General features: G+C 43.5%; 2 protein-coding genes across 2 annotated transcripts; both read left to right on the top strand.

Moving 5' to 3' along the window:
* Window positions 1–818: 818 nt before the first annotated feature.
* Window positions 819–14,698, top strand: COX18 (cytochrome c oxidase assembly factor COX18). Its single transcript, XM_079949936.1, has 6 exons — window positions 819–1,203; window positions 3,161–3,261; window positions 7,374–7,537; window positions 10,045–10,166; window positions 11,096–11,203; window positions 14,382–14,698. The coding sequence occupies exons 1-6, from the start codon at window positions 826–828 to the stop codon at window positions 14,550–14,552; spliced, it is 1,044 nt and encodes a 347-aa protein (XP_079806062.1). The 5' UTR covers window positions 819–825; the 3' UTR covers window positions 14,553–14,698.
* A 9,052-nt stretch (window positions 14,699–23,750) lies between these two features.
* LOC307200977 (immunoglobulin kappa light chain-like) lies at window positions 23,751–28,464 on the top strand. Its single transcript, XM_079950085.1, has 3 exons — window positions 23,751–23,857; window positions 23,953–24,273; window positions 27,906–28,464. The coding sequence occupies exons 1-3, from the start codon at window positions 23,812–23,814 to the stop codon at window positions 28,232–28,234; spliced, it is 696 nt and encodes a 231-aa protein (XP_079806211.1). The 5' UTR covers window positions 23,751–23,811; the 3' UTR covers window positions 28,235–28,464.
* The last annotated feature ends 32,484 nt before the right edge of the window (window positions 28,465–60,948 follow it).

The following is a 60,948-nucleotide window of genomic DNA, read 5'->3' as shown; positions in this document are numbered from 1 at the left end:
GTTTTTTGTGTTGAATATATGCTATACAGTGGTGTCTCTAGATGCAAACGGGATCCGTTCTGGAGCCCTGTTCGCATCTAGAAGCAAACGTTATCAGCGACGGCACGTCTGCGCATGCACGTGTTGCTTTTCACCGCTTCTGCGCATGTGTGTGACGTCATTTTGAGCGTCTGTGCATGCAGCGAAACCCGGAAGCAACGCGCTCCATTACTTCTGGGTTGCTGCGGATTGCAACTCAAACACACTCATCCCGAAGCACATTCAACCCGAGGTATGACTGTATGGTAATTTATGGACCTAATAGGTATCTAAACCCATTTGCACATAACAAAATATGTATTTTAGCAAAGTAACTGTTGAACTGAAATACAATTCAGAAGAAGTATATTAATAGTGAAATACAATTCAGAAGAGGTATATTAATAGTGAAATAATTATTAAGCTCTAACCTAAAATGATTTTTTATTCATAACAAACTTAATGCAAACACAAAAGCTCCTTTGGAAACACAATTTACAAAAACTCATAATCTAGTCTCTAGAAACTTGCTATAACCTGAAATTATAATTGCAGGTTTGATTTTATTTCTTTTTTATATTACATTTTGGAAATGTACATCCAGTTTTTTTCTCCTTTAACTTTTTGGGCCCTAAGCTATAGCTTGTTTAGCTTCTACGTAAACCCGGCACTGCAGGCAGTTGGGAAGCAACTTCCGAGGGTTGCGCGCGGGCCGTTTGGGGCGCTCCAACCGCCGGGCTTTGGGGGTGGAGAGCGGGGAGGAGCGCCACCGCGCGCCCTGGGCGCACGCGCTGCGCGGTGACCAAGATGGTGCCCTGCGCCTCCCCTGCGCTCCTGGTTGCCGCTTCGGCCGCGCGCAGCTTGCGCGCCCCTCTCCGCCCGGGCCCGCGGCTGCTGCTGCTTCTCCGCGGCTGCGGCGGCTCCTCGCGCGCCGTCTGCGCGCCCGGAGGTAGCGGCGCCGGCGGCGGCGGCGGCGGCGGCGGCCCCGGAGAGCCCTCCGCGTCCTGGGCCTGGTACGAAGCTTTGTCGACCTCGGCGCCCGTGGCGTGGATGGAGTCGAGCCTGGGGGCGCTGCAGGCCGCGTCCGGGCTGCCCTGGTGGGCCGCCGTGGTCGCCGCCAGCGCCCTCCTGCGCACCGGCCTCACCCTCCCGCTCGCCGCCCTGCAGAGCCGCGTCCTCGCCAAGGTGAGCTCTGCGCAAGGGCGCACGGAGAGGGGGGTTCCTGAGCATCTGCAGAGGGCTGCTGCTGCCGCGCGCGCGCGTGGAGCAAGGGGGCGCACGGAGAGGGGGGAACGTGGGGAAACTGGGAGGAAAAAAAATAGAATGTACGGCATGCCTTTCCGTGGCAGGGGTCGAAGTAGGGCGGTGGGGTCCGCGCGAAATTTAAATAAACAGCAGATGACCCAAATCCGGCAAAGTATTTCGAGTCCGGTAAAGCTTTTAAAATGCTTCAGCCTGTCCATATACACATGACACTTCAAAAGTTATTTTAATGCGCATTTGTGTAAGGACCAGATTAAATTTTTTTTGTGTCCAATTTGGAAATGTTAGGTTAGGTTATAATTAGCTTAAAGGTTTTCTTAAAAGTGCATGTATAAAAGTTGCCGCCTTGCAAATGAGCTCCTATAATTTAATATGTTTTTGAGGGGGGAACAGTTTTATCTAGATGCAGGATGAATGTGGGAGATGCTTTTCTCTGTCAAATGACACTGCTCTTGGCTGCAGAGCTCCTTGCTCAGATTGTCTCATGGCCTGGAATTGGGGTTATTTTTTGGCTACTCCATGTAAAACATAAAAACATAAATCTAGTGTACACCTAGGAAAATGTCATATATATCAGTAAGTAGAGCATGAGGCTCTTAATCTCAGGGTTGTGAGTCCAAGCCCCACATTGGGCAAACGATTCCTACATTTATGGGGTTGGACTAGATGACCCTCTTAGTCCCTTCCAAGTCTACAATTCTATGATTTTATGTCTCATCATCCAGACCATTTAGCATAGCCCTTCAGCTCATCCAGATATTTCACTACCTATATAGTCTTTAAGCACTTATATGGCAACTTTCTAACTTGTACTTCTGCATGAGGATACTACCGTTTCTAGCAAAATACTGAGCTGTACTCAGTGGTAGGGTGCATGATTAATTTTTTTTGCACACACAAGGCCCCAGATTTAATCCCTGGTATGGCTGGGAAAGAGGGATGCGGGTGGCGCTGTGGGTTAAACCACAGAGCCTGGGGCTTGCCAATCAGAAGGTCGGCGGTTCGAATCCCCACGACGGGGTGAGCTCCCGTTGCTCGGTCCCTGCTCCTGCCAACCTAGCAGTTCGAAAGCACGTCAAAGTGCAAGTAGATAAATAGGTACCGCTCTGGTGGGAAGGTAAACAGCGTTTCCGTGCACTGCTCTGGTTCACCAGAAGCGGCTTAGTCATGCTGGCCACATGACCCGGAAGCTGTACGCTGGCTCCCTCGGCCAATAAAGCGAGATGAGCGCCGCAACCCCCGAGTCGGTCACGACTGGACCTAATGGTCAGGGGTCCCTTTACCTATGGCTGGGAAAGAGAACCACCTGAAATCCCAGAGAGCTATTCCCAGGCAGCATAGACAATCGTGTCCGACTCTTCGTCACCCCGTGGACCAGAGCACGCCAGGCCCTCCTGTCTTCCACTGCTTCCCGCAGTTTGGTCAAACTCATGCTGGTAGCTTCGAGAACACTGTCCAACCATCTCGTCCTCTGTCGTCCCCTTCTCCTTGTGCCCTCCATCTTTCCCAACATCAGGGTCTTTTCCAGGGAGTCTTCTCTTCTCATGAAGTGGCCAAAGTATTGGAGCCTCAGCTTCAGGATCTGTCCTTCCAGTGAGCACTCAGGGCCAATTTCCTTCAGAATGGAGAGGTTTGATCTTCTTGCAGTCCATGGGATAGACAGTACTCAGATAGATAGAGCCATGGTTTGACTTGTATTTATATTGCCCACTTACTACATTTCTATAGTGATGCTAGTGAGCCTGGGTGTACATTTTGGCAGGTAAGCAAGAGTAAACCATTAGTGCTAAGGGAGAGCGCTTCAAGGGACAGTGCTTGGGGGGGGGGGGAGAAGCACTTAACTGGTTTATAACTAAGTCGTCTGTGTTTTTCCAGCTAGCTTGAAAACCTGCAGCCTGAAATCCACAGCCTAGCCAAACACCTTCGCTATGAAGTTTCCGTTTGTGCAAAACAACGGAGTTGGTCTGAAAAGGAAGCCAGGTAAGAGCATTTTGAGCAGTATCTCAGCTCATCCAGCTAGAATAATATTCTGTGGCATTAAACATTTCTCTTGCTCATGGCCACTGCAAGCCACCTAGCAGAATACAGTGGCACCTTAGTTCTCAAACTTAATCCGTTCCTGAAGTCCGTTCCAAAACCAAAGCGTTCCAAAACCAAGGCAGGCTTGCCCATAGAAAGTAATGCAAAACGGATTAATCCGTTCCAGACTTTTAAAAACAACCCCTAAAACAGCAATTTAACATGGATTTTACTATCTAATGAGACCATTGCTCCATAAAATGAAAGCAATAATCAATGTGCTGTACTATAAAATAAATAAGGCAGTATTGTAGATGATAAAAATTAAAATGTATTTTTTTTTTCTTACCTGCACTGATGATATTGTTTGGATGGGGGGCTTTTAGCCATTTCCGCAGTCACACAATCAATCAATCAGTAGCGGAACTGTCACAAAAAGAAATTAACCAAAAAAAGCCTCCAGTACTAAAACGCCAAATAGAGGGGGGGGCCACTAGGTGGCGCATCGGATGATGGCTGACAATAACATCTCTCCGACCCACACGAGGTAATTTGGAGGCTATGATGGGGGTAATTAGCCTCCTTAACCCCCCCAGGATTGTGGGGGGGACAGTCCTTGCCTGCTGTGCCCTATACCACCCCCAAATTTGTGGGGGTGGGGGCACTAGGCACAAAGCCCTCCTGTGGGATTCCGGCACTCCTCGATGCCGTCTCTGTTCCGCGCCTCTAGTTGCAACAATCTTCAAAAGAAACAATTTGGACGAGATAAATTGCACATACTTCAAGGAAAAAGGGGGAGGAAAGACTGCGGACAGAAGAGATATCTGATAACAAGACAAGAATAAAATATGAGAAGATACGTCAAGATACGGTATGACATGACTGAGGGGGGAGGGGGGGAAGAACCTGCCTTTCCTTTTTTATGTGATTAAACAAGAATCCCCTCCCCTAATGAGTCAGAAATTAAGGACTTAAGCTGTGGATTTAAGACTGTGTGGAGATAAACTTTCGAACCAAAGCAATGTTTCAAGACGAAGCTGGAAAGCTAAGAGTTTTGGAATGACGCAGTTAAAAATGCCGTCGCCATTTTGAGAGGCACTGATGGAGCTCTTGGGTCTGGGAGGAGAAAGAGAGAAATCAACTTCTTGGTGGGACTTAAGAGTGACAATGCCTAATTTATGATGGAAAGAGTGATGTTATCTATGAAGGAGATATATGGAAACCATATGGACTTAGTTCAGAGGAACGGGAAATCCACACAGGATCATTATACTTTCTTATCGGCTTAAGGAGACTAACAGCAGAGATCGTAAAGGAAAAAGAGAAATTATATGAACAAGATATGATGTGGAAACACCAAGATAAGACTGGATAGAATTATGAACTTTGTCTGGACTGATTGGGACTGATTTGGACATTAACGCAGTAATAAGATGATGATCTGAATCCCCCTTTGGATCTTGAAGTATGGGTTCCCCCAACAAAATTTAAAAATTTGGCTTTGTAATTTGGAATTTATGTGATGTGATTTAATTTGATGTGATTGGCCAGTTAATAAAAATTATTTCAAAAAAGAAAGAAAGAACTAAAACGCCAAATAAATAGCGTAAACAAAAGCGCCAAATTTAATCCTTTCCGGAAGTCCGTTTGACTTCTGAAATATTTGAAAACCAAGGCCCAGCTTCTGATTGGTGCATGTGCCCCGGAAACAATAGCCGACAGACGCATTGGACATTCGGCTTCTGAGAAATGTTCGAAAACCGGAACACTTACTTACTTTTCGGCGTTTGGAAACCAAGGTGTTTGAGAACCAAGGTTCACTGTACTTGTAAGGTTCCCATGTGAATAGTGGTTCTGTGGGGAAGATCTACCAAGCTTGTCTGTTGAGTGCATGCCGCTTTATGGAAGCGAGTCGTGGGCAACTTACGCCTGCCAGGAATGACGCCTCAATGCCTCCCACATGCGTTGCGCCAGGAGGGTTTTGGGTATCAAATGGCAGGACAGTCTGAAGCCCACATACCCAGCATGTTCGCACTCCTGTCTCACTGGCTTGGTCATGTCCACAGAACGGAAAATAGCAGGATCCCCAAGGACATGCTCTGTGGGGAGCTGGCTTCAGGCACCAGGTCCACTCGCAGACCCAGACTCTGTAACTCTGCATTACAAAAATGTTCGCAAACGTGATATGAAGACTGCCGTGTGGGTGTTGGGATACTGCCGGGAAGATGGGCGCATCAGGCAGGCCCCCAGCTGGTTCCAGCCACTGGCCGGCAGCCGGACGATCATCAAACAGCATGGAACAGCATCAAACAGCGGCAAGAGCCTCAGATACGTTTAGAGACCCGTGCACGCTCTATCAGCAGAGTGAATAAATCTTCTCACAGCAGAAGTGGCGGACAGAGACATGTGCAAGCATAATGTACAGCATTTTATTCAGGACAGTTCAGGAACAAAGGAAACATGTCTGCTTCCCTTCGTGTCCAGCAGAACAGCAGCAACACAAAAGCTATATACAAATGGAAGTTCCCAGCAAGTGCTGGAAGTAAACAGGCATGTGACACACAAACCTGTACACATGCCTGTACCCTTTTAAGGTGGAACGGAACTATATCCTAACAGTGGGAACCCCTTGCACATGAATGCAGGCAGTCAGGTCATGCATCTGTAGCAGTGACCAGAGGAGGAATAACCGCTGGGAGGAGTGCAGAGAGAAGAAATGCCCTGGTTCATTTTCAGCAGCACAACCGGACGCCTTCCTCTGCCCCAGCTGCAAGAAAACATGTCTCTCCCTTATCGGTCTCTACAGCCACAGCAGGCGCTGTAACTGTCCAACGGTTTGACTTCATCCCCAAAGGCGCACTCCTCCACTGTCTCCCGAGACAGATGGATGCCAACCAGCTTGTGGCGCATAATGCAATGGAGAGAGTCTCTTCCTTTAAATTCCTAGGAGTTGATCTCAGTGAAGACCTTACTTGGAAAATAAATACAACCCAGGTGGTTAAGAAAGCCCAACAGAGACTCCATCTCCTCAGAGTATTGCGGAAGAACGATGTCAGTCAACATCTGATGATCTTCTACCGGTCAGCAATAGAAAGTGTCCTTTCATACTGCATCACGGTGTGGTACGCTGGTTTGACATCAAGTGATAGGAAGTGCCTATAGAGGGTGGTGAATACAGCACAAGATATGATGGGCTGTCTCGTGAATCCGCTGGATGAAATAGCGGAAGAACGTTGCCTCAGGAGAGTGAGGAAAATTCCCAGGGATGATTCACACCCTGGCCGGCACTTTCTTGATCTCCTGCCCTTGGACAGAAGATATAGAAGCACGATTAGTCGCACCAACAGGGTAAAGAACAGCTTCTATCTGTGGGCTGTTAGGCTGCTGAATGAAAAGATAACAGCAGGGCAACTGACACTTGGGTTTCATGGATTTGCATCAGTAAACGAGGGGAATTAAGACTAAGAGAGCTGAGTGGGGGGTGCTCATGTAATCTCACTGTATACAAGTTGTACAAGTTACAATAAGGTAAAGGTAAAAGGACCCCTCACCATGAGGTCCAGTCGTGGCCGACTCTGGAGTTGTGGCGCTCATCTCGCTTTATTGGCCGAGGGAGCCGGCGTACAGCTTCCGGGTCATGTGGCCAGCATGACTAAGCCGCTTCTGGTGAACCAGAGCAGCGCACGGAAACAACGTTTACCTTCCCGCCGGAGTGGTACCTATTTATCTACTTTCACTTTGACGTGCTTTCAAACTGCTAGGTTGGCAGGAGCAGGGACCGAGCAACGGGAGCTCACCCCGTCACGGGGATTCGAACCGCCGACCTTCTGATCGGCAAGTCCTAGGCTCTATGGTTTAACCCACAGCGCCACCCGCGTCCCCTCCACAATAAAGTATTTCAGTTCAATTTCAATTGTTCTGCAATTGGCCTTTCAGCACTTCCCACAGACCTGTCTACGGGTTCTTCCACTCCTCTCTTCCTTTATATTGCCCACTTACTGCTAGTAAGCCCCTTTATAACGATCACTGTAACCTTGTTCTTACCTCACTTCTGTTTCCCTCTGCCCAACCAGGTTCCATTTCAAGAAGAATCTGAAAAGGATTGTTTCCGAGTTGTACGTGCGAGACAACTGCCACCCTTTGAAGGCCACCTTGCTCGTATGGATTCAGATTCCAATGTGGGTCTTCGTTTCCATGGCTTTGCGCAACTTCAGCATCGGCAGAGCAGCTGCTGACAGTAAGGCTTTTAAACTGGTGTCGTGAAATGTTAGGAAGTCATTCTTCAAACAAACAGAAAAAGGTGCTTGTAGCTTTAAAGAAGTTTTCTTTAAAGGTTAGGAGTGACACACTTGGCTGATTGGTTACAGCTGGGAATGGAAATAAAAAGAAGGAAATTGCAGGTTGCACTTCCCTGCACGAGGAAAGAGTACCCACACGGTGTGAGTTTAATAATAATAATAATAATAAATAATAATTTTTTATTTATACCCCGCCCTTCTCAGTTTAAAAACCAGGCTCAGGGCGGCTAACAGCAAATATAAAACATTGATTAAAATGCGACTTTAAAACAGCAGAGAATACAACATAAAATGCAGCATCAAAATCAATAAAATTCAAAAATTCAGGGGTCGGTTTTTTTTGTGTGTGTGTGTGGGGGGGGGGTGTGTGAATCCAGTCAGCAGACATCAAATGATCACCAGGGCTAAGTGGCCAAGTTGGTCCTACTAGGGCCAGCAAGGAGGTGTGTGAATAAGAATTTAAATGTGCGGTCCCAGAAAGGGTTTCTTCATAGAAGAGGAAAGGGAAAAGGGAATAGAGGATCAGGCTAATTCAGATTGAAGGCCAGGTGGAATAGCTCTGTCTTACAGGCCCTGCGGAAGGAGATCAAGTCCTGTATATACCAGGCATAGGGAAACTCCAGCCCTCCAGATGTTTGGGACTACAATTCCCATTGCCCCTGACCACTGGTCCTGTTAGCTAGGGATGATGGGAATTGTAGTCCCAAACATCTGGAGGGCTGGAGTTTCCCTATGCCTGGTTTATCCCATGGTGGAAAGATGCATGTAAATAGTTTTGTATATAGTCACAACTAAAATGCTCGTGAACCAGCCAAGAAATAAACTCTTGCCTGAGTATTTTGTACAAGTCTTGTAGTCTCTTGTCGTCTGTCGCCAAGAAGGAGCTCTGCTATGGGCTGCTTAAAGAGGTTTTACAGAGGAGCCACCACACCTTCAACAAGCATAGTTGAAGTTATACAGTGGTGCCTCGCAAGACGAAATTAATCCATTCCGTGAGTCTCTTCGTATAGCGGTTTTTTCGTCTTGCGAAGCAAGCCCATTGACAGCTTAGTGGATTAGTGCTATTAGCGGTTTAGCGGCTTTTAGTGGCTTTTAGCGGCTTATCAGCTTAGTGGATCAGCTGATAAGCGGCTTAGCTGCTTAGAAAATGGGGGGGGGGGAGGGAAAAAACCCCGCAGGAACTCGCAAGACATTTTCGTCTTGCGAAGCAAGCCCATAGGGAAATTCGTTTTGCGAAGCGCCTCCAAAACGGAAAACCCTTTCGTCTAGTGGGTTTTCCGTCTTGCGAGGCGTTCGTCTTGCGGGGCACCACTGTATTGGCAACCTCCAATATAAAATGTACAGTAGGAACTCTACTTACGTCCCGCTCTACTTAGGCCCGTTCCAAGTCGTGACCGTGGCAAACCCGGAAGTAAACACCGGGTTTGCCGCGATTTACGCATGTGCAGAAGCGGCTGCCGCCAAATGTGCCTGTGCACAACGGCGCTTCTACCAGCGACCCGTTTCGCCATAAGGACGGGCTTCTGGAACGGACTGTGGTCGTGAGTAGAGGTCCCACTGTCCGCTGTTTCCCCAAACCCTATTTCTCATCCCTTGGCTTAACTGAATGCGTCTCCTTTTCTGTACAGTGGTACCTCGGGTTACATACGCTTCAGTTTACATATGCTTCAGGTTACAGACTCTGCTAACCTAGAAATAGTACCTCGGGTTAAGAACTTTGCTTCAGGATGAGAACAGAAATCGTGCTCCGGTGGCGCGGCAGCAGCAGGAGGCCCCATTAGCTAAAGTGGTGCTTCAGGTTAAGAACGGAGCTCCGGAATGAAATACAGTGGTGCCTCGCAAGACGAAAAGAATCCTTTCTGCGAGTCTCTTCGTTTAGCGGTTTTTTCGTCTTGCGAAGCAACCCTATTAGCGGCTTAGCGGATTAGCGCTTTTAGCGGCTTAGCTGCTTAGCTGATAAGCAGATAAGCGGCTTAGAAAAAGAGGGAAAAAAGGGGGGGAACCCACAGGAACTCGCAAGACATTTTTGTCTTGCGAAGCAAGCCTATAGGAAATTCATTTTGCGAAGCGCCTCCAAAACGGAAAACTCTTTCGTCTAGCGAGTTTTCCGTCTTGCGAGGCGTTCGTCTTGCGGGGCACCACTGTACTTAACCCAAGGTACCACTGTACTTGGTTAGCTGTTCAACAGCATGAACTGTTGAAAGGACTCCTTAGCTACCACGGCCAGCTTGACTTTCCAGCTGCAGGGATAGATCTAGCGATTGCTAATCTGAATCATGGAGAAGGAGAAAGGTTACGTTCCAGAAGTTGTTAGTCGTTTATCCAAGATCTGCCAACAATGTTTTCTTGTCTGGATTTAGCCTTGTCTGTCCTCAACCTAATCCGCTAAAGTGATGAGTGTTTAAGGTAACAAAATGCGCCAACTGTGTGTGTGGTTTTTCAACAGGGTTCTTAATTCAGGAGCAACTTTCCACAGGAGGGGTCCTCTGGTTTCCGGACCTTACTGTACCTGACTCAACTTGGATTCTGCCAATTGCTCTCGGACTCCTCAATCTGCTGATAGTGGAGGTATGGAAGGCTGTCTCTGGGACCACCATCAAATCACATCTACAGCTATTTGGCCGACTTGCAATTTACTATGCGGTGGTACCTTGGTTCTCAAATGTAATCCATTCCAGAAGTCCGTTCCAAAACCAAAGCGTTCCAAAACCAAGGCGCACTTTCCCATAGAAAGTAATGCAAAACGGATTAATCCGTTCCAGACTTTTAAAAACAACCCCTAAAACAGAAATTTAATACGAATTTTACTATCTAACGAGACCATTGATCCATAAAACGAAAGCAATAAACAATGTACTTCAGTCACAAAATCAATCAATCAATCAATAGCTGAATTGGGTTCCACACAGTCACAGAAACAAAACATAAAAGCCACAAAAACAAAAACACAAAATAAATAGCAAAAACAGGCAGGCCTCAGTGTAACACTCAAAACGGAAGCGTGGCACTTAAAACAGAGCACGTTTGGCTTCTGAAAAAAGTTCACAAACTGGAACACTTAATTTTCGGGTTTGCAGTGTTTGGGGTCCAAGATGTTTGAGTACCAAGGCGTTTGAGAACAAAGGGACCACTGTATTGTAAATAAAATAGCACAGCAGTTTGTCAGCAGAGACAGATAAGCAAACACTGTAATGGCATTTAATTGCTGCTTTGGAATAGCAGAGCTATACTTCTTAAAAACAAAAACTCTCCCAGTTAACACTGTCTTTCGACTGTTAGATACAGTTTTTAAAGGAGGTGAGAAGCTTGATATATAAAGCAGATTGCTGGCCACATTGGGAGTTCTCACGCTTTAAACCTGGGAAGCACTTTAAAGCGTACATAATAACTTGCGTTGACCTGTATGCACCAGTTCCTGAGTTGCATATTTGCCTCCTCAACGCTCTGGCTGACATTTTGTTCCCCAAATTCCTTACAAGTGAAATTTGTCTCTCCAGATTTTTGCTTTGCGAAAAACTGAACTGTCCCGCCTTCAGAGGTATGGCACTAACTTCTTCCGAGGTGTCTCGGTGCTTATGATTCCAATCGCTGCAACTGTACCATCAGTAAGTAACCTAGAACAACATTGTGTATCCCATCAAATGCCAACAGTGCCCTTCAGCTCTCTGTATTGGACAAACAGGACAAACCATATACCCGAGGATAAATGGACATAAATCTGATATCAGGAATCACAAGACAGAGAAACCAGTAGGAGAACATTTCAGTCTCTCAGGACATTCTATACAAGATCTCAAAGTAGCTGTCGTATTACAAAAGAATTTCAGAAATAGACTGGAAAGATAAGTTGCTGAATTGCAACTTATTACCAAGCTTAAAACCATGGAGAGACCTGGTCTGAATGGAGACATTGGATTCTTACTTCATTATACATGATAAAGCTATTTTTAGCCATCTCACCCCTTGCTTTTTCCTGTAAGACCAATTGCAGTTGTTGACAGGTTTACCACACCTATTAGCCAATCACCCATTCCCACCACCCTTCTGAGTAAGTACCCCTCCCCACCCTCTCACTATATATAAGGGTCTGGTGACTTCTGTTTCAGTGTATCTGAAGAAGTGTGCATGCACACAAAAGCTCATACCAATAACAAACTTAGTTGGTCTCTAAGGTGCTACTGGAAGGAATTTTTTAATTTTGTTTTGACTAGAACAACAAAGGATAAATTTGGAAGAGCCAAATTTTTTGGCTGGAGTGAGGCCTGGGTTCAAATTCCCCTCAGCCTTAGTGATTGAACCATCTTTTACCCTAATGTACCTCAGGGGGTTGTTAGGAGGAGGATAAAATAGGGGACTGAGCACTTTGTCACCCTGAGCTTTTTGGAGGAAGGTGGGCGGAAATGTATCCCATCAAGTTTTCCACATATAACGGTACCTTGGTTCTCAAACTTAATCCATTCCAGAAGTCCGTTCCAAAACCAAAACGTTCCAAAACCAAGGCACGCTTTCCTATAGAAAGTAATGCAAAACGGATTAATCCGTTCCAGACTTTTAAAAACAACCGCTAAAACAGCAATTTAACACGGATTTTACTATCTAACGAGACCATTGATCCATAAAATGAAAGCAATAATCAATGTACTGTACTCTAAAATAAATAAGACAGTATTGTAGATGATGAAAATTAAAATTCTTTTTTTTTCCTTTTTTTTCAAATAATATTTATTAAGCATTTTCAAATATAACAGAAAAAGAAAAATCTTATTTTCATTAACATTTTTCCAGGACTCCCCCCCCACCCCCTTTTGTATTCCAATTCTTTCAATTAAATTCAACAAGTTCTTACCCCAAGTTTTAAACTTATTACAATTAACCCAGTATTAAGAATGTTTTTCCCTCCCCTAAAATCGACCTCGCTCCCTTCCACGAGTTCCCCACTTTAATATGCAGAACAGATTAAAATTTTAAAAAGATAGAAAAAAGAATAAAGTATAATTTAACACCCTTTGGATTCCAAATTTCCCTCCCCCCTTTCCCGGTTGCGTTCCCCAATGTCCATCAATCCTGTTGTCATCCTGGAGATCCCACTTCTAGGCCGAAATCCTTCAGAGATCCACTTTGCCGTCTTTTTAAATAGTCTTTGCCATCTTTTTAATCATCTTTAGTTTCAAGCGTCCAATCTTGGGAGAAATTCTATCTCAAAAAAGTCCAATTTTTTTTTGTCCGATTCTTATTATTCATGTTGTTCTTGTTGTTCTCTCTCCTCATTTTTCTCTAGTTTGATTTCCTACTCTCCTGCAAAAATGTTCCAATTCCAAAAGCTTCTAAATTCTCCTACAGAGGTTTTGTTATTCAAGAACAAAACTTACGTCAAGTCCCTTCCATTCTTCAATAGATAAGTCTATTGTCTCCTTTAGTGTAGAGACCTCTGTAGACAAAATAGTATTCCATTTCTGCAGTTTCCCAGGAGATAAAAAATCCAGTTCAAGTTCCATGGCAACAATACTTGTAATGTCCCACAGCCCCTCTAGGGGGATTATAGTTACTCAGTTTCCTTCCAGATCCACCCAACAGTCAAAGTAACTTGTAATTCCTTATTTTAGACAATTTGTATCTAATTCATAACAAATGTAACCGGCAAAGTCCTCCTAGCAAAGTTCTCTTTTTATTCTTCAGCTTTGACAGCTCCTTTGACAGCTGTCAAAGCCTCTGTTTCTCCTCTCACGGCGCTCTCACGGATCGCTCCCGGTCCCGGGGGGGGGGGGTTGCATTTTAGCTCACATCTACTTTTCTCCTCCAGCCCAATCTTATAACTTTCCATCGTGAAATTAATAACTTTATCAAACTTAGGTAGCACTCGATCTTAGTTGTTAAATCCTTTGCTTTAAGTCCTCTACAACAGGGGGGAGGCTGACTTCCTTTTTGCTCCTCCCCCGCTCACTCCTAATTTAAAATTTAATTTTTTTTCCTTTTTTAAGTCCAGTTTCCAATTACTCACGGGTTGTTCTTTTATTCCAAATTTTCAATTGAAGAAGTCAGCGCTCTCCGCCAAATGGCATGCGGCTTCGCTCGGCAGGGGAAGTGGAGGACTCACAGCACCACCCCCCCCCGTCACCCGCTCCGTAGCCTTTAAAAAGGCTCCTTCGCGTGGTCGGGGGGGGGGCGCAAATGGTGCCAGCCGAGTCACCATGCCCATGGGTTTCAGCGCCCATGGTTTTTGAGGGTCCCCGCGTCGCCAGCGCGGTAGAACCCAGCCCCAGCTCGGAGGGAGTCCGCCATTCGGCGATGGCGCCAACCCGGAAGTAAATTCTTTTTTTCCCCTTAGCTGCACTGATGATAGTCATTATTTGAATGGGAGGCTTTTATCCATTTCCACAGTCACACAATCAATCAATTACTAACTGAACTGGGTTCCACATAGTCACAAAAACAAATTAACCGAAAAAGCCTCAAAAACAAGAACGCAAAATAAATAGCAAAAGCTCCAAACTTAATTCATTCCAGAAGTTTGTTTGGCTTCTGAAATGTTCGAAAACCAAGGCACAGCTTCTGATCGGTGCAGGCGCCCCAGAAACAAGAGCCAACAGACACATCGAACGTTCGGCTTCTGAAAAATGTTCAAAAACCAAAACACACACTTACTTTTCGGCGTTTGGGAACCAATGTACCACTGTATTTGATATTCCTAAAAACAAAAGATAGCGTACGTCCTCTTGGGTGGTTGTGGTACTTTTTCAGCATCCTGGCTTTGTTGAAAGTAATGCTTCTTTCCTCTGGTTTCAGGCAATGGCTTTGTACTGGGTCTCCTCGAGTTTCATGGGCCTTTTGCACAACCTCCTGCTTCGATCTCCTGCTTTCCGTAGACTCTGCCGCATACCCCGGACCAAGTCTGATTCTGACACTCCTTACAGAGATATTGCTGCTGGAATCTATGCAAAGTATTTCCCAAAGTGAAATACTCTTTCAGAAGACCTGTGCTACGTTTAGATTTGGAATTGAGCTGTGCTCTGCTATAAAAGACTTATTTAATGTGGCTCCATTGAACTGATGAGAATTGTGACACCGTATTTATTTTCCTAATAAAAGAGTACATGTCATTATGTTGGGAGGCCTGGTGGCTAATATGTTGGCAGAGTGGGGAAACGTATCGATCCTTCACCACTACCAGTAATAATTTCATCTGTACATTTTGTTCAGCTTCTAAAACAGGCATCCCCAACCTGCGGCCCTCCAGCTGTTTTTGGGACTACAACTCCCATCATCCTTAGCTAACAGGACCAGTGGTCAGGGATGATGGGAATTGTAGTTCAAAACATCTGGAGGGCTGAGGGTTGGGGGTGCCTGTTGTAAAACATTGTGGATGCTTTCAGTTTGTTTTGGATTTCTGAAAGCCCCTCTCTTTGTATTAATCTGCATTTTAACAAACGCTATACTGAAATTCGTGATTAGATGCATACTTAAGTTTGTAGCTTATTTACATACATATTTAAATACCCATTTTATCACAGTGTATCCCCAAAACACACATCTTTAATGTTTTTCGAATCGCTTTTTGAGATGAGAGGTATATTGCAGAATTTTGGGATGCACAAAATCTGAGGAAAAATTACGTTCCAATCCATATATTAGATGGGGAGATGTGACTTAAGTCAGTTTGTTGAAAAAATCCGGACAGAACGACATTCACATCCATCCTTAGAACCAGGCTGAGAATGTCTCTCCACTAGCAATCACAGTGCCTCCTAGCCATAATTCCTTTAGGGTGGTCCAGCGGCGTAGCGTGGGTTGTCAGCACCCGGGGCAAGGCAAGTAATTTGCGCCCCCTAACCCGGGGCAAGGCAAGTAATTTGCGCCCCCTACCCCGTGGATTTGCACCCCCTAACCCGTGGATTTGCGCCCCCTAACCCCCAGATGTTGCGTCTGGTGCGGCTGGCCCCCCCTGCACCCCCCACGCTATGCCACTGGGGTGGTCTCTAAATAAGCAAGACCACCTAATATTATCTCATGATGCAATTATGATGAATTGGAATAAACAAAAAAGATTTCCTCTTGTACTCTTATTAATAAAAAATGCCTGATACACAAGATACAGTGGTGCCTCGCAAGACGAAATTAATCCGTTCCGCGAGTCTCTTCGTCTTGCGGTTTTTTCGTCTTGCGAAGCACGGCTATTAGCGGCTTTAAGAAAAAGGAAACGAACTCGCAAGAGCTCGCAAGACGTTTCGTCTTGCGAAGCAAGCCCATAGGGAAATTCGTCTTGCGGAACGACTCAAAAAACGGAAAACTCTTTTGTCTAGCAAGTTTTTCGTCTTGCGAGGCATTCATCTTGCGGGGCACCACTGTATCAAGGGTAGGATTAAATGCAGCCCCCCCCCAAAAAAAATGTATAAAACAGGATTTAAGATACGTTGGAGATGTAAGAAGGGACTTTCTTTCATGTATGGTGGGAATGCAAGAAGGTTAAAGAATATTGGGAAATGATATATAATGAGTTGAAAAAAACCTTTGTTAAAAAACCAGAATCTTTCCTGCTCAGAATTTTAGATCATGATATAAGAGAGGGAAATTGGAGATTGTTTATGTATGCGACAACAGCAGCAAGAATTTTATTAGCACAAGTATGGAAAACAGAATACGCAAACAGGAAGAATGGCGAGCCAAACTTATGGACTACGCAGAACTGGCTAAGCTGACAGGATACATGAAAGAGAAAAATACTGATTTCAAAAGGAATGGGAACCAGTTATAAACTATATAAAAAGACAGTATAAAGATTTGGACCCATTGGCAAGTTTTGACTAAACTTTCACAACTATATAAGAGGTAAAATCAGCAGGCTATAGAATTTGTTTAATAAGTCAATACGGGGGAAGCCAAAGTGGTGGGAGGGGAGAAATAATGGATGTATAAATTGTTCGGTTAAGATTTGTGGAAAATTTGTTGTTATAATTTAAAAATTCAATAAAAAATATTTTTAAAGTATATATATATTTAAAAAACAGATCAATTCTGTGTCCAGGGCAGCTGTTTATCAGCTCCATCTGATACACAGGCTGAGACCCTACCTGCCCGCAGACTGTCTGGCCAGAGTGGTGCATGCTCTGGTTATCTCCCGCATGGACTATTGCAATGTGCTCTACGTGGGGCTACCTTTGAAGGTGACCCAGAAACTACAACTAATCCAGAATGCGGCAGCTAGACTGGTGACTGGGAGCAGCCGCCATGACCACATAACACCAGTCCTGAGAGATCTGCATTGGCTCCCAGTACATTTCCGAGCAGAAGTCAAAGTGTTGGTGCTGACCTTTAAAGCCCTAAACTGCCTCAGCCCAGTACACCTGAAGGAGCATCTCCACCTCCATCGTTCACCCCAGACACTGAGGTCCAGTGCCGAGGGCCTTCTGGCGGTTCCCTCACTGCGAGAAGCCAGGCTACAGGGAACCAGGCAGAGGGCCTTCTCGGTAGTGGCACCCGTCCTGTGGAATGGCGTCCCACCAAATGTCAAAGAGAAAAATAACTACCAAACTTTTAGAAGACATCTGAAGGCAGCCCCGTTTAGGGAAGCTTTTAATGTTTAATAAGTTACTGTATTTTAGTGTTTTGTTGGAAGCCGCCCAGAGTGGCTGGGGAAATAGCCAGATGGGCGGGGTATAAATAATAAATTATCATTATCATCATCATCATCATCCTCTGTCCGGTTCTGCCCAGCAGATTCAGAATGAAACGTCTCAGCCAGTGCTGGATTTACATATAAGCTAAACAAGGAATAGCTTAGGGCTCTGCTCTCTTGGGGGCCCCCAAAAAAATTAAAGGGGAAAAAACTGGATGTACATTTCCAAAATATAAGATAAAAAACAAATAAAATAAAACCTACATACAGCAACAGTGTTTTGTGTTGTGTAGGCTCCTATGATGCAAGTAATGGGCCCCACCTGCTAGCCTGCTCCCTAAAATATCACTGGTTTGCTCATTTCTATATATAGGGTGCCTACATTCTGCATGTGCAAATGGTTTTCGATACCTATTAGGTTCATAAATGACCATATAGCATATATTGTTGTTCTTTAGTTGTTTAGTTGTGTCCGACTCTTCGTGACCCCATGGACCAGAGCACACCAGGCACTCCTGTCTTCCACTGCCTCCCACAGTTTGGTCAAACTCATGCTGGTAGCTTCGAGAACACTGTCCAACCATCTCGTCCTCTGTCCTCCCCTTCTCCTTGGGCCCTCCATCTTTCCCAACATCAGGTCTTTTCCAGGGAGTCTTCTCTTCTCATGAGGTGGCCAAAGTCTTGGAGCCTCAGCTTCAGGATCTGTCCTTCCAGTGAGCACTCAGGGCTGATTTCCTTCAGAATGGAGAGGTTTGATCTTCTTGCAGTCCATGGGGCTCTCAAGAGTCTCCTTCAGCACCATAATTCAAAAGCATCAATTCATATAGCATATATTCAGCACAAAAAACAGCAACAATTTGTTGTTGACAAAGGACAGCTGGACATATTAAGGGCCCCATTACCTTAAGGCCTCATCAAACCTAAATCCGGCCCTGGTCTCAGCAATAGTTGCTTTACTTCCTATGGACCCCAAGCATTCTGCAAAATCTTCAGTCACTTGAAAACTAGGAAGTGAAATACAAAATCGAGTACAGCCGTACCTCGGAAGTCGAATCCCTTGCGAGTCAAACGTTTTGGCTCCCGAGCGCCGGAAACCCGGAAGTGAGTGTTCCAGTTTGCTAACGTTCTTTGGAACCCGAACGTTCCGCTGCAGCTTCCGCGGCTTCCGGTTGGCTGTAGGGGCTTCCTGCAGCCAATCAGAAGCAGCGCCTTGGTTCCCGAATGTTTTGGAAGTCGAACGGACTCCCAGAACGGATTCCGTTCGGCATCCGAGGTGCAACTGTACCTTTCATGCCGTTAACAAGTATAGTTTGCAAAATGACAAAGAGCACACCTTGGTTTTTTGTCTTATTTTTTAAAGATCTGAACTAAAGCAAGTTTACTTGGATTTGCTGAAAACTACCCCAGAAGGCACACAATGTGTCCCTCTCCAGAGGTACTACCCCTCTTCGAATACATGGCCATAAAATTCTGCTAAGACCTTTAGATGCAAAGCTGAAATTCCCCATTTCTTTCTTTCTTTTTTGAATTTGCATTTTATTTATTTGTTAACATTCTTATATAACATCGGTAAACGTTGTCATATTACATTACAGGACTTACTATAATATAATTTCCAACATGTATACAAAAATTATATACAAATTTTATATACCTAGAAAGAAAATGAAACAAAAGAAAAAGAAAGAACAAAGAGAAATGACAAAAAAAACCCAAAAAATCCCCCCAAAAATTCCCCAAAATCATATACATACCAACACACTAGACTTCCTGTCTTTCCCGTTGTATATTCCTTTTTTACAAATGAATGTACTCTTATTATTGTATATATCTTTACATATTATCTAATACATCCCTATATCAATATGTGCTCTTAGTCTTATTTCTCAACTCAGTCTCACTCCAACGTCAATCAAATGCTAGCATAGATAGCGAACCTTTACTGTATTTTTGAACATATTTTTCATATCTATCCCATGTTTTCCATAATTTTTTGTTTTGAATTGCTTGAAATTCCCCATGCATTTCTAGTTGTGGACACGCAGTGGCAGTATTGCCTACCGTAACGTGAAGCCCTAGCAGTTTAGAGGAAGCTTTCTACCGTAAGCTAGTTAGACTGCCTTGGACCAAGCAGATATATTTCAATTTTGCAAGCTTTCAGGGCTTCTGACTGTTTCCTCACAATGTTAAGTTTAGGCAGCATTTAGTAGTGTCTGTGCATGTGCAGGTTTCTTGTGAGGTAGTCAGTCTCCCTCAGGGGCAGCAATACAGAGCCTTTTGAACCCGGAGCTCCTCGGTCCACGGCAGCCTTCCTCACCAACTTGGTGCCCTCCAGATGTTTAGGACTACAATTCCCATCAGCCCAAGCTGGAAAGGCCCAGGGGTGATGGGTTTTGTAGTCTGCATCATCTGAAATGCACCAGATTGAGGAGGGCTGGACTTTGCAAACTGTATCTGTTGTGATATCCCCTCATTCCCTGCACCTGGTTTACTACCTGTGCCTTAATTTCTGCTTATTTGAGGCCACATATCTGCTTCTGAGCCACAGGCCTTCCCTGTGCCCCCGAATTGAGACCAAACCCTGAAAGTTTTGGAGGTGTCTTTTAAATGTTTTCTGGGGGGCTATTATTATGGGTTTTTTCTGTGATTGTTTTAATTTTTTTATTATTATGCTATGCAAATTACATTTTTTATTTTTTATTATTATTTTATTTATGATTTTCAGTTTCATACATTTCAACAATTTTACAACCATTTTAACATTTCAACAATCGACTTCCTTCCCCTCCTTTCTGCGGTTCCTTAAATTTGTCCCCCCCCCCCGCATATTCCAAATTAACTTAATTGACTCATTTATTCATCTGCTTTAAATATATACTCTTATAAAACTGCAGGTTATTGCAATAATCCTGCCCATGTTCTTATCTGTTTACAATTCATTTGTAAATATTCATTAAACCATTTCCATTCTTTTGTAAAAGGTTTGTTATATTGATTTCTTATTCTTCCGGTAAGTCTCACCATTTCTGCATATTCCATAAGTTTTTGTATCCGTTCTTCTTTCACTGGGAGTTCTTCTTTTCCATTTTTTTGGAAAATGGAAGAAGAGGAAAATGTGTGTGTGTGTGTGTGTGTAAATTGCGTTTTTAATTACCGCCCAGGGATGTTCCAACGAAGGGTAGAATATAAATTTAACAACAACTAGTGCATTTCTGCCCCCTGAACTTGCTTGTGGCTAAAATTGCAAAACGAGACGACGATATGGTAGCACCCCAAATCTCTTGTGGTACAAGCTGATGGGGGGGCCAGAGAAACACCACCTCATACTTTCCCATGGTGAATTAGAGAAAGGAGCAAAGCATTCATCTTTAACCCCCCCCCCAAAAAATGGGTGACCAGCTAATCCTGCACTGCTGGGGAGAAGATGTTTGTGTTTAGAGGGAGACTGAGAGGACACAGGTTGCCAATTTGCTTCACATTGAGAGAAGTGTGAGGGGAGATGTGAGCACATGAAATGCTCTCTGTAGGTCATTTGGCCATGTGGGTCACTTTTGGTGTGGTGTCAAGGGGGCAGGTGTGAGCAACTGCTTTGGCGCTGGTGTAAAAATTGGGGTTTGGCTTTTGCTGCCCAACTCCCCATGGGACTAATCCAAAGCCCATGATCGGTCAGAGAAGAATGGATGGAGGCAGGATCCAGTGGAAAGCAAGGCAGATCTTTATTTTCCACCTTCCAAGGAGCGAAATACCCTGAACCAAAGTGTGGGGGAACCTTGTAAGACTCGACATTGCCCAGCCCCTTAGCCAAAGACCACCCCAAAATCATCATAGGAGGTAGTCTACAGCAGAAATCCAGTCTGCCAGGATACCTGATAATGGTCACTGGTTGTATTACCTGGGCAGCCTGGCCATTCTTTGGTGATGGTTAATGTTAAGTTGTGGGTGAACATATCAGACGATTCTTAATTTGATTCTTCAAACAGCTCTTGTTTATTCACAGGTCAGAACAGAACTGAACTGAAGGGTTCAGCCAGCTTGCTTATATAGAGCTCCACTACAACGCAACTGTAACCACTTTCTGTAACTATCCAATCACTGAACATCACTTTCAATCCCGTATTTGCATATGTGGACCTGAGTGAAAACTATCTGCAGTATCTCCCTGCTGGCCCAGGGTGAGAACTTCAGTACATAACAGTTAATACTTTAGTTCACGGGTAGGCAAACTAAGGCCCAGGGGCCGGATCCGGCCCAATCGCCTTCTCAATCCGGCCCACAGACAGTCCAGGAATATGCGTGTTTTTACATGAGTAGAATGTGTGCTTTTATTTAAAATGCATCTGGGTTCTTTGTGGGGCATAGGAATTTGTTCACCCCCCCCCCAATATAGTCCGGCCCCCCACAAGGTCTGAGGGACAGTGGACCGGCCTCCTGCTGAAAAAGTTTGCTGACCCCTGCAAGTTTAGTTCCTGAATCCAGGTCACAGGCTCACCCTATTCATATGCAAATAGGCCCTTAAGACAGGATTTGTAAGTGAAAAGACAATGGGATGGCTTTCCCCATTTGCCTCCCTTACCGCAGAGGAATATTTGAGGTCATTGAATATTTGAGGCCAAATGGCTTCAGGATTGCTCTCCTTTCAGACATATGGTTAAATATTTAGATATGTGAGCATTTATGAATATTTATTCTATATTTGAGACCTTAGAATTCTTACGGCAGCTCTGGTCTTGCAAACTTTAGTGGCAATGGCTCCATGTTCACCTTTGGTTGAAATTTGGCTGAAGCGATGAGTATGGCATAGTGATACAGTTCAGCACAAAAACCTATCTGGCACGCCTCATAATGCCAGCCAGCTGTATCAGAACCTATCAAGTCATGCTTGAGAGGAATAATCATAATCATCATCATCATCATCACTCCCCTTTCTGAACCCCATACACTTATTTATCATGGTATTCATTCTGTTCTGAGAAGAAATTATCAATATTTGCACTAGAAAAAAATTGTTTCAGCACTGTTTGTGTGTATGCAAATTTCAGACCAGCTGGGTATTAAAGCGCCCAATCAAATAGCCAATGTTTCATGGAACAAAGAATGGCCAATTTTGGTTTCATGCTTTGTGGACCTGAAATGTGCACACATTTTCTCTCTTTGCCACTCAGACAGACACACAGACCAAAACTGTTGGTTGTTTCTTTATCTTAAAGTGGTCAATAATGCTACTCAGGAACCAGGTTGGTTTCAGAGGTGTATGTTTGCAGTTTGACCTGCTTAGCTGCACACATGTGGTTTCTCGACTTTTTGCCTAATTAAAAGGGGAGTTACTTTCTGCACCGGGTGAAGGAAGGGATGTGGTAGGATAATTGAAACTGTACTTAATTTGATCAAAGGTCTTGTAAGCTGCTGGTGAGGAGAAGTGATGGCTTGCAATGTTTGGTTGTTACGTTTTCGAAAATAAAACTAAGAAAAGGTATTGTGGACAACTGTTTATTCCTATGCTCCATTCGCTGCGCACCCTCTGTGTTGATGAAGAAGTTCAAACAAAACTAACCCCCTTCCTGTTTGTTTCCTTGAAAAACCAGTCAAGAAACACATGAGGAATCATTTGGGTCACCCATTTGGCTTGCTAGGTCCCTCCAGCACCCCATAACTTCAGGCTTCTGTGGTGGGGCCTGGTGAAGTCCACAACCAATCAGTGGGGCTTGGACATGTTGCTCATGGTTGTGTTGTTAACCAATTAACTGTTCTTGAACAAAGTGTGCCTGTCACTTTACATTGGGGAAAACCGTATTTTGTGTGTTTCTTAATAGCTTTTTGGTGTTTTGAAACCTTTTGAGTGACACAGAAGAAGTTCCAAAGGAAGAGGTTGCAGGAGATCACAATGAGTGGTTCACCTAATGAATTTTATCGGTAAGCCGTATTTTCTCCAAAAAAGGAGATATATGTACCTTATTTTGCTATGTGCAGATTTTCTGATGCCTGGCAAATATTTTACATTTGTGCCATTGAATTTGGCATTGTGCCTTGGTTTCTAATTGAGACAGTTAGAAGATAAGAAATCTGCGATGGGGAGATTATCTGTTTTTCGGACGTGATTGAGGATCGCAGAGCCAGAGGCAAAGAGGCCTGGAGAGATAAAATCAAATATGAAAATATCGTTGAGAGGCAGGACTGAGATATTGATACACTTTGAGGTTCAGACTGTGGAAAGTCATAAAACCAAAATTACAATTAAGAAGACAATTTGATCTTATTTTTTTATTTTTTTATTTTTATTGGATTATGATTTGATATGTTAATTGGATGTTTTTTATTGGAAAATTAATAAATGCTCTAACAAACAAACAAACAAAGAAATCTGTAATGTGGAAAGCCGGGACTGAAAAGATCCCTAGGTAATAACTACTTGTTGAAAAAAACCCCAAACGTATCTTGTAATTCATGACGTGAGATCTTCTGAGTAAGTCTGCTGTCTAGATCATTTGCATAGATTTCCATCCCTGGCACTTAATAACTCCCCCATTTTTATTCTCATCATGCAGAAGCTGGGCTACTTGGTGGTGATAGTATCTGGGAGGCAAGAGTTCCGCCAACGACAGCATCATGCTACAGATGTGTTTGATTTGGCTCATCTTGAGTTTCTTTGAGGGTAACTTTTCACAGAGATGTCATTCCTTGCAAATTTCTCCGGCAGGCGTTACGGATTCAGTAACCTATTGTTCTTTTTTTCTCCTCTCCTCCCAGAAGCCAGAGGGCAGAGTGTCATCACCCAGACCCCAGCTTCTTTACAGGCGAATCTTGGGGACAGTGTGTCCATCAAGTGCAAAGCTTCCTCTTCCGTGAGTGATGATATGGCCTTATATCAGTTTAAACCAGGACAGAGACCCAGGCATCTTCTTTATAATGCTACGAGCCGTATTGAAAGGACCCTAGATCGCTTCATTCAGAGTGACTTCTCCTTCACTATCAACGGTGTCCATGACGAGGACTCGGGAATGTATTTCTGTGCCCAAGGCTACAGAACTCCTCTCATTTTTGGTGACGGGACCAATTTAGAAATCAGGCGTAAGTCTGTTTTCTCTCTCTGTTGCTTTGGGGTACAGTGTGTCGGAAATCTATATTTTCATTTTTGTTGAGTGTTGGGAAGCATCTGGGCATTGGGAGAAAAACTACACAAGCTGGGGAATGGACGATGATGACAGAAAACTGAGGTAGGGTTTGGGATTGTATTTTTTCCTAACTGAAGCTGCTAAGAGCTCTGCTGGGTGGTCAGTAAAAAACTTCAGCGTGCAGGAAAATGCTGCGATTGACTCTCAGCAATGGGACCATACGGGAGATAAAAGAGTATGCATTTTATTGTTCCCTTGTGTCACCTCTGCCTCTTTCCCCACAATGTCTTGAGCTCTGCATGAAATTGATGCTAGCAGAATTTCTAGCCAAAGCTGCAGTAAAGATGGGAATAACATCTCTAACTGGTTTAATTTGGTATAAACTAAGTGATTTCCAAAGGAGAGCCAATTTAAAGAAACAGTTTAAAGGTTTTCAGAACGTAGGGGGTCGTCCCAGAAGCTAAATTGGGTTGCCTCTAGACAAACCAATAACAATTCAGACTTACTGTTTTAAAAAACTGCTAATTGCTGACAACTTTTGAAGAAACCAGGTCACAGACAGAGAAGTGCAGAAAAAAAGAACTGAATATTCAGTTGAAACAAAATTCTCCTTTCTACACTTTACCAGGTTTTTACACTGGGTGTTCATCAGTTGCTAATAAAAACATGTAACCCTCATAGAAAGCACTTTATTTGAAATAAATTACAGTGGGGAGGGAATGGTTTTTTTTTGCACTATCAAGCACTTGGAAACCAGCCCAGTTCATTTCAGGGGAATTTATTTCAATGTAAATGGGCACAATTTGGAATATTTTGGTACCCTTAAGTCCCAATGGATGGCTGGGTGATAAAAGTTAGGTAACTCCTGGCTTGACTGCATAGAACCAAACCTGCCATCATATGTAAACTTATTGGGGGGGGGGTCAATTAAACCTGCATAGGATTGGGTTGTATGGCACCATTGGGTATCAATATAGCACACATTCATCTGAATGAATGGAAAGGAATCCCTTTGGAGCAGTGAACAGTGATTTATGCACTTGATAAAGTAGCAAGAACACAACAGATGATTTCTGGACTCATTAATTTGAGAATACATTAATTTGAAAATACAGGTATTTCTAGGTGAGATCCTATTTGTCTGTAGTTAAGTCTAGCATAGTAACTAAGATGCTAGAAATACTCTATCATTGATTTTCATAGGGATTTTAGTCTGACTGTTCTGCAAAAACCTATGTTAGAAATAGATATAGATATAGCTCTATAGACTACCGTAATTGGAGGACCTTTGCCCATATGGCACAGCAAAACCCTTTCCCCCTTCTTTTGGCTGTGGCGTACCATGCATATTGATGGTGCTGTGCAAATGTATTGATTGATCAACAAATACATTGATAAATCAAAATCTGTTCTATCATAGATAAGTCAAGTGGAACCTAAAAAAATAATAATAAGCAGGCATTTTGTCAATGCGCTCTGTCAAAGACAGAGATTGAAGGCTATTGAAGATGGGATTGAAGATGCTATTAATTTATAGCAGAGACAGAATTCTGCAATAAGGAAAGTTAGGGGGGAAAGAAAAAGAGTGAAATTTCAAGGCTATTTTCAAAGTGAATACAGTGGTACCTCGGGTTAAGTACTTAATTCATTCTGGAGGTCCGTACTTAACCTGAAACTGTTCTTAACCTGCAGCACCACTTTAGCTAATGGGGCTAAATGTTGCTGCCACGTCGCCAGAGCACGATTTCTGTTCTCATCCTGAATCAAAGTTCTTAACCGGAAGCACTATTTCTGGGTTAGTGGAGTCTGTAACCTGAAGCGTATGTAACCTGAAGCATATGTAACCCGAGGTACCACTGTATAGTATTTATTTTGTCCCTACCAATCTGATGGCGCAATACTTTGCACAGATCAGTTACAGCAAGTAAAATGAAATGTATGTCCTTTACGAAACTTAGAGCACAAGCTGATCAACGTTAAGCCCACTGAATGTTTAGCACATGCTTAATTATTTGCCGTTGAAATTAATTGGGGGACTTCATATTTTACTGGTTTGGGCCATTGTTTGTTACTTGGGCATTTCTGAAGTAATCAAGAAAGGAGAAACAATGTAAAATATGGTAAAAACGTAAGTTTTAAGATGGAATATAGAAGTTAACTCTCCTATGTGATTCATGTATTGGTGCTTAGCGAAGGGTTTAAACAGCACATATCATCTATAGGATACAAAATGTAAGAACCATGTACGAAGAAGTAAAGAAATATCTGCACTTACACTCTAGCCAAATCTATAACAATGCACCACACACCAATTATCCAAGCCAAAGCAATGCAGAATATTTCTAATTTTGCAGCTTTCTGTATGTGTTCTCCCCACGAGCTCAAATTCTCTGTCCCTGCTGCCCCACATTAGGACAGGGCTGTAATGCCCTTTGCAGCACCCAGATATGAAAATTGGCCTGTGGAGTCTTTTCTCCTGTTTTAACTTTACTCAGTAAAGATTGAAAGATACAACTAGGAAACGTTCACTTTAAAAATGTGTTGAACTATTTCTTTCACAACGACACCTGCCAAACTTTAGATCAGTTCTCTGCACAGCTACTGCGTCTTCTCTGAGGGTCTGCTGAGCCCAAATTTTACTTTCCTGCAGTACAAACACCGTGGGATTTTGAATTTCTATGGTTTTCAGAACAACCGTGTCCATGTTTGCACGGCAATGAGACATTCTCAATTCAGCAGGGTTCACTTCCAGATAAGGGGACGTAGGGTTGCGGCTTGAAGTCTTTTCTGTACCTTTAACAGCTGTTTAATCTGCGGACATCATCAGCAAGAATAAAAGCATTATACCTCCAATCAGTTTCTGAATGTTGGGCTGCTCCTAAATAATAATAATAATAATAATAATAATAATAATAATAATAATAATAGTAAATACCCCACCCATCTGGCTGGGTTTCCCCAGCCACTCTGGGTGGCTTCCAACAGAATATTATAATATAAAAGTCTTTTAAACATTAAAAGCTTCCTTAAACAGGGCTGCCTTCAGATGTCTTTTAAAAGTTTGGTAGTTGTTGTTCTCTTTGACATCTGGTGGGAGGGCGTTCCACAGGGCGGGAGCCACTACCGAGGAGGCCCTCTGCCTGGTTCCCTGTAAGTTGGCTTCTCACAATGAGGGAACCACCAGAAGGCCCTCGGCGCTGCACCTCAGTGTCTGGGTAGAATGATGGGGTGGAGACGCTAAATGTGTGGGGGAAGCAGTAATGATGATGATGATGATGATGATGATGATGATGATGATGATGTTGGCAAATCTGAGCCTGAATGCAATTTGCCTTTCTAGTCTGATCAAGGTGGCCAACTAGGGGGTGTCATGAAACAGCAGCAAATACTTCACTTACTTTATTGGGGGGTGGTGAAGAAGTAGAGGGGAAACTTGTGGATTTGCGTTGCCTCAAGCACTTGGTACCTTCACAATTTTGCAGCGGCGCCATTTGCAGCAAAATGTTTTGAACTAGCACTGTGGTCTTTCACTGGCCCTGTGGTACACCTGAATGATGCAATATTCCGTGTTCTTGTTTGTTTACGCAGGAAGAGAAGATTCCACCCCATCGGCACTCATTTTCCCACCTTCGCCGGAGCAACGTAAAACGGATTCAGCCACTGCCGCGTGCCTGGTCAACACGTTCTACCCGAGCAGCCTGGCCGTGGCCTGGAAAGTGGACGGCACTCCAGTCACTGAGGGCGTCCAAACCAGTCCCCCAGCATCGAATACAGACAACACCTATAAGCTGACCAGCACCCTGACGCTCCCAACATCAGATTTCAACGCCCATGAACTATACAGTTGTGAAGTGACGCACAAAACGTTGTCCAGTCCTCTTGTGAAGAGTTTTAGGAGGTCTGAGCTTTCCGGATAGGCCCCTCTATAAAGCAGGCTCTTCTTTTACTGGTCATTTATGGTCATTCCCCTGTTTACCATCCATACCAGAAATCCCTCTAGTATTATGACTGTAGGAAATATCTCATATTGCATGTCCTTTCTCTGCAGTCTGTAACTTCTTCCACGTCCTTTTTTCTCTTACTGATATCACATTAACCTTGGGAAATGATATAAATGCAGAAATAAACGCATTATCTTGAAAAGCAATGTGCCTCCCTCTGCTTCTTGTTTTCAGGGTTGCAATCAGTGGAAATCAAGCAAAATCAGATTAATTATAATACTTAATGGGGCGGTGGGTGGAGGGGAGAGGGCAGGTTGCTGCTTGCTAGCGGTCCTAAGGCATAATGAATCAACCGTAAGGAATCAATATGACGGTAACCGTAGGTGTGGTTGGTAAAAGATCTTAGGGAGCCAGTGTGGTGTAGTGGTTAAGAGCAGTAGACTCGTAATCTGGTGAACCGGGTTCGCGTCTCCGCTCCTCCACATGCAGCGGCTGGGTGACCTTGGGCCAGTCACACTTCTCTGAAGTCTCTCAGCCCCACTCACCTCACAGAGTGTTTGTTGTCAGGGAGAAAGGGAAAGGAGAATGTTAGCCGCTTTGAGACTCCTTTGGGTAGTGATCAAGCGGGATATCAAATCCAAACTCCTCCTCCTCCTCTTCTCCTTCTCCTTCTTATTCTTCTTCTAACTTCTACATGCTCTGAAATGACTTTTCAAGTCCCAGCAAATATGGCTGCCTGTGATTACTACATCCCTTTTTCCACTGAACGGGTGAGAATTTGCTGGTTGGTTGCGATGGTGCACAGTTAAAGGGTACATTTCCTTTTTTAAAAAAAACTTTTTTATTCAAAATTAAAACAAAACATATCATCCAAAAACATATCATACTTATCCCCCCCATTTTTCCTCCCTCCCCCACCCTCCCACACAAAATCCACCCACCCACCCCGACCCCCCATGCTTCCCTCAGTTCCAGTCTTTGATTTCTCTATGAATGCTGTTTTCTGCATTTTACACAGTTGTATAGATCCTCAAACTATTTAGCTGATTATTATCAATAAAGAGTTTGTGAATGTTTATTCAAAGCCAGCCAAGGAGTCCAATTCGCTTTGCTGCGTCTTCAAATACTTTGTAAAGGGTTCCCATTCATCTTTAAAGTCACAGTTATCCTTGTCCCGTAGCTTATATCTCAGTTTTGCCAGTTCTGCATAGTCCACCAATTTTTCTTGCCATGATTCTTTAGTTGGGGTAGAGGGTACATTTATAGCACCAACCTATATCCATTTCCCCTTCATGGATCACTGCCTTGCCGTGGCTAAGGGGCTTGAATAACTCAGAGAAGCTATGAGCTATGCCGTGCAGGGCCACCCAAGATGGACAGGTCATAATGGAGAGTTTTGACCAAACGTGATCCACCTGGAACAGGAACCGGCAAGCCACTCCAGTATCCCTGCCAAGAAAACTCCATGGACAAAGACAACAGGCATATAAAAGTTATGACGCTGGAAGATGAGCCCCTCAGGTCAGAAGGTGTCCAACATGCTACTGAGGAAGAGCGGAGGACAACTACAAGTAGATTCAGAGCTGATGAAGTGGCTGTGCCAAAGCCGAAAGGACGCTCAGTTGCGGATATGCCTGGAAGCGAAAGGAAAGTCCAATGCTGTAAAGAAAAATATTGCATAGGAACCTGGAATGTAAGAACCATGAACCTTGGTAAGTTGGATGTGGTCAAAAATGAGATGGTAAGAATAAATATTGACATCCTGGGCATCAGTGAACTAAAATGGATGGGAATGGGCGAATTCAGTTCGGATGACCATTATATCTACTACTGTGGGCAAGAATCCCGTAAAAGAAATGGAGTGTCCCTCATAGTCAACAAAAGAGTGGCAAAAGCTGTGTTGGGATGCAATCTCAAAAATGATAGAATGATCTCAATACGAATCCTAGGCAGACCTTTTAACATCACAGTAATCCATGTTTATGCACCAACCACTGGTGCTGAAGAAACTGAAATTGACCAATTCTATGAAGACTTACAACACTTTATAGAATTGACACCAAAGAAGGATATTCTTCTCATTATAGGGGATTGGAATGCTAAAGTAGGGAGTCAAGAGATAAAAGGAACAACTGGCAAGTTTGGCCTTGGAGTTCAAAACGAAGCAGGGCAAAGGCTAATAGAGTTCTGCCAAGAGAACAAGCTGGTCATCACAAACACTCTTTTCCAACAACACAAGAGACGACTCTACACATGGACATCACCTGATGGGCAGCATTGAATTCTCTGCAGCCAAAGATGGAGAAGCTCTATACAGTCAGCAAAAACAAGACCTGGAGTGGACTGTGGCTCAGATCATCAGCTTCTTATAGCAAAATTCAAGCTTAAACTGAAGAAAGTAGGAAAAACCACTGGGCCGGTAAGATACAATCTAAGTCAAATCCCTTATGAATACACAGTGGAAGTGAGGAACAGGTTTAAGGATTTAGATTTAGTGGACAGAGTGCCTGAAGAACTATGGATGGAGGCTCGCAACATTATACAGGAGGCAGCTACGAAAACCATCCCAATGAAAAGGAAATGCAAGAAAGCAAAGTGGTTGTCCAACGAGGCCTTACAAATAGCGGAGAAGAGAAGGCAAGCAAAATGCGAGGGAGATAGTGAAAGACACAGGAAATTGAATGCAGATTTCCAAAAAATAGCAAGGAGAGACAAGAAGGCCTTCTTAAACAAGCAATGCAAAGAAATAAAGGAAAACAACAGAATGGGAAGAACCAGAGATCTGTTCATGAAAATTGGAGATATGAAAGGGACATTTCGTACAAAGATTACCATAATAAAGGACAAAAGCGGTAAGGACCTAACAGAAGCAGAAGACATCAAGAAGAGGTGGCAAGAATACACAGAGGAACTATACCAGAAAGAAATGGATGTCTCTTATACCCCAGGTAGTGTGGTTGCTGACCTTGAGCCAGACATCCTGGAGAGTGAAGTCAAATGGGCCTTAGAAAGCACTGCTAATAACAAGGCGAGTGGAAGTGATGATATTCCAGCTGAACTATTTAAAATTTTAAAAGATGATGCTGTTAAGGTAAATGTAAAATGTACATGGGGCCTTAATAAGTGGCGGAGCAACATGCTGCACCCCCCGGAGCGGAAAACAGATGGGGGTGTGGCTGACACGCGTCCCGGGGGCGTGGCATGTGCCGTGGAGGCGTGGCATGCGTCCTGGGGTTGTGTGGCATGTGGCATGCGTCCCAGGAGCGCGCGGCGAGCGGTATGCGTCTCGGGGGAGGTCGCGATGGCACCCTTCCACAAAATGTTACCCAGTGCAGCGCACTCCCCTGTCCCCCCTTCGTACGCCAGTGGCCTTAATCCCAGCAAGGTAGCGGTTATGTGGGGAGGAAATTCTTCTGCTCCTGCTCAGGGAGATGGTATTCAACCTGTTCTCGACAGGACTGTACTCCAACTGCCTAGGGCTCAGTGTTTCAGAACCCCCTTCCTCAAGCTGGTACCATGATGTTGAACTATTAACACCCATTATCCCCATTTTGGCATTAAGCTAAGGTAAAGGTAAAGGGTAAAGGGACCCCTGACCGTTAGGTCCAGTCGTGGCCGACTCTGGGGTTGCGGCGCTCATCTCGCTTTATTGGCCGAGGGAGCCAGCGTACAGCTTCCGGGTCATGTGGCCAGCATGACTAAGCCGCTTCTGGCAAACCAGAGCAGCGCATGGAAACGCTGTTTACCTTCCCACTGGAGCGGTACCTATTTATCTACTTGCACTTTGACGTGCTTTCAAATTGCTAGGTTGGCAGGAGCAGGGACCGAGCAACGGGAGCTCACCCCGTCGCGGGGATTCGAACCACAGACTTTCTGATCGGCAAGTCCTAGGCTCTGTGGTTTCACCCACATCACCACCTGCGTCCCCGGCATTAATACGATACAATAATCTTTATTGTCATTGTCCTATACAGAACAACAAAATTGAAAAAAAATTACATCAGACATTCAAAACCAACAAGCCCAGCTACCCCAGCCTGTTTAGCCCCCTAAAACTCTGATACCCCATAATTAAATACAATATACTCCCATAGAGACTACCTTACACTGCGTTTAAAACCAAAATTGCTTTTGGATAGAAACTGTTTCTCAGGCGGCTAGTCCTAGTCTTAATAACCCTGTGCTTTCTTCCAGAAGGCAGAAGCTGAAAGAGATCATTTCTGGGGTGCGCACTATCCTGCGCTATCTCTGCAGCTTTCTTATGATATCTGGCAGCATAGATTTGATCTAAGGTGGGAAGAGTGCACCCAATTATTCTCTCCACAGTCTTTACAACCCTGGAACCAGCATTGTTTTCTCCCTAACCGTGCAGCTCCCAAACCACACACAGAGACCATAAGTTAATACACTCTCAACAGTACAATGGTCAAATGCCATCAACAGGTCCTTTGAGAGATTATTTTTCCAAAGGATTCTCAGAAAATATAACCTCTGCTGTGCTCTCTTCATCAGGTCTTTGCTGTTTTCTCCCCAGGTTAGGTCATCTCTCAACTCCATTCCCAGAAATCGAAGCACCAAGACCTGTTCCACACACTTCACCTCAATAATGAGTGGCTGAATATTCAATTTATATTTCCTAAAGTCCACACTAATAAGGCTATTAGTACTGTAGCAGTATTGGCATCAGTATTATTAGTATTATTCTCTGACGACTCGCCAAGCTGACTGGATCTTTGGAAGTTCAGCAACACATCTGGAGCACACCAGTTTGGGGAAGGATGTCCTAAATCTGGCTTTATCACCTGAGACCCAGGTAGCCTCTATGGCGAGGAGCGCCTTTCATCAGGTTAGACTGGTGCACTAAACTATTTTAGGCAAGGCTAGCCACAGTCACCCATGCTCTGGCAACTGTCAGGATTGACTACTGCACAGTGTTGGGCTTCCTTTGAAGACTGCTTGAGCACTGCATCTGATTCGCAACACGGCCCTTGGCTGCTAACTGAGACCAGTCACTGGGAAGATACCTTCCAGGTACCTTCCAGGTACTCTTCTGGTCTGTTTCTGAGCTCTAGGGGCTGGTGCTTACCTTAAAAGCCCTATGCTGTTTGGTACCTGGGAACCTGAAGGAATACCTTCACCCTATTAAAAAATAAAGGTAAAGGACCCCTGACAGTTAAGTCCAGTCGTGAATGACTCTGGGGTTGTGGCGCTCATCTTGCTTTACTGGCTTAGGGAGCCAGTGTTTGTCCGCAGAAAGTTTTTCCAGGTCATGTGGCCAGCAGGACTAAGCCGCTTCAGACGAAACCAGAGCAGCGCACGGAAATGCCGTTTACCTTCCCGCCGGAGCGGTACCTATTTATCTACTTGCACTTTGACGTGCTTTCGAACTGCTAGGTTGGCAGGAGCAGGGACCCAGCAATGGGAGCTCACCCCGTCACGGGGATTCAAACTGCTGACCTTCCGATCGGCATGCCTTAGGCTCACCCTATTAGCATGCCCATATATTGAGGTATGTTTCAGAAGATCTCTTCTGAGTGCTTCTATCAAATGAAGTCGGGTTGCAGGGGGCAGGGGGCTGACCAAAGCTTTGTTGTTGGTGGCAACCCCCGGCAGACTCACCTGGCACCAACATGCTCGCATGTTTTGCTCCAGCCAAATTCCTTTTTAAAAAATTCTCCCCGGCTATAAAAGTTCTTAAAACTTTTTTTAAACTTTTCTAGTGGTCTTCATAATATTTTTTTCTATTGTGCTTCCATTTTGATAAAAACAAGCATGTCTGAAAGGGGATTCATAGATTTTAAAAACAAACATAACAGTCCTTAAGGTCCACAAATGACAACATTTTGGAGGTCCCAGGTCGCAAGGTGGTTGAACTGGTCTCAACTAGGGCCAGGGCCTTTTCAGTATTGGCCCTGACTTGGTGGAACGCTCTGTCACAAGAGACTAGGGCCCTGCGGGACTTGACATCTTTCCGCAGGGCCTGCAAGACAGAGCTGTTCTGCCTGGCCTTTGGTTTGGACTCAGTCTGACCCTTATGTTTCCCTCCCCTTATGGTTTTGATCTATGGGCTACTATTAAAATGAGGCTGCATTTTAAATTGTATTTTAACCCATATTTTAAATTGGGGTTTTTCTTCTTCTCCTTCCCCCATTATGTTTTTATTGTAATTTTACTGGTGTTAGCTGCCTTGATCCTGGCTCTGGCCAGGGAGGGCGGGGTATAAATAAAAATTATATATAATTTATATTATATAATATTATATAATAATATTTCTGAGTCATACTGCCTGGCAAAGTAAGAGGCAATACATTGAAGCTCTCAGGCATAGGAGAACCATTTTCTTCCAGATCTTCCTTTTGCCTGGACAAAAAAATTAATTGCTTCTAACACATTATAATGAATGAACTTTATTACAGCCAGAGACCAGGATAAAAAACAAACCCCCCAAAAAGGGAAAAATATATATAAATAAAATAGCAGTTTGTTTTTTTAAAACCGATAATTGTTAGAGCAAATAAGGACAAAGAAACAGGCATAGGATAAAACATCTGAATATCTGAATAAAATACAAGATTAAACACGGATAATGGATGGGTAAAAACTGATAATTAAAACAGATAAGAACTAAAAACAAATAAAAACTCACAGTTAAAACAACTGTAGGAGCATAAGACCTAAAAGATTCGCAGTTAAAACAACTATAACAGGCTGCAGAGTAGAAGCCTCTGAAACAGAGGACACTCACAACATTAGAAACTGATGTGCAAATATCGTTAAAACAATTAAAACAATTGTAAAACAATGTACAACCATAAATTTAGAAACAATGTACAACAGTAAACTATCCCAGGGAGTTGACTCAGAGTCACCCATGGAACCGAGTTTGGGGATTTTCATGCCAGACTATTTTGAGTTGGGCGATGGTCTGCGCCTACAGATTTGTACACAGAATCTGGCCACCATCCAGGTCATCTTCTGATCTTTGCCTAACAGCAAAAGGTCATTTTTTTGTTTTTGCGGGAGGTCAGCAAGCCTCACTAGTAGGGGATCAATGATCTTACTACGTGCCTCTTCATAAAAGGGACATCCAAGTTTTCTGGGCTTCCTATCTCTCCCAATGGACAGGTGCAAAGTCTCTGAGCATACACATTATAATGCTTCAGGCAACGATCCTATGCCCACTTACTTGGGAGTATGTTGCATTGCTCTCAATGGGACTAACTTCTGATAGCATTGTAGTGTTAGCTTTGCTTTTCTGTGGGTAAATATGAAATAATGTTTGTGCCATGCTTGGAACACCTAAAATGCTTCTTCTTCTTCTTCTTCTTCTGGTTGAGCAACCATCAGCTTCAGCTTCCGAGACTGGTGTGCTATTTGTGATGCCTCCAGGTGCGTTGCGGTTTTGGGGTTTCGGTTCCTCATAACGGGGCCCCAACTGATACTGTTGCCTTGGTGATCTCTAAATTGGCCGCTGCGGCTACTCCCTTGAGGCCTGTTTAGACTTTCGAAACAAGTCAGGTTGAAACCGTAACCTGTAGAAAATGTTGATTCTCTTATTCTCAGTATGGGACAGATGTCACTGGACTTTTTGGCTCTTGCTAAGTGTGTTCTCCCTCATGGAGAGCACAGGTTGCGGGTGGGGCTGACAAGACACTTCACTGTTACTAGGCAAATGGTTTGGCCATCCTTTAAGCAGGTGCAGGCTGTTACTGGGGAAATCTAGATGTTGCCATTTGTTGATTGACAGCCCTATTTGTTAAATACAATGCTCGCAGCGATGAACATCCTCTTTTCGCTGCTTACTTCGGATCACCAGGAGCACTTGGACCGTGAAGTTATCTTCTCATTGTCTGGTTACATTTCTTTATTTCCCCCTTCTCTTTAATCCTCTCTAGTCCCTTAATTAATTTAATGCCACCCCTTTTTTTTTTTGAATTTTTTTATTTTCAATGCAGAATCGTAACAAAAATTACAAACATTGAATCCAAAATAATACTATACAAACAAAAAACCCCGGAACATACAAAAAAAAGAAAAAAAAGAAAAGAAAAGAAAAGAAAAGGGAGGGAAAAAAACAAAGGAAACAAAACTAAACTAAACGAAAACGAAAAAGCACACATCTACAGAAAAAAACCATATCATTACGTACATAAACACAAACTGACTTCCTTCCTTTGTTCTAAGACCTCAAAAAATTTACTCTTACTGTATTGTTGTGTCTAATTAGATTACTTTGACCTTTGTACTTTTTTTTTACACCATTTTTCTTTTTCTTTAACCCTGTAAAGCATCATTCATTACATACCAATATACTTACTCCAGAACAATGTTTTTTCATATACTCTTTAGCACAACCCCATTCTTTTAATAATTTCTGGTCCGATTGTCCCCTTATGTAAGCTGTGAGTCTTGCCAGATTTATGTATTCACAAAATTTAATTTGCCACTCTTTCACTGATGGAATTTTTCTGCCTTTCCGGTTTTTAGCTATAAGCTATAAGCATCCTGGCAGCTGTTGTTGCATAAAGGAATACTTTCCTTTGATTTCCTTTGATTTTCGGGGATATCATTTGTAATTAAACCTAAAAGGAATGCCTCCGGTTTTTTACTGAAAGATATTTTAAACATCTTTTTGAGTTCTTCATAGATTTCATTCCAGAATTGTTTAATAGGTCGGCATTCCCACCACATGTGAAACATTGTTCCTATTTCTTTTTTACATCTCCAACAGGTATTCGATTTTAATTTGTAAATTTTAGCCAATTTTACCGGAGTTAAGTACCATTGGTACACCATTTTCATAAAATTTTCTCTTATTGTATAACATGCCGTGAATTTAATATCATATTTCCATAATTTCTCCCACTGGTCCAGCCGAATTACATATCCTATATCACATGCCCATTTAATCATAACTTCTTTTACTTCTTCATCCTTTAATTCCCATTCTAATAATAAATTATACATTTTGCATATATATTTTTTTGAGTTTTGTAATAATACTTTTTGTAATTTTGATTCGAAGCAGAAGACATCAAGAAGAGGTGGCAAGAATACACAGAGGAATTATACCAGAAAGAAACGGATGTCACATATACCCCAGGTAGTGTGGTTGCTGACCTTGAGCCAGACATCCTGGAGAGTGAAGTCAAATGGGCCTTAGAAAGCACTGCAAATAACAAGGCCAGTGGAAGTGATGGTATTCCAGCTGAACTATTTAAAATTTTAAAAGATGATGCTGTTAAGGTGCTACACTCAATATGCCAGCAAGTCTGGAAAACTCAGCAGTGGCCAGAAGATTGGAGAAGATCAGTCTACATCCCAATCCCAAAGAAGGGCAGTGCCAAAGAATGCTCCAACTATCGCACAATTGCACTAATTTCTCACGCTAGCAAGGTTATGCTTAAAATTCTACAAGGAAGGCTCAAGCAGTATGTGGACCGAGAACTCCCAGAAGTGCAAGCTGGATTTAGAAGAGGCAGAGGAACCAGAGACCAAATTGCAAACATGCGCTGGATTATGGAGAAAGCTAGAGAGTTCCAGAAAGACATTTACTTCTGCTTCATTGACTATGCAAAAGCCTTTGACTGTGTCGACCATGGCAAACTATGGCAAGTTCTTTAAGAAATGGGAGTGCCTGATCATCTCATCTGTCTCCTGAGAAATCTCTATGTGGGACAAGAAGCTGCAGTTAGAACTGGATATGGAACAACTGACTGGTTCAAAATTGGGAAAGGAGTACGACAAGGCTGCATTTTGTCTCCCTGCTTATTTAACTTATATGCAGAATTCATCATGCGAAAGGCTGGGCTGGATGAATCCCTAGCCGGAATTAAGATTGCCGGAAGAAATATCAACAACCTCAGATATGCAGATGACACAACCTTGATGGCAGAAAGTGAGGAGGAATTAAAGAACCTTTTATTGAGGGTGAAAGAGGAGAGTGCAAAATATGGTCTGAAGCTCAACATCAAAAAAACGAAGATCATGGCTACTGGTCCCATCACCTCCTGGCAAATAGAAGGGGAAGAAATGGAGGCAGTGAGAGATTTTACTTTCTTGGGCTCCATGATCACTGCAGATGGTGACAGCAGCCACGAAATTAAAAGACGCCTGCTTCTTGGGAGAAGGGCAATGACAGGCCTAGACAGCATCTTGAGAAGCAGAGACATCACCTTGCCAACAAAGGTCTGTATAGTTAAAGCTATGGTTTTCCCAGTAGTGATGTATGGAAGTGAGAGCTGGACCATAAAGAAGGCTGATCGCCGAAGAATTGATGCTTTTGAATTATGGCGCTGGAGGAGACTCTTGAGAGTCCCATGGACTGCAAGAAGATCAAACCTCTCCATTCTGAAGGAAATCAGCCCTGAGTGCTCACTGGAAGGACAGATTGTGAAGCTGAGGCTCCAGTACTTTGGCCACCTCATGAGAAGAGAAGACTCCCTGGAGAAGACCCTGATGTTGGGAAAGATGGAGGGCACAAGGAGAAGGGGGCGACAGAGGACGAGATGGTTGGATAGTGTTTTCGAGGTTACCAGCATGAGTCTGACCAAGCTGCGGGGGGCAGTGGAGGACAGGAGTGCCTGGCGTTCTCTGGTCCATGGGGTCACGAAGAGTCGGACATGACTAAACGACTAAACAACAACAACCATTATTTGGATTATTTTACTGGCTGGTTCATGTGACACCAGCCTCTTTGTAGGCTTTCTGGACACCCTTTGTTCCCTCTGGGAACTGGGTGTTCTGTTGGCAGTGGATAAGACAGTGGTCCTACTGCCCCCTTTTAATGTATTTGGCAGTCAGCTTGATTTTGACTTGCATAACCTATTTTCTCTAAAACATAGGCAGTTTTTATACTTTATAGAGCAACTCAATACTGGCAAAAGAGGCTTCAGTTTAGAATGAATGGGGGGAACAAATGGAAATGGATGTGAATTAAAAATGAGAACAAAATTATAACCCATTGATGCTATGCTTCATGAGAGGATAAGGCAGATGTTTTATTTGTTTGAAAGTATGCTGGGGGTGTAATTTCCAAAGAGATGATTTTAAATGTGGGTTACTGAGCATCTTGTCTAATTTCAAATACAATTACTGATCCATTGAGATATATCTGAATGGTCAAACCATAAGAATACAGGAAGCACATAGTCTCAGGAATTAGTACCATAAAAACATAGGCTACAGAAAAGCAGTCTGGAACAAATTAGTTTTCCAGGATCCATAGAACAGAATCATAACTATTTTAGTCCGAACTGGAAGCAAACTGTACAAAATGCAAAAGTTTAGTCCCTTCCCTACACCTCCTGCTTTGAATGCTGCTATTTTCCCAGAAAGTACTGACGTTTTGCACATCATTCTATAGGTATTGTCAGTATGGATTCACCATATGGTTCTGTAACACCACCTTCTGCGCACTTTTTTTTTTATAAATTTTTTATTAGTTTTCCAATTTTTAAAAGACACAACAAAAACAACATACAAACAAACACATAAATTCATAATTTCTTAACCTTATTTTCATAAGCCTCTCGGACTTCCCCATACCTTCCCCTTTTTGCATCCTTTTTTGTTTTTAACAATTATTCAACAACCCTTTTAACCAATTAAATTTAAATTCATTCTCCTTTTCAATTTCACCCTAAATCAAACAAAGTTTACCGCTGTAATTCTACATCTTCCTCTCCCTTAGCATTTTAGCACTCCTCAATTTTATAGTAGCTCTTAAGATATATTTTAAACTTCTTCCAGTCTTCTTCCACAGTCTCTTTCTCTTGGTCACGGATTCTGCCGGTCATTTCTGCCAATCCCATAAAGTCAATCACTTTCGCCTGCCATTCCTCCAGCATGGGTAGCTCTTGTGTCTTCCAATATTTTGCTAGAAGAATCCTTGCTGCCGTAGTAGCGTACAAAAAAAAGTTTTTGTCCTTCCTCGGCACCAATTGGCCGACCATACCCAAGAGAAATGCCTCTGGTTTTTTATGAAAGGTGCATTTAAGTACTTTCTTAATCTCATTGTAAATCATTTCCCAGAAGGCCTTAATCTTTGGGCAGGTCCACCAAAGGTGGAAGAAGGTACTTTCAGTCTCTTTACATTTCCAACATTTATTATTGGGCAGATGATAAATCTTCGCAAGCTTGACTGGAGTCATGTACCACCTGTAAATCATTTTCATAATATTTTCTCTTAAGGCATTACATGCCGTGAATTTAATACCTGTGGTCCATAACTGCTCCCAGTCAGCAAACATAATGTCATGACCTATGTCCTGTGCCCATCTAATCATAGCTGGCTTCACTGTCTCATCTATTGTATTCCACTTCAACAGCAAGTTATACATTCTTGATAAATTCTTAGTATTGGGTTCTAACAGTTCTGTTTCTAATTTCGATTTCTCCACCTGGAAACCAATTTTCCTGTCTTGTTTATAGGCCTCCATTATTTGAAAATAATGGAGCCAATCTCGTACCTTGGACTTTATTTTCTCAAAACTTTGTAGTTTAAATTCACCACCTTCTTGTTCTAAAATTTCAGAATATTTTGGCCAATTAGTTCTCATGTTAAGTTTCTTTACCTCCTTAGCCTCCATCGGTGAAAGCCACCTGGGAGTTTTATTTTCCAATAAATCCTTATACCGAATCCAAACATTATACAGTTCTTTCCTAACAATATGATTTTTAAAACCCTTATACACTTTAACCTTGTCATACCAAATATATGCATGCCAACCGAAACTATTATCAAATCCTTCCAAGTCTAGAATGTCTGCATTTTCAAGAAGCAGCCAGTCTTTTAGCCAGCAGAAAGCTGCCGATTCATAATACAGTCTTAAGTCCGGCAGGGCAAACCCCCCTCTTTCTTTGGAATCAGTGAGTATCTTAAACTTTATTCTGGGCTTTTTACCCTGCCAGACAAATTTAGATATATCTTTCTGCCACTTCTTGAAACAATCCAGTTTATCAACAATTTGTAATGTCTGAAACAAAAATAACATTCTAGGCAATACATTCATTTCAATTACTGCAATTCGACCTAACAAGGAAAGCTTCAGGTTCGACCATATTTCTAAATCTTTCTTTATCTCTGTCCAGCACTTATCGTAATTATCCTTAAATAGGTTTACGTTCTTAGATGTCATGTTAATCCCCAGGTATTTTACTCTCTTTGCCACCGTTAATCCCGTTTCCTCTTGGAATCTCTCTCTTTCACCATTTGTTAAATTTTTTTCCAGTACCTTAGTTTTTTGTTTATTCAACTTAAATCCTGCGACCTGACCAAATACTTGAATTAATTCTAGGACTCTTTTGGTACTAGTGTCTGGCTCTTGCAAAGTCAATACTAAGTCATCTGCAAAAGCCTTCAATTTATAGTGTCTGGCTCCGACCTGAATCCCTTTCACCAGCTGGTCCCCCCTAATCATGTTTAACAAAACCTCCAGGACCGATATAAAAAGTAATGGGGATATTGGGCACCCCTGCCGTGTCCCTTTTTCAATAAGTAGTTCGTCAGTAACCACATTATTTACAATTAACTTTGCCTTTTGTTCCGAATAAATTGCACTTATACCATTTTCAAACTTTTGGCCTACCCCCATCCCATGGAGGTTCTTCTTCATAAATTTCCAAGATATATTGTCAAAGGCTTTCTCCGCATCCACAAAAATTAAAACTGCCTTTGTATTAATATTCACTGTCAACATTTCTATAATGTCAATTATATTCCTTACGTTGGTAGACAGATGTCTACCCGGGAGAAAGCCTGCCTGGTCTTTATGAACCTCCTCCACTAACACCTTCTTCAATCTTTTTGCCAAAATGTCTGCAAATATTTTGTAATCCACATTAAGTAATGATATAGGGCGGTAGTTCTTGATCTGTTTTTTATCAACTTCAGTCTTTGGTATAAGTGTAATGAAAGCTTCTTTCCACGATTCGGGTGCCCTTTTCCCCTCTAATATCTCATTACAAACCTCCTTAAGCGGCTGTATTATCCAGTCCTTCAAAGCTTTGTAGTATCTGGAGGTTAATCCATCTGGTCCTGGAGATTTCCCCAATTGCATATTTTGAATGGCACCCTCTATTTCTTGTTCAGTTATTTTCTCATTTAAAGCCAACGTGCTTTGTTGCGAAATTTTTTGTAATCCATATTTCTTAAGGAACTCTTCCATTTCTCCTTCGTTTTCCGGCCCTTGTGCATATAATCTTCTGAAATAACTCTGAAAGCAGTTACTGATCTCATTTGGTTTAAAAATGTTCTTTCCATCCACCTCCAAGCTTGTGACTGTATTCAATTTCTGTCTCTTCTTCAATTGCCATGATAGGAGTTTCCCACATTTATCTGCCGATTCGAATGTCCTTTGTCTCATTTGCTTAATTTTCCATTCAATCTCTTGGTTCATCAATTCCATATATTGCTTCTGATACAATTTAATTTCTCTCAAAATCTCATGTGACTTTGGTTTAGATCTCAGTTTCTTTTCGCTTTCTTTTATCTTTTCCAAAATCTTGTCTTTCTTCTCATTTTGTTTCCTCCTTTTTAAAGAGTTCTGTTGTATCAGGAAACCCCGCATCACGGCCTTACTTGCGTCCCAGATCACTCTTTTCTCCACTTCTGTCCTCAGATTTATCTCAAAGTAGTCCTTCAAAGTTTTTTGGGCCTTTTGATAAACCTCTGGATCTCTAAATAAGGTGTCATTCATTCTCCATCTAAAGGAGCCAGCTGTTGTTGTTTTCATTTCCATCTTTACCGCATTATGGTCGGAGCATGTCTTTGGGCAGATTTCCACTTTTTTTATCTTTGGAGCCATTCCACTAGTAATCCATATTTGATCTATTCTTGTCCAAGTCATCTGTGATTCCGAAAAGAATGTTCCCTCTCTCTCAAGAGGGTTTCTTGTTCTCCAGATATCAATCAGGTCCATATTGTCAGTCATTTCAAAGAAAGTCTTAGGTAATCTCCCATCCTTAGAGATCACCTGTCTTTGTGCTTTGTCCATATTTGTAGAGACGACGCCATTCATATCTCCTAAAAGAATCACCTTATAATCCAAATAGTCCGTTAATGTCTCATGCAGTTTCTTGTAAAATTCTGCCTTCCCTTCATTCGGTGCATAAATTCCAAATATCAAAAATTTTTCCCCTTGAATTTGTATCTCAATTGCCAAAATTCTTCCATGTTCATCTTTAAAAATCAGTTTTGGAGCCAGTTTCTCTTTTGCATAGATCACCACTCCTCTTTTCTTAACTTTATCTGATGAAATAAATTCTTGTCCCAATCTTTTGTTTATAAGTAATCTTCTGTGTGCCCTTGTCACATGGGTTTCTTGTAAACAAATCAAATCCAATTGTTCTCTTTTCAAAATGTGAAAAACCTCGCGCCTTTTTCTGGGAAGGTTCAGTCCATTACAGTTCCAGGTTAAAAACCGCAGAGACATTATTGGTTAGTTCCCTCCAGTCGCGCCCTACGACTGTTCTTCTTCCGTTGGTGATTTAAGTCCAAATGTCAAGTTCCCCAAATCTGTGTCTGATGTCGAGTTTAACACTCCTTTCACCAAGTCTTCCTCGTATCTGTCCAAAAATTGTTCTTTATCTTGTACTGTTCTTATTTTAACTTTCTTTCCTTTAAAGTTAAAGGACAGACCCTGTGGATATTCCCACCTAAAGGATATGTTGTTCTTCTTCAGCAGGTCAACCAAATTCTAGAAGTAGGTTCTTACCTCCAGAATATATTTTGGGATATCCCTGTAGATTTGCACAGAGACGTTTTCGATCTGGAGCGTCTTCTGATAATGCAAATTTAGTATCTTGTCTCTTTCCTCTTTAGATCTCAATGTTATCAGGCAATCCCTTGGAATCTTCCTGCCTTGCCTTCTGCCCAATCTGAAGGCAGTTGTTATCTCAAATTCTTTTTCCTCTAGGTTCACCTGCCAGAAATCTGAAATTTCTTTTGTGAGAAAGTCCACTAGGTTGTCCCCTTCACTTTCTGGAACAAGCCTAAGTCTCAAATTCTTCTCCTTCCGTTGCATATCCCACAAAGAGAGGGTCGCCTCATGTTGGTCAAGCCTCCTGCAAACCGGTACTAAATTTCCCTGTGTAGATTCCGCAGTGGATTTGGCTTCTTCCGCAATTTTCCTGATTGTGGCGTTTTCTTGCACCAATTTATTTATAATCTCTGTGTTAGATGTCACGCTTTTGATGTTTAAGTCTAGTTTTGCCGTAAGGTCTGCCAATTGCTTGGTATTTTCTGTGCTCTGTTTATTCAGCTTTTCTAAAGATTCATTTATCTTCAATAATGCCTGCGTCACTGACTCCATGAATGCACTTATTCCTTTTTCCTGTCCAACTGGGCCTGTTGGCAGTAATCCTGATAAAGAGCCCCTTTTCTTTTGTGCTGCTTTAGCCTTAGATCTTGTTGCTATTTCATCTGCAGGGCCACTCATGTCCCAAGGTCGTTCCCACAGGAACAGGTCTTGAATGGAAAAATCCAGTGACTTTGTTTTTAACAGTCAATGTTGCAACTGTTGCCTTCAGCCCTCTAGAGGGAGCCAAGATATCCAATAAGCAAAAGAAACAAAGAATCCAAAAACCCTCAGAGGGAAAAAGTTATTAAAGAGCGTCTTTCAGTCTTTTAGTTGCAACAATATTATTTCTACAGAATCTCAGACAATTGTATCTAATAAAGTCCCCACTTTGCAACAAATCTGACAGTTCCCTGTCAAAGTGCTTCACCCAGACAGTCCGTTCCCAGAGTCAGAGACTACAGCAAATTGTCCCTTAAGATTTTCTCATGCAGGTTTCCTTTTCTTCTTCTTCTCCCCCCCCCCCCTGTTCCTGCTTACTAGGGGGGGAGTTAAACTTCAATGCTAGGGTTAGTCCTCTCAAATGTTCACCATCAATTATCAATTACAGCTTTCTAGTTCCGTTGCTTTAGCGATCATGCAGTCCGGGGGAGGCAGACTTCCTTTATTTACCGTCCCCACTTTTGGCCAGATTTTTAGAAACTTTAATTTAAAATCCCAGTAAGATTTCCAATCCTACTCATGGGAATCCCTTTTCAGTCCAAATTTCAGGAAGGAATCGGCGCTCTCCGTCAATGGCGACGCGGCTTCACTCCACGGGCTGGGTAACGACTCTCAGCTCCGCACACCCCCGATGCTCCTCCGGAGCCTTTAAAAAGGCTCTTTTGCAGTAAAGGGGGGCGCAAAAGGTGCCCACCGAGTCTCCTTGTTCACAGGCTTCCGCGCCTGTGATTTTAGGGGTCCCCGCTTCGCCGTAGCGGTCAGACCCGAACTCGTGGAGCAGCCCTTTCTCCGGAGATCAGAGAAAGAGCCGCCATTAGCGCTGGTGCCAACCGGAAGTCCCACCTTCTGCGCACTTGGGTACCTTTGCCTCGAACCTTTCAAGCAGTCAGGTATATGCACCAGGAACAGCCCTTGGGGGAGCACCGGCAGCTGCTAATTTTAACAGACAGCATTTTTGCGTGCTGAGGTCCCCCAAAACACCCCTACCCCAATAACTCACAAATCACTCATAAATTTTTGTTTAAGGTTTTTGGCATAATTTTGGCCACAACTTTATTGAACATACAAATTGTGAGTGGTTGCTTAGGCATTGGTTATGACCGTCTGTCCCCCCTGCCTTGGGGGACAGCACTGACTCCCGGATTCCAGCGAAAGTCTGAGCAGCCAGCAAGGCGTGTGCAAACTGGGGAGGAGGGTAGGCCAGCGGCAGAGAAACTGGAAACCCAGGCCGCACGTTATTCACCGGGTTCTTGACTGCTTTATGCGTCGGTGCCGAAGGGAGGACAGGCACGGAAAGCGCTGTGGCCATCTGAGACGAGGAGGAGATTGCGACGGTGGTCACCTTGCTCCCAGCGACGGAATTGTGGGTAGTCGTGGGGCTGGCGTGAGCCCCTGTTTTGGGATAGGCTGCAGAGCTTCTCAAACGGTTCTTTGGAATGAGTTCGTCGATTTCTTTGTCGGGATCCTTGATCAGAGCGTTGATGAGCTGTGTTGCTTGTCTTGTTGATTCAGTGCCTCCCCTGCAAGAGAATAATAGCATTGTAGAGTTGGAAGGGACCCCAAAGGGCATCTAGTCCACCCCAACCCCTGCAATCTCTTGGCCAACATGGGGGTTGAACCCTGAGATTAAGAGTCATGCTCTACTGACTTGAGCTCTCCTTCAGGTCTAAATGCATCCTTCAGGAATAAATGCATGAAGACCATTTCTTCATTCATGGATAAGCTTAATAAGAAATATTTCCCCTTTTCCGGCCTAGGACCCTCGTACCTACGGGACCGCCTCTCCCGGTATGCCCCACGGAGGACCTTAAGGTCCATATATAGCAACACCCTAGAGGTCCTGGGCCCTAAGGAAGTTAAATTAGCCTCAACCAGGGACAGGGCCTTTTCAACACTGGCTCCGGCCTGGTGGAACGCTCTGTCTCATGAGACCAGGACCCTGCGGGATCTGATTTCTTTCCGCAGGGCCTGTAAGGCAGAGTTGTTCCACCTGGCCTTTGGCTTAGAATCAGTTTGATTCTCTCCCCCTCTTTCTTCTTCCTTTCTCCTCCTGTGAAGAGGCTGCATCCTAATGTTTTAATGTTGTATCTTAATCTTTTAAATTGTATTTTAATTAACTTGTTTTTATTATTGGTTGTTTGCTGTCCTGAGCCCGGTCTTGGCTGGAGAGGGCGGGGTATAAATAAAAATTTATTATTATTTATTATTTTTATTTTTAGAAAAATGCATGTAAGTGTAAAAACCTTTGCATGAATGAAATTTAGTGGTTTTATGATGCAATGGTTGAATACACAACCGTTCCCTCGGACAGCAAGATTAGGTGGTTTGGTGCAGACTGGACTGATTCCATTTTTAAAATGTTAATGTTTCAGCTGCAACGGGGCCTCTGAGAAACAAAAGTGGGGTGTCAGCATATATCTGAGTAAAAAAAAAATTGAAAAGCTTGAGGAAGATTGAGCATGCTCAGTGGCCTCCAGAAGCTACAAAACAGGTGGAATAGGAAAAAGCAGACTAAGTGGGTGGGGGGATTAAATGGGCCTGACAGACTTATAGATTCTTGGGAGAGGATATGAATGGCTGGCTGCATTTTAATTGTTTTAATGTATTTTAATCTTGTTTTTAAGTTGTATTCATTCAACTCATTTTTATTATTGGTTGTTAGCTGCCCTGAGCCCGGCCTTGGCTGGGGAGAGCGGGGTATGAATAAAATCTGTTGTTGTTGTTGTTGTTGTTGTTGTTGTTACAGTGGTGCCCTGCAAGACAAATGCCTCACAAGACGGAAAACCCGCTAGACGAAAGGGTTTTCCGTTTTGGAGGTGCTTCGCAAAACGAATTTCCTATGGGCTTGCTTCGCAAGACGAAAATGTCTTGCGAGTTCCTGCGGGTTTTTTCCCCTCCCCCCCCTTTCTAAGCCGCTAAGCCGCTTATCTGCTTATCTGCTTATCCGTTAAGCCGCTAAAAGCCGCTAATAGCGCTAATCCACTAAGCCGTCAATGGGCTTGCTTCGCAAGACGAAAAAACCGCTAGACGAAGAGACTCGCGGAACGGATTAATTTCGTCTTGCGAGGCACCACTGTATCCCAAGATTCACAGTGGGGGGGAAATGAGGCAGACGAAGAACAGCGCCAAAGCAATCTACACTAGCAAGACATAAGAAAACAAAGTTTTCCTCTTGCATTTCATGTAAACCATAGCTTGAAATGCACCTAGCAACTGATAATCGAAGTCCATTCATATGTAAAAACACAAGCGGTGGAATGAACACTACCTTCATCACAATCTAACTCAAAATTGGGCCTTTCCCTCTTCATCAGCAGAAATGGGCCGTCTGAAGGCAGAAGTAAAATCTTAAAGGGGAAAAGCTGCATGCACTTGCAAAGTCTAGGATGTGGAAATGTAGCACCCTGCTTGTGGTTAACGCTTAGCTGGAATGAAATATTCAACGCAGCAATAGAGAAATTAAAATAATAATTTATTTGTCAGACAAATAAATATGAGGCACAGTGGTATATGGTTACCAAGCTCTGGCCTGGCCTCCTGCCATTCTGGCTAGCACTTATATTTCCTTAATCCAGCCCCCTTGCTCCTCCTGTGGCTGCCTCTGTCCAATCAGCCTGGTTAAAATTCCTATTGGCTGTTTGCTAGAACCAATCACAAAAGATACACCCATTTCCTTCTGTCCTTTTATGGGAATCAAAAAGCTATATATTCTTCTATCTATAAATGACAAATAAGTAGTAATATATCACAAGGAACCTTAATTACCAGCTCACCTCTTGCCCTCCTTGCCCTATTGCCTTCCAAAACAGATGGTTAATCTTGAATTTTTATCTTAAACATATGTCAAGGATTTTGAGTTCACATCAACATTGAGAGATCTCCTTCATTTGAAGGTTTCTAAACAAAAGGCCTGACAACCATATATCAGGAGTGCTCGATGGCGTCTCCTGTCTGGCAGGAGGCTGGGCTGGTGGCTGACTTAATTTCAGGATAGTTACAACTCTTACAACTATATGAAATAAGAATCTAGCATTTCTTAAATCCTTTGCATAATTATATTTAAGCTAATATATTTAATACATAAATAACCTTTTAAAAGGAAAAGAAATCTTAAAAGGATCTTAGTTTAAGAAAGAAACAGCTTTAGAAAAGACTTCCCAAAAATGCTCTCTTTCTACCAGCCAGACCAGTTGCTTTTCAATTTGCTCTTGGCCTTTTTAACCTTAGGAAGAAGATATGGCTCATTTTACTATTTATCAACCCTTAATTTGTAGGGTCCGTGTAACCTTGGCTCTCAGCCTGTAATTCCCTTTTTACGACTTTGAGAATTGTTTTCTGCTATAAATCAGGGGGCCCCCTTGTCTAGGAGAAAAAACATCTTGCCAAGGTTTCTCTAGGCAGCTGGTTTTCTGCCTGGCATGAAACATTTGAAAATCTTTAAGCTCATTTTAAAATACAAGCCCTGATTAAACATATAAGCTTTAATAAAAATGCAGGCTTATGATTAGATGCCTCATTCCCCCCTTTCAAGCTCAAGGACCTTCATCCCAAGTGTCCTTGATAGCTTGACCTTCATCATATTCCTGAGGTAAAGCTCTGTATAGGGCCATGATATGAGGTAGAGTTTCATTTGAAATCATCTTGCTAATTGTACTTCTAAAACATGAAATGATACATGGCACCATACATAAAACCATTACTACTACTGTCAAGAAAAACAAGCAAGACAATAGTATCCCTTTGAGTCCTGAAACATTAGGTAACCAATTGGTGAGCCATCCCATATCCCATCCTTCCCATGTTTGTACTGGGACATGTGCTATATTCTCCATCTTTGTGGCCAACACATGGATTGCCTCACCATTATCAGAAATGTTAAAGCAACAGGCATTCCCTGTCAAGTTCAAGACTCCACATAGGCCTCCCTGCCTGGCAAGTACATAATCCATTCCCATTTTCAGCTGCAAAATGGCGGCTCTACTTTCATCCAACTGTTGTGCAATAAGTCTCAAACTCTGGGCCGTTGCATTGGTTACAAGTTCCACTACTGCTTGCAATCGAATTATTCTGTTTAGATTATAAATAGGATCCCGTGCCCCTTGTATGAGCTCACCAGGATTCCAGGAGGCAGGATCATAATAGGCTATAATGCGCTCTGGTGGCCAATCATCAGTACCGCTCCAACTTTGGGTACTTCCTCCTGCTATATGAGAAATGTCAGCGTTTCTTCGTGTACGCTTGGTCGAACTAGTGGGCATAATCCACATTGGTTGTAATACCCATCCCAAGAAACAAGTCCCACTCCATTTGGAAGGGAGTTTCTTGTATGCCCATTCTCCACATATCCACCACAACCATCGGGTCTGAGGTTTTTGGTACGTGGAGTGCATAAGGCGAAATATCAAAAGGGGTACAGAATTCACTGTGCAGTATGTTAGATTGCCTTTTTCTGTCACAGTTATGTTCCACACCATTTTCCATGCATGAATAAAAGGAGGTGCACAGGGCAAGGTATTCCGAGTTCGATACGTAGTACCGTTTGCCCAGGTTTGACTATTCTTAATATAATCCCAAGTATAGTGGCAATGGGAAGAGCCTATCATGGTAGGATCAGCTGCATCTGATGATTTATGCACACAGAATTCCCCTTGCACAGGTATAACTCGTATTGGTTTAGTTGAGTTCCATCCGGGGAAATTCTGTACTTCTGTTTGGTGTGGCATTTCGCTTACCATACCAATGGCATTTAATGGTATCGGTAATAAGGGCATACCTCCCTCTGAATCACCTGGCCCAAGAGAGCAAACAAGGCAATTAGTCCTATTTGCAACATTGGCTACCATCTCAGCTAAGCCTACCCACATATTGTGGTCATGGCGGAATCCATATTTAGCAAATTTGGTCAGATTCAAGGACCCTTCCCCTTCCCAAGGCAAGGGATCAGGATTAATAATAAAATCATGTTGATGTCTAGTATATGCATTCCTTCCACAAAAGATTACCTTATTGTGATAGCAAATAAATATTAGTCCCAATATAATTCCCCCAGTGACAAAAATGGGGAACCACCAAGACCAAAACATATATCCCGAGGATCCCCAATGAGTAATATCCTTTATAATTGTTCCACAAGGGGGCAGTCAATCAATTGTATAAGAGAATCTTTCCGTTCACAGTCGCTAGTTCAGACGCTCCTCAAGCTTCAGGTGTGCGCAGGTCAGCCAGCTTCCAGGTTGTGGCTGCAGCAGGCCGGTCGTCTAAATGTTGCCCGTGACCTAGCCCGTTCCCGGTAGGGCTAGATACAGGGGTTTTTGGAGAGAGTCAGTTTTAAAGGATTAGAGGGGTCACCTTTGCACGTCCAACTGCCTTCGGACTTCTTCAAACGAGAGTGATGAATCCAGGGGGTCACCTCAGCTACCTTCACCGCTGTTGGAGTAGAGAGCAAGACGGTGTAAGGTCCACGCCACTTAGGTGCAAGTGGATCGCGTTTCCACTCTTTCACCCATACGCTATCACCAGCCTGGAACTGATGAATCGGCTCGGCAATGCTGCACGGCGTGCGCTCGAGGGCCCACCTGTTAAGAGAAACAAAAACACGGGAGAGAGATTGCACTTGTTCCTGTGTCACATGGTCTCCTATTTGTTTAAGGTCAGCTGGAATATCCTGAACAAAGGAGGGCGGCCTCCCATACAGGAGCTCAAAAGGTGACAACTTAAGTCTTTTTGTGGGTGCACACCGAACACGAAACAGTGTTATGGGTAACACATCTACCCATCCCAATCCCGTTTCCTGGGTTAATTTTGCCAATTGGGTTTTCAGAGTCCGATTCATTCTTTCAGTTTTCCCTGAACTCTGAGGCCTATATGCTGCATGCAGTCTCCATTTCACTTGTAGGACTCGACATACTTCTTGTACTACTTGATCAATGAACGCTGGCCCATTATCACTTCCAATGCATCTAGGTAATCCAAACCTCGGGATCAATTCAGTGAGGAGTCTCTTAGTTACCTCTCGTGCCTTTTCAGTTCGGGTGGGAAAAGCTTCAACCCATCCGTTAAGAGTATCTACAAACACAAGGAGATACTTGAATCCCTTAGAAGGGACCAGCTCTGTGAAGTCCACAATTAGGCTTTCCATGGGGACGTATCCCACATGCTGAATTCCAGGAGGTTGTACTGGTCCCTGCCTGGGATTGTTTTTAGCACAAAAAACACCTTTCTGTGAAATGCAAGTTGCTAATTGTGATAGATTAATAATATACAACTTCCGACTGAAACTCTCTCTGGTTGCAGTACCGCCAAGGTGAGTAGATTCATGATAATTTCTTACAATTGTGCCTGCTAGATGATGAGGTACATAAATCCTATTGTCCGGCAGGATCATCCAACCGTCCTTCACAACCACTCCTTCCTGTTCAGCCCACTTCCTCTCTTCTGGGGTATAGTGAGGTTTAACTTCTTCTGGAACTACCTCTGGTATGAGGGCTGCTATAAATCCTCCCACAGGCTTTTGGGCTGCCTCTCGGGCTGCTTTGTCAGCAGCATGATTTCCTCTGGTTATTGGATCCCTTCCTCGTCCATGACCTTTGCAGTGCATTACAGCAATCTGTTCTGGAGCCTATACTGCTTCCAACAGGATTTCTACTTCAGGTCCATATTTCAAAGACTTCCCGTGGGCTCCGATTAGACCTCTTTCTTTCCATAGAGCTCCATGTGCATGCAGGGTTAAGAAGGCATATTTAGAATCAGTATAGATGTTTGCCTTACATCCGGCTGCCAATTGCAGAGCTCTAGTCAAACCTATAAGTTCAGCTTTTTGTGCTGAGGTGCCAGCAGGCAAAGCTTCAGCTTCCACAACTTCCTCATTGGTGACCACAGCATATCCTGCTCGTCTGGCACCTTCATGCAGGTAACTGCTACCATCAGTATAATATACAACATCTGGATTTTTCAATGGCTCATCTTTCAGATCGGGTCTACTGGAATAAACTTCATCCATTATTTGGAGACAATCATGTGATTCTTCATCATCTACCTCTGGTAGGGGCAGCAAAGTCGCTGGATTGAGCATATTCACTACTCGTAGATGAATCCTGGGATTTTCACACAATAGGCCTTGGTATCTAGCCATCCTTGGGTTCGTTAGCCAATAACTACCCTTATATTCCATGAGTGTCAGAACAGCATGAGGTACATTCACATACATCGTCTGGCCAAAGGTAAATTTATCAGCTTCTTTGACAAGGCTTGCAGTGGCCGCTACTGCCCTTAGGCATGGAGGCCATCCTTTTGCTACTGAGTCCAATTGTTTAGACAAATAAGCTACTGGACGGTTCCAACTTCCTAATCTCTGGGTCAGGACTGCCGCTGCAATCCCATTCTGTTCATGTACATACAGCTGAAAGGGTTTTTCCGAATTAGGCAATCCAAGGGCTGGGGCCTCCATAAGTCGTTGTTTGATAACTAAAAAGGCTTGTTTCTGCTCAGGTCCCCATACGAAGGGGTCCTTTTCTGCACCTCGAGTGCTTTCATGTAAGGGCTTGGCCAGACTGCTGAAATCAGGTATCCATAGTCTACAAAACCCTGCTGTTCCCAGGAATCCTCTAAGTTGTTTTCTTGTGGTAGGTTCCTTAATAAGGCAAATAGCTTCTTTCCTCTCTGGTCTCAATGCTCGTTGTTGGTGTGAGATGTCAAAGCCCAAATATTTGACCTTTTCTAAACATAACTGTGCCTTTTTCTGGGAAACTCGGTAGCCAGCTTCCCAGAGCAAGTGGAGCAGTTCCTCTGTCCCTTCTTTACAGGTATCAAAATCCTTTGCCGCTAGTATAAGATCATCCACATATTGCAGAACCACCTTTTCTCCCGGTATTGAGGGGTAACTTGTTAGATCCTTCGCCAAGGCAGTGCCAAATAAAGTTGGGGAATTTTTGAATCCCTGGGGCAATCTTGTCCAGGTTAGCTGGCCTTTTGTTCCTGTCAAAGGGTCTTCCCACTGGAAGGCAAATATAGGTTGGCTCTGTGGTGCCAGCCGGCAACAGAAGAATGCATCTTTCAAGTCCAATACAGTAAAAAATGTTGCTTCTGGTGGGATCAAACTCAGCAAGGTATATGGGTTTGGTACATTTGGGTGCAAGGTCTCGATAGCCTGGTTTACGAGCCTCAAGTCCTGTACTGGCCTGTATTCATCTGTCCCAGGTTTTCGAACAGGCAAAAGGGGTGTGTTCCATTCTGATTGGCAGGGCTTAAGCAGACCATATTTTAATAGGCGGTCCAAATGTTTCTGGATGCCCTCTGCTGCTCGCCGGGGTAAGGGATATTGCTTTACAGATACAGGGGTAGCCATAGGTTTTAGGGTTACTACAATTGGAGCTATATTCTTAGCCATTCCTGGTGGGCTATTTTCGGCCCATACTCCTGGTGGCACCTGTAGAGTTCGGAGGAGCTTGTTTAATTCTGTATCCAATGTGGGTTGGACTTGCAAGGCTGACATTAGGCGCCATGATTGTTCCTTAGGTACTGAGAGGGTAATTATTCCTGCTGCTTTTGATGGCAGTTTCATTTCTGGACCTCGAGGAGTGAAGGTGATTTGGGCCTGCAATTTGGACAGCATATCTCTGCCTAAGAGAGGTATTGGACACTCAGGTATATACAAAAACTGATGGGTTAAACGATGTCCCCCAATCTGGCATTCCAAAGGTTGGAGGAAAGATCTCTTAGCTGACTGTCCAGTGGCACTTTTAATGACTACACTTTTGGATGCCTTTTTCTGCAATAGTTCTGGGAGTACTGAGTATTCAGCCCCAGTATCAATCATAAAGTCTATTAAATGGCTCCCTAATTGAATCGTGACCGTGGGCTCCTGGAAGCCTAACTTTATGGAGTCCGGTCGTTCCTACTCTTGGGCAAAATCCTCTTCTGCCAGTCCAATGAAATTGTCTCTACTCCATCCTTGTCCAGGTCTCTGATATCTTCCATCTCGGATCATTCCCCGTCCCCGTCCCTGGTTCCTTGGGCCGGAGCCTGGGCCTGGGCCTGGGCCTGGGCCTGGGCGTACTTCTTCCAACCTCAAGGGTTCAGGACACTCCCGCTTCCAGTGACCCTCCTTCTTGCAATTTGCACATTGATTCCTTCCCAGTGGTGGATTCTTTCCTCGCCCTCTCCCTCCATTTAAGGGGCGGTAGTCTTGCTTCACTGCTGTGGCTAGCATTACCATCTTTTCCTTCTGCCACTTCTTCTTCTCTTGTTTCTCAGCCTCATCCCTATTCCGATAAACTCGGCGTGCAATGGCCATAATTTGGCTCATCAGCATCCCTTCCCATCCTTCTGATTTCTGAATTTTCTTACGAATGTCAGAAGCGCACTGGGCCACAAATGTAGCAGTAATCATTCTGCTGTTTTCAGGGGCTTCAGGGTCAAAAGGAGTCCATATACGATAGGCTTCCTGCAGCCTCTCTAAAAAGTCTCCCGGACTCTCATTTGGTTTCTGTTCTACTTCTGAGACTTTAGACATATTAGTGGGCTTCTGGCATGCCCTGCGGATACCTTGCACAAGTGTCTGGCGGTAGGTGGTAAGTCTGGCCAGGTGAATTGCATTGTTTGGATCCCAATTAGGATCTTCCAAGGGAAAGTTGTCCTGAAGATGACGATCAATATTAAAAATATTTCCCACTCTGGCCTGCTCATGCAAATATATCTGTGCTTTTTCAATTATGTCTCTCCTTTCCTCAGTGGTGAAAAGAGTATTTAGGAGCTGGCGACAATCTGTCCAAGTAGGACTATGAGTATTTACTATTGAAGTCACCAAGTCCATCATAGCCTGAGGTTTTTCTGCGAAAGATGGGGTGTGTGTTTTCCAATTCATCAGATCCGTAGTCGTGAATGGAATATATTGCAGGGTCGAAGTTCGAGGTGGCCGTGGTCCGGGTTGCCCGTTAACCAGCGCAGGCTCCTCAAGTGCATCAAATACTCTTCTAAGAGGGGCTACTACGTGACCTTTCTCTTCACTTTGCTCTAGGGGCCTCAAATCATAGGGGATGGTATTTGTCCCAAGGCGTTCTTTTAGCAGCTTTATACGCCTGGCTGTATTGCTTGCTGACCGTTCAAGGTCTCCCTGTAACTTCTGTAATATTTCTCTAGGACTTGGATGTACAGGGGTTTGGGGTGGGCAATCAGTTGTTCCACTAAAGGAGACTGTAGATGGAGGTCTATTAGGAGTCACAGGTGGAATAACCACTTCTGCTTGGGCTTTATTATAGGACTCCAATGCCTCCTGAAGATATTTATCATAATCTATCAAGGAATCAAGCTCTGTGACTCCACCCCCATTATTCATTCCAGTTTCTTGCCTTGGGGTTACAACTGGTGGAGTGTTTGGATTAGGCTCCCTTCGATGTGGAGCATAGGGTGGAGGTGGAAGCACCTCTTCCTCTGGTCCCTCAAAAATGGGTTTGAGTTTATTTGGCAAGATTCCTTTCCTAGCTTCGGCTTTTACAGCCAATAATTTGCATCGTTTGACTTTGCATTCCCTTATCCATGGAGGATTTTTATTTAATGTGCTCAGCCAAGAATCTATATATGAAAATTGTTCTGGGCACCCTCCAGTTTCTTTGGTGATATCAGACCAAAGTTTGCTTACTAAATTTATATCAAAGGTTCCCTGAGATGGCCATCCAGTATTTTGTTTTGGCCATTCTAATTCACATAACGTTCTCAAGCGTTCTGGCGTCATTTTGACTCCATATGCCCCTGAGAAGGCTTTCTTAAAATTATTTAACATACATTCAAGAGGTGTATTTCCCCCCTTTGAACCCCCAACTTCCATTGTATGGCCCTGTGAAGTATCCACTCAGTCACTCACGCACGCGCTTTGTGAGGTTCCTCGCCTAGTGATGTCGCCTTACTAGGAACCGGAGTACTGCCCACTCCACACTCAGGTCAGCTACAGATTGCTCTGTACTTTCTCACACATACAATGCGCTGGATACTTCACCACACTCTACCTCCCAACCTTTCCCTACACCAGATCACCATCTGATGTACCCAGCCACCTAGTGTACTCAGTTCCCCCTTACTGAGACGCAGAAGTTTGATCAAGACTTCTCTTCCTCCCAATTAATTGGAGGGCCAAAACCCCTTTGTGCACTTACCCTTGGCTGGTTCCCTGTTTATTTCTCTGGTTCCCCCCGGTCCGTCGCCGCCAGTGAGCAGGGTATCAGACAGACGAGACTTCTGCGTTTCCCTGGAAAAATTTCCCAGTGCGCGCTTGGGTAAGCAGTTCGTGGTCCTCCCTCTTGTACCCTGCCCAGTAGGGCGAAGGGGCTGCGTTCCAGCAGACCACTTATCCGAGTCACAGGGGCACCATAAAATGTAGCACCCTGCTTGTGGTTAACGCTTAGCTGGAATGAAATATTCAACGCAGCAATAGAGAAATTAAAATAATAATTTATTTGTCAGACAAATAAATATGAGGCACAGTGGTATATGGTTACCAAGCTCTGGCCTGGCCTCCTGCCATTCTGGCCAGCACTTATATTTCCTTAATCCAGCCCCCTTGCTCCTCCTGTGGCTGCCTCTGTCCAATCAGCCTGGTTAAAATTCCTATTGGCTGTTTGCTAGAACCAATCACAAAAGATACACCCATTTCCTTCTGTCCTTTTATGGGAAACAAAAAGCTATATATTCTTCTATCTATAAATGACAAATAAGTAGTAATATATCTTACATGTGTCTCAACAAGGAACCTTAATTACCAGCTCACCTCGCCCTATTGCCCTCCAAGACAAATGGTTTAATCTCAAATTTTTATCTTAAACAGATGTCAAGGATCATCACTGAAAGATCTCCTTCCTTTGGAGGTCTCTAAACAAAAGCTTGACAAATGCTCTAATGATGTTTCCTGCTTGGCAGGGGGGGCTAGGCTGGTGGCTGATGGCCCCTGTGATCTCTTCCAACTATATGAAATAAGAATCTAGCATAAGGATTTAACATTTCTTAGCTTCTAATTCCTTTGCATAATTACATTTAAGCCAATATATTTAATACATAAATAACCTTTTAAAAGGAAAAGAAATCTTAAAAGGATCTCAGTTTAAGAAAGAAACAACTTTAGAAAAGACTTCCCAAAAATGCTCTCTTTCTGCCAGCCAGACCAGTTGCTTTTCAATTTGCTCTTGGCCTTTTTAACCTTAGGAAAATATGGCTCAAGTTTAATGGGAGGCACATGGTTTTATTTTACTATTTACCCACTCTTAATTATGTTTATCTCTTTTTTTATCTTCTGTAATATGTAGGGTCAGTGTAACCTTGGCTGTCAGCCTGTAATTCCCTTTGACTTTGAGAATTGTTTTCTGCTATAAATCAGGGGGCCCCCTTGTCTAGGAGAAAAAACATTTTGCCAAGGTTCTTAGGCAGCTGCTCTTCTGCCTGGCATGAACATTTGAAAATCTTTAAGCTCATTTTAAAATACAGGCCCTGATCAAGCCTCAATAAAAATGCAGGCCTATGATTAGATGCCTCAATAGAAGTATAGATAATTTGCTGATAATTTGTGCTGTTGGCCTCCGTGGAATTTGTACGGCATGGGATCAGCCACGACGCCCATTCCACGCAAAGAATTCATACCTTTAAAATAATATATGAAATAATAAAATAATATACTTCGGAAATGTTTCAGGACCCCCCCCCCAATAATGGATGGCTGAAATTCGAGGCTGCCTAGCCATCTGTACAGGTGAAGATGCACTGGGTTAATGCCCAGTTTAACAATTGTGGGCCCAGTTGGAGTTTCAAAGAGTTCCTGGCCCTCCCTTTGCATGACGACATTTTCACAGAATGCTGCTTCGAAACACGTCCAAAGAACGAGCCTTACTGGAAGGATTGTATTAATGTAGCAAGAGCAGGGCACTTTTTAAAAAACAAAAAACCTGTTGTCTCTCATCTCTTAAGTGCTTTGCATGATAACCGTGTCAGAAATGTACGACTCGTCGTTTTTGTTTTAGGCACTGAAATTAAAGAGCTGTAACGCCAGCCATTTGTGTGTTCGGGTTTGTTCTTAAACGCCTTCCTGATCTGCCCTTTGGTCCCCGAATTGGGTCAAAGTGCCTTGTGCTGCCCCGCCCCAGATTGTCATGCAAGACTGGATCCTGACGCTTAACAGGATCCAATCCTGTGCCCTGTTGCTTCAGGGAAACAACATCAAACCTAGCGTTACGTAAAATACATTCAACAAACCCACAAAATGTAACCGGCTGTGCATGCACATAAACAATGCTCTTCTGTATTTATCACAGTGGTATGCGGGTGGCGCTGTGGGTTAAACCACAGAGCCCAGGACTTGCCAATCAGAAGGTCAGCAGTTCAAATCCCCGCGACGGGGTTAGCTCCTGTTGCTCGGTCCCAGCTCCTGCCAACCTAGCAGTTCGAAAGCACATCAAAGTGCAAGTAGATAAATAGGTACCGCTCCGGCGGGAAGGCAAACGGTGTTTCTGTGTGCTGCTCTGGTTCGCCAGAAGCGGCTTAGTCATGCTGGCCACATGACCCGGAAGCTGTACTCTGGCTCCCTCGGCCAATAAAGCAAGATGAGCGCTGCAACCTCAGAGTCGTCCACAACTGGACCTGTCAGGGGTCCCTTTACCTTTACTATTTATCACAGTATCAGATATTTCTGTTCCACATAATCAACACATAAAGTACAACAAAGTAAACGGAAATCCCAATAGATCAGTTCATTCAGAGAGTCCAAATATTTGCTAGTTTCTGTTCCACGCATGTCTTTGTATGTTCATAAAATCCAAATGGGAGCTTGCTGCAGTTCCACAGAATCTTGACAAGGATTTCCAGAATAATGCCTTGTTTCACGCTCCTGGGCTTCATCAGTTGTTTCTGCAGAAACCACCATGTCATACCGTATTTTTCGCTCTATAGGACGCACCTGACCATAGGACACACCTTGTTTTAGAGGGGGAGAACAAGGGAAAAAAATTCTCCCCCTCTCTGCTCAGCGCCCCTTCAGCGAAGTGGCAGGAGAAACGGGGGCCCTTCCATTTCTCCTCCCGCTTCGCTGAAGGGGCACTGCGCAGCTCTCCCTCTCTGCTGAAGCCAGGAGAGTCTTGCTCTCCCGGCTTCAGCTATAGGAACCCGAAACCTTTGGAGCACAGCGCAAGTTCCCACTGCACTCCAAAGGCTTCAGGCGGCTATCCCTGACGTCTGGAGACCGAGAGGGGTCAGTGTGCACCGACCCCTCTCGCTCTCCAGGCTTCAGAGAAAGCAACTCGTAGCCTCTGGAGCGTGCAGGGAGTGCTCCCTCTGCGCTTCGGAGGCTTCGCGTTGCTATCGCTGAAGCCAAGGAGCCTGCATTCACTCCATAGGATGCACACACATTTCCCCTTAATTTTTGAGGGGGAAAAGTGCGTCCTATAGAGCGAAAAATACGGTACGTTCCATTATCTTGATATGCTACATACAAACGTACAACTGATGAAGGTAAACGGCATTTCTGTGCTCTGCTCTGGTTCGCCCGAAGCGGCTTAGTCATGCTGGCCACATGACCCGGAAGCTGTACGCCGGCTCCCTCAGCCAATAAAGCGAGATGAGCGCCGCAACCCCAGAGTCGTCCACAACTGGACCTAATGGTCAGGGGTCCCTTTACCTTTCCCCCCTGGGTTATCTCAGCCTGGCTCCTGACGCTTTGATAATCTCAAAAGACCACAAGAGGGAGCTCCAAGCTAACCCAGTCCAAAATCCTGCAACAGTTTAGTGACGAGGAGATCATTTCTTTCTCCACATTCTTGTTTTTAAGGAAAAGGAGGGTGCTCTTTCAGAGAGATGCCGTTTGAAATGAAAACTCGCAGCTGGTCCTGCTCCTCCCAAAACTTGCTAATCTGAATTCCCACGAATGCAGAGTAATAATGCTTTTGAAAAACAAAAGGTAATTATGTTGAAAGGTAATTGTGTGTATGTGGTTGTAACCAAGATAACTGGTTACTTCAAAGAACCCTATGTTCTGCAAACTTGTGAAATACGTTCTCTGAGCAAAGAGTGGAGTTTCGCTTTATCTTTTCAACGTCTGACAAGGCTACTGCTGCTAGCAAACTCTCTTTACCTAGCAGGGTGATAAAACTATTTTTAATTCTGTTGTTTGTGGGTGGTTAATTCTGTTGTTTGTGCTCTCTG

Source organism: Podarcis cretensis, assembly GCF_951804945.1.
Source record: "Podarcis cretensis genome assembly, chromosome: 13".
NCBI lineage: Eukaryota > Metazoa > Chordata > Lepidosauria > Squamata > Lacertidae > Podarcis > Podarcis cretensis.
Note: the sequence above shows the minus strand (reverse complement) of the source record. Positions and strands in the feature narration are given on the sequence as shown.

Coding starts and splice junctions, on each gene's coding strand:
- COX18 (XM_079949936.1), top strand. CDS start 826: ATGGTGCCCTGCGCCTCCCCTGCGCTCCTGGTTGCCGCTTCGGCCGCG. Junction 1,204..3,160: donor AGAGCCGCGTCCTCGCCAAG/GTGAGCTCTGCG, acceptor TTTTCCAGCTAG/CTTGAAAACCTGCAGCCTGA. Junction 11,204..14,381: donor TCGCTGCAACTGTACCATCA/GTAAGTAACCTA, acceptor CTCTGGTTTCAG/GCAATGGCTTTGTACTGGGT.
- LOC307200977 (XM_079950085.1), top strand. CDS start 23,812: ATGCTACAGATGTGTTTGATTTGGCTCATCTTGAGTTTCTTTGAGG. Junction 23,858..23,952: donor CATCTTGAGTTTCTTTGAGG/GTAACTTTTCAC, acceptor CTCTCCTCCCAG/AAGCCAGAGGGCAGAGTGTC. Junction 24,274..27,905: donor GACCAATTTAGAAATCAGGC/GTAAGTCTGTTT, acceptor TTGTTTACGCAG/GAAGAGAAGATTCCACCCCA.